A 60,948-nucleotide genomic window follows, 5' to 3' on the forward strand; every position below is an offset into this window, starting at 1 on the left:
ATTTATTCCCAACAAAATAATTGGGGTTCCTAGTATCTGATTCTCATCTCCTCTTCCAGATGGCATACTTAGAATCACAGAATCATAGAAAGTGAGGGTTGGAAGGGACCTTGGGAGATCATCTAGTTCAAACCCTGCTCAAAGCAGGACCAGCCCCAACTAGTTCATCCCAGCCAAAGCTTTGCCTAGCTGGGTTTTGAAACCTGCAAGGATGAAGCTTCCACCACCTCTCTGGATAACCTGTTCCAGTGTTTTACTGCCCTCCTAGTGAGAAAATTCTTCCTAATGTCTAACCTAAACTTCCCTTGCTGCAACTTGAGACCATTGCTCCTTTTTCTGGCATCTGCTATCACTGAAAAGAACGTAGATCCATCCTCTTTCAAACTCCACTTCTGCTCTAGAAGATCAGCATATCAAGCCACAGCAAGTTCGCAAACATGGGCTACAACTGGACAGTTCCAATAAAGGTTTCTTACAAAGGCATAGTGCATTTGATAAGTACAGTACAGCAATATCATTTAAACTGAAATTGACTGTATAGATGGAGTCCTTCACTGTGTCCATATGCAAGTAAAAAGCCAGGTGGGGAGATGAGGCTGGAATAAACAATATAAAAGCCCATTTGGGTATTGTTTGTTTATAAAAGACTTTCTAATTATTATTTTTACAATCTCTGCTAATATACTTTTACAATCACTGCTCTCTCCTATGCCTGATGAAGGGTAAGTGTGCCTGAAAGCTTGCAAATAAATAAAATAATTTGTTTGCAAACATCTAGTTGGTCTAATAAAAGATACCACCTCTTCCACAAGTTTCTAGTTATTGACACTCTTAAGTTTCACTATAAAAAACTCAAGAGTGCTAAAAGAAGGGATAGCTTATAAAGACTGCAAAGATAGTGACTGAGTTAAAATCTAGGAGTTTTACAAATATCTTAGCATCCTTCTCTCACAAGTTTATCTAAGAATAGTAATCACAAATATAAATTTCTCTCAGATAAATTTATCAGCACAGTGACTTATGGATTAAATTCCAATTCAAATGGATTCAGATTTATCTTCCCTACTCTAACTTTTCCAGTTCATTCAGTGAAAAAGAGAAGAGACTTACCCAAGCTGGTGTGAAGGAAAAGAAGAAGCAGTCAAAGAACTTGAGTAGAGAGAAGTCCATTCACTGCCATCCTGACCCTCATCCCCTGCTGATACTGCCCTCCCTGTACCATACACCCTGCCAAGGCTCCTCTACATCTGGCAGAGACTACAAACCAGAAGGAGGAAATACATAGATTCAGGTGCTAGCATCAGCTACAGAGAGGAGCCAATAGAAACAACCTTCACCTTTTCAGATGATATCAGAGCGTTTATCCCCAACATTTCACAGCCAAAACCTCCAATCAAATTGTCAAACTCCACTTGTGACCATATATGAGAAACGACTGCGCTTCTGATGTCACGTTCACTTCACGGACTAACATGTAACTACTTCTGTGGGGTAGGGCACATTCTATCACACTGCATAAATTGCTGTGGGGATAACACACACTGGACATTTTATAAATGAATATTTTAAAAAAATCACGGGGTGGGACCTCTAAAATTCAAATGCCCATATACATGTGGGTCCATTATAGCCAGAGCATGAAAACCACAGAAATTAATTTTTACCACTGAGATCAGTTACATTACAGAGCAAAGAGAATGACCTCTACTTCTTCTGGGGAACCAGCACTGCTCCTTCTGGGGCATGTTGGTAGTGGTGCTGCTTGACTGACCTTCCTCATTATTATGTGACAGTATCTCACAGAAATTCCTATATAGGCTGTTAGAGGTTGTTCCTGCCACTTAGATTATGAGTGACTGTCAGTGACCATATAGTGTGGTCAGTGACCCACTTTGGGACTCTTGTCTCCCAGACCAGTTCTTAGTTACAATATATGCAAGTTGATCTTGCTCTTCTAACCCCTGCCCCTCTGAATGCAAGGTTTGTCTTAGCATAGAGAAAGTATTCAATCATGTGCTATGGCTGCCATCTGCCTATTCTGACATGCACATAATGCACATAAGCTGCTTTCAAAATGGCTGAAACCGGTTTAAGATAAACCTGGATGGATTCAGCATCAGACTTAACTGCCATCTGCCTATTCTGACGTGGACTTTTAGCAATGGCAAAGGGCTGGCACATGTACTATAAGTTTATCAAGAAGCTTTCTGGTTATCAGACTTTTAGGACTGAACATAATTTAAATCTTTATCTCCTGGTCTCCAGCATGTGAAAGTCACAGAATGAGACACAAGGCACTGGGTTAGAAGGACACAAGCCACAACAGGAAAATCTCTATTCTGTGGAATGGAACATTTTGACAGTGAGTGTCCTACTGCTCTCTCTAGGGGCCTCTCAGTCACCTTTCTCATACAGCCTGGCTCTGCACTGTCTGCCAGCCACTCTGCCTACCAGTGGTGTAACAATATAGCCATGCCCAGCCATGCATCTATAAATTATAACTTCTATAAATTATAGAAGTTCTAGTTGTTACATACTTTCTATTGTAAGCTGTGATTCACAGGGACAATAGCAATTTCCAGAGGCCTCCATAGAACTGGCACTATCATGTGGCTGTGATAGCACTGGTTTTCTTTCTACCTCCCACCCCCAAGTCAGCACCCAGGGAAGCTGCCCTAGATATGTTACCGCAGCCATCAATGACCCTAAGTAAGCTGTGGTCAGAAGATGGGGTTCAGGACAATTCCATTCATATTTTGGGTTGGAGTCTCACCAATTATTGATTTATTTTTCAAGCAGTTAAGTTACTGTTTAGCTGAGGTTTTGTCCTCTTACCCACCCGTAGTTAATTTCCATTGGTCTAATCCAAAGAGAGAGATAGCTTGTCAGGCAGGAAAGTCCCAGCCCACCTAGAATCTTAGAAAACACTGCTCACACTTTAAGATCAGTCAGCAAACCTAAAGACTCCAGGGAGGGTCATGCAGTTTCCAGAGACCTATGCCACATCCTCTTGTGGTATCTTGCTGTAGTTTAGACCTGAAGGCTAGGGCCAGAAATTCCACATAAACAAGTATAAGTGATTGGAAACCAGTTCACATCTGTAACACAACAAAAGTTTAATGTACATAAGCTGCTTTCAAAATGGCTGAAACCAGTTTAAGATAAACCTGGATGGAGGTACCATCAGACTTAACTGATTTAGGTTACGTCGGGATGTTGAACTTCTGTCCCAGATCCCCTCCAGATTCAAGTTAACTCACAATCCCCCCAGCATCCCATGATGCTACTCCTCCCTGCAACTCCCTCCCCCCCACCACTCCCTCACAGGGTGGGTGGGCTAGCCTTGGCCCAAATTGTCTGCTCCAGTCCAGCAGGGAGATGTGCTTTACCACCCCACAACTTCTGGCCTGGGACACTGCAGGCATGTGGCTGCATTTCTGGAATCTAAAGTAAATATCTGTTCGTTTGCTTATTGGTTCAATCTAAGACACTTAAACTAACCTGCAAAGATTGAATTGATTCAGCCGTGGGCTTTTTGACTATATGCACATAGCCAAAATGACAAAGGCCTATAGCATAGTACTAAGGCCCCCCAGAAGAAAGCCATGATCTCCTCATTATGCTCTAGTTGTAAAATGTAGGGCCATCCAACAGTTTTCTGGGCTCCAGCCCTGCCTCCAGATAAACACAAGTCACAATCGTAGCCATGTGCCTTCAATAGAAGGGGCGATGAAAAGTCTCACACCAAGTGTTTCAACAGTTCCCTTCAAATTACCAGTATCCTATAGGTCTTGCCCATTCTGATCTTTCTCCATGCATCCCTATCATTCTAACACGAGGTTAGAGCCCCTGACCAATGCTTGTCCAGCCTCTTCCTGAACACTTCCAATGATGGAGATTGCACAGCTTCCCTATTTCATTATCTTTCTAGTCTAATACTCAAGAAGTTTTGTTCTCATATCCAATTTAAGCTACTTTGCTGCAACCTCAGTCCAGTGATCTGTGTCCTGATCCCTGCAACAGTCAAGAAAAGGTGTCTTCCCTCTTCATCATAGCCTTTCAGATACTTGAAGACTGTCATCATGTCCCTTCTTAAGGTACAGCCATTGAACCTTAATGCAGCCTCATATTAGTGATTAGGCAATGCAAAGAAGGACTTGAGTCCCAGACCATGCTCCTCTACACTGAACCTTCCTTTGGTAGTTGTCTCAATAATAGCACTGAGACAGCACTCATGGCCTTGGCTGATGAGCTTCACCTGGAGACTGACAGATGAAACCGTGTCAGTCTTTCAGTGGCCTGTGATACAGGTGACCATGAGGTATGGAGAAAGCATTTACATGAACTGGTAAGTATGCATAGGACATCTCTAAATTAATACTGCTCTTTTCTAGCATAGATGTCCCAGAGGCTAGTGATGGACAAGTGCTCATCATCCCTTCAGGGCCTTTCCTGTGGGTCCCCCAGGGCTCCATCTTGTCACCCCTCCTGCTCAATGTAAATACGAGGCTGCAGGGTGAGACTCTGCCAGCAACCATGTCCTCCCCACCAGAGAGCCTGACCAACTCTAGAGGATGCTGGACATTGGCTCTGAAACAGCTCAGCAGAAGGTGCTACACTTCAATGCCTTCAAACAAGCCTCCCTGCACAGCAGTAAGCAGACAGCAGTGGCTCTGGGATATGCAGCTCAGATGTGGGGCTGCCTTGAAGGGGCTTTTCTCTGTGCTAGTGACTTGGTGTGGGTGATTGATGCTAGAGAGTTTGCCTAGTGCTTGGTGCATGTGTTTGGCATTCCCTCCACCCCCAACCTGCTTTGTGGTATGTGATTGCTTACTTGCCTGCCTTTCTTCCTCCCTCCCTCTTGCTGCCTCCCTTTTTGTTCTTCTTTCTTCCGCCCCCTTCTGAAGTGCCTGAGTAACAGGGTTTTCTCTAGGTGGTCCTGAGTTTACGTAATTGAGAGGAGGAGTTTTGGTCAGGACAAGATCCAAGATAGTTTCAGGGTTTGCTCTGAATTGAGGTAATTGAGAGGAGGAGCTAGGCTAGGCAGCCACATAAAAAGAAAGCCCCTAGTGAACCACTGGAGCAGTGAACAGAGGGCAGATAACAAAAAGGAAGTTTGCCTAGAGAGTGTACCTGAGAAAGGAGCCAGGGAGTAAGAGACTGTGTGTGTATGGGTGGGAGCATGGGCAAATGTATGTATACAAATGTGAGAAGTATAAAGAATAAACAAGATGAGCTGGAAACTAGTTTGTGAGAAGAACTGTGATCTGATTGGCATTCACTGAAACCTTCCAGAAAGTAGAGGATACAACTAGGGGATCTTCTATCCTGCATCTTGTCCTGACCAACAAGGAAGAATTGTTGGAGGATGTGGAGGTGATGCGTAAGTTGGGAGGAAGCGATCACAATATGAGAGAAGCCCAGAAACTGAGATGGGGGAAGCATGAGATCAGCAAAATGAGAATGCTAGATTTCAAAAAGACAGCCTTCATCTGACTTAAGGAGTTAATAAGCATGGTGTCATGGTAGAATTAATAGAAGGATAAAGGTACCCAGGAGATATGGGAGCTTGTAAGATGCAAAGTTTGAAAGCCCAACAATCCTGACATGATGGAAGCACAAGAAGAATGGCAAAAGACCAATGTGGAAGCATAAGGAGCTTCTAAAATGCCTCAGGTTGAAAATTGCAACCATACAAGCAATGGAAGAATGGGCAGGTTCCCAAGGAAGTATACCTGTAAATAGTAAGAATCTGCAGGGACAAAATCAGGAAGGCAAAAAGAAAAAATGAGTTGAACTTCACCTGGCAAAGGAGGTTACAGACAACAAGAAGGTATTCTATAAACATGTTGGCTGGAAAAGAAAAACCAAGGAAATTGTGGGTCTTCTGTTAAGAAGCCAGGGGGACCTTGTAACTAAGGATGCAAAGAAGGCAGAGCTACTCATCACCTGTTGCCTCAGTTTTTCACAAAAAAAAAAAGCTGAAGCCATACACCTAATAAAATTATCCAGATAAGAAAGGGGGCAAGCTGAGGGAGGAGATAACAAAAGAGATGATCAGAGAACTTTTGTTGGGTATGAATGAATTCAAGTCAGTTGGGCTGGATGAGCTTCATCCCAGAGTCCTGAAGGAAATAGTAGAGGAGATCTCAGAGCCCTTGGCAATGTTCTTCATGACGTTGTGGGAGATGGGCCAGGTACCAGAGGACTGGAAAAGGGCCATCATGTTTTCCTCTTTAAAAACAGCAAAAAGGAGGACTGGGGGGGACCAGTTAGCTTCACTTCAATATCTGGGAAGTCACTGGAGCATACTGTAAGGAAAGCAATTTGCAAATCATCTGGAGGAGGAAAGGCTGATCACAAGCAACCAACATGAAATAATGAAAAACAAATCATGTCAAACAAACCTTTTCTCCTTCTTTGATAAAGTAACTACTTGGATGGATGAAGGAAATGCTGTGGATAATGTACTTGGACATTAGCAAGCCTTTTGACAAGGTCCCTTATGACCTTTTCATAAACAAACCAGAGAAATGTTGGCTACATAAAACTACTACAATGTGTATAGATACCTGGCTAAATAGCTACAAACAAAGGGTAATTATTAACAGACCCATGCCAGACTGGCAGGAGATTTCAACAGGCATCTGTCCTGGGCCCAGTACTTTTCAATGTGTTTACTAACAATTTGGATCCTGGCACTGAAAGCTTCTTGAGAAAGTCTGCAGATAACATGAAACTGGGAAGGACTGTGAAAACATTGAAGGATGAGAGCAGAATTCAGAAGGATTTCAACAGATTAGAAAGTTGGGCCAGAGCCAACAGGATGAAATTCAATGAGGACAAATCCTCAGGAGAAATAACCAAAAACACAAATACAAAATGGGGGGCATCTGCTTGGATGGCAGCTCTATGGGAAAGGATTTTGAAGTCTCTGTAGACCACTGACTAAATACGAGACTTCAGTGTGTTACAACCACACAAAAGGTGAATGCAGTTTTGAGATGCACCGACAGAAATATTAGGTGAAAGACATGGGAGGTGATAGTATCTCACTGCTCAGCACTTATTAGGTCTCATCTGCAATACAGGTTTCCCTCGCTTTATGTGGGTTCTGTATGTGCAAATTCACTAGTATGCGATGACCCCTTTTAGACCAAAAATTCATTATATGTGAGGTAAATTCACTCCTATGCGACCGATGTAGTGGAAGCATGCAGTCAGCTGCTTTGTGCAATGCATTGTGGGAGTGACATGCACCAAAATATGGTCTCCTATGTGGATCTGCGCTCCCTGCTCATTGTCTGCAACATGTTTCTGTGGCAGAAAGCCACCTTGTTTCTCCCCAAAATCTCTGCCCTGTGACACTGTGACTAAAATCTCTGAGCTGCAACCATTTGATTAGGATGGGCCCAGCACACAGGGGACTGCACCCTTGACCTGTCTATTTAGGTAACTTGAGCTGGCTGCATTCCTGAGGGAGGGGGGAACCTGCTCCCTCTGCCTACGTGACTGGCATCAGCCACCTGGGTGAGGGGCATCTACCTGGGGAGCTGGAATCTGCCTGGTAACAGGTGATGTATTTCAAATTGGTTGGCTGACAGCCAACTGGGGCTGACCTCCACTGGACCAGGTGAATGAGGTCACAGGGGCTATATAGGTTGTGGGGGCGGGGGAGGAGGCCCCCTCTCTCCTCTTCGGCCATGAGGTGAAGCAGCAGCAAAGCAGGGGAGACAGAGAAGCCTTACCATCTGAAACTGGCTCTCTCTCACCCCAAGACTCCAGAGGGGAAACTGGAAAACTCTGGAAGATGCTTGTGAGTAAGCTACTCGAGATCTGATTAGATATTTAGCTGGTAGTAACACAGATGCGTAATCAAAAGGCTACCTCAGCCACACTGTTTGCTCTTTAGGATTTCTAAGATATTGCTTAATCTTGTACCCTAGTTTCACCCTACCCCTGTAATCAATAAAGTTCTCCTTTTTGACTGGTGTGGGAGACTTATTGAGGGGTGAGTCTAAATTATGCTTAAGAGACCCCTTAGGTCTGTGGACTAAGGGAGACTTTACTTTTTGCCCCCTTGACTTGGGGAAGTGCCCCAAGTGCCTGTACTGGGTCGAGTACCTGTCGGACTATTAGGCCTGTGTTTCCCCAAGGATACAGGGCCGAGATAGTCCCTTCTCGGGGTGGTGGCGGTGACGTTACCCCCAGACTAGCGAGTGTGCTCCGGGAGAGGGGTCGGCCAAGCATAAGGCGCCCCTAGGGAGGCATTCGGAGTCTGGAAGGTGGTCCGGCGCAGGGAGGTGGGTGGCTCAACGCAGGAGCGCCCTCTACTGGCCCACCACACTTTCTGTAATTGCCGTCCCCATTATGATAGTGCCCTGTACTTGTGTGTACTGTCTCTGTTAATGAGTACCAAAATTGTCTTGTAAAAGAAGTAGAAATGTGTCTGGGGCTCAGTACGGTTGAGGTCTTGGAACGTATCCCTATTTGTTACATTGTAAAATGGGTTCCCTCGATGCAAATTCAAGTTATGTGCCATTTTCCAGGAATTTACGTACAACATAAAGAAAAGGAAACCTGTATGCAGTTTTGGGGTCCACATTTTTTAAAAAAACTTGGAGAAGTTAGAAAGGGTCCAGAGGCAGACAAAGATGATAAAGGGCTTGGACAGTCCTATGAGGAAAGGCTGAAGGAGCTAGGCATGTACAGCTTGCAGAAAAGGCACTGAAGAGGACACATGACAACAGGCATCAAACACAAGGTCCCATCCCCTGCCTGCTTCCCCCTCCCTCCGACCCCTGCCTGCTCCCCCAGTGACTCACTGGGTGCTGCCAGGCAGGGGGCAGGGGCGATCCCCACCATCACACACTGCCCCACACTATGTGGGGGGCTCTGCACAAGCTCCTTGACCCCCTCACCCACTCACCTGCTCTCCAAGCCCCCATGGGTGCCTTGCCTGCCCCAGCTCTGCTCCTTTAAGAAAAAAAACCCAAGAAAAACCCCAGGACTCACCACTCCTGCAAGGCCTTGGGGCTTAAGGGGGCTCATGGAACAGCACCTCACAAGGCATGGGGCAGAGGGGGCAGCAGGGATTGCCCCATGCTGGGCAGGAATGGTGAGTGTGGGATTTTGGGGGTATTTTTTTCTTAAAGAGCCAGAGCTGGGGTGGGCAGGGCAACCATGGGGAGGCTGGGACAGTGGGGGGGGCCAGGGAGCTCATGGAGACCCCCCCATGCAGCATGGGCCAGTGAGGGGCAGTGGGGAACATCCCCCCACACAGCAGCACCCAGTGAGGTGGGGCTTTTTTTTTCAAAGTGCCAGGACCTAGGGTGGGTGGGGCAGCCATTGCCAGGGCTGTAAGAGTGGGTTGGGGTGGGCCTTCCTGATTCAGAGATTCAGCAGCAGCCGAACTGCCAAATCAGATTTGGCCAGATGGATTTGGGACAGTGATTCAAATCACCAAATTGAATCACCATCCCTCAAATCGGCCGAATCCAAAGCGAATACTAGCCGCTGCACACAGGCCCAATGCCTATGTTCTACAACAGGTATTTCCCATGCTTCTGGGATTTCTTGATTGCTTCTGTCTGCCCTGCTCCCTGCTTTTTCTGCTATATGTGTCAGAGTCTTTTTAAACCTTCCTCAGAGGCACTGGGTGTTGGCTACAGCCAAGGCTGGGGACTTCAACTGGGGTGTGCCAATTCTCCTGCTGGGACCAAAGCCAGAGGTTTCTGGCCAGAGGGTCTTGATCCCTCTACTCAGGTTCAGGCCAGTCACCATATCTAGGATCAGGAAGGAATCTTACCCCATGGTCAGGTTGGTATGGACTGGGAGGGGAGGGTTTGCTTTCCTCTATGGTCAGGGGCATGGCCTTCTACCCTGAGCATATATTGATAACATTTTATAGAAGAAGAGCATTGGCTGCTGTGGTTCCCCTGTTTTACCTGTGGCAGGATAGAGTGCTTTGTCTATGTTGTTTCAGAGTTGATGGTGGTCTTATGGAGAGTTTAGATTATTGTTGTCTGGAATGGTTTGGAAAGGGATGATCCTGCCTCAGGCAGAGGGTTGGACTAGATGACCTCTGGAGGTCCTTTCCAGCCCTACTTCTCTATGACTGTATGAATCTATGACATCAACTACAGGGAGAGAAGTGTCATCCTGGCTTCCACCATCAAAATCCAGGGCAAGTCCATGAGACACCTAAAGCAGCAAGAGCTACCTCCATTTGGGCACATCCACTGGCTACTGGGTGAGACAAGCACCAGAAGATACCATCTGTGGGATCATTCAGGATACCCCCAAGCTTGACACCTGCTTGCTGGCCCCCTAGCAAAAGTCAATGCCCTTAACACCTTCCTCATCCCCCTCATCTTATTAGTCCTAAGAAGCTCAGCATACCCAAGAAACCCCTAAAGAGAACACACAACAAAACCAAGCAGCTTCTCAAAAAGAGGATACACCTGCTGCTACAGGCCAACAAGGACATCTTGAACCTCCGCTACCAGGAGGGAGATGCCAATGTCCCTGACATAGGTGGCCTCTGCAATGACATCATGGTCACCCACACCCTCCATGTCCAGACCTGCCCAATGACTTGGTGAGCAGCATCACTGCCTGCACCCTAAAAGAGATCACCAGGCCTCCATCCAATGAACACCTGGCCACAGTCCTGACCAAGTCACTGGAGGGAGAGTTCAGGTGAGATGGTGTGAACTTTGCCTTACTGTGGAGCCGAGCCTGCAGCACCACATGATCCCTCAGGAAGCACACCAACTGCCATTAGACATGCTGCAACAAGCATCAGGATCTGGGGGGGTTTCTGGTCCAAGTCTTGACAGCCAACCACATCAGTGTTACCCCTCATGTCAGTTGCCCTGCCTGAAGAGGTTCTTGAAAGATACCGTGCAGAAGTACATTGACAATCTGAAGGTGAGACCCAACCAGGGCAAAGTGGTGACACCCAAACCCGGTCACCTCAAAGTGTAGTGATAGCAACTACTTCATGCTCCATGGGAACTTCACATGGTTCACTGACTGATGTTTCATCATTTGGGACTATCTCAACTGCCTACTGCTCAACAGTGCCATCCACTACAGAAACCACAACAAGAAGTGCCAGATGTGCAACTATGAGAGTGAGTCCCTTCCCCATGTCCTGTGTGGCTGCAATCCCCATACCAGAGCCAAGCAACTCTGACACAGCACGCTATCCAGGACTGCCTACGAAAAGCCATCTCAGGGACAGTAGGGACTGTAGCAGTAAATCATGCCCTCCCAGGCTGCAACAGACAGCTGCTCCCAGACATCATCATAATAGAAAAGCACAACAAACAGGTCCTGATGCTCTATATTACCATCCCTTTTAAGAACCCACGATGGGCTTTCCCGGAAGGCCAGAAGCAAAACTGAACAAGTACAAGCTACTGGTCAATCCCCTGAGGACCAAGGGGCACAACATGAAACTGTATGCATTGATTGTTGGGGCATTTGGAGCATGGGACCCAAGCAAAGAGAGTATCCTGAGTGTCTGCAGAGTACCCTACCATTATGCCAAACTGATGAGGCACCTCATGGTATTCAAATACCATCTAATGGTCCAGGAACATCTATGTCAAACACATTGTGGGCCATTGCCAATATGAAGACAGCCAATCAAGACAACTAGTTGTAAGCAAGACAAATGGGGTGGAAGAACTCCCCCCTCCTCTTGCATTATGCACAGAAGATTATTCATCAATGGCTCTGTATCTAATTTCGAAGAGATATGAAGCAAGGTTTCCCATGGGTTTTGTTCAGAGTGTCATACTTTGTAATAACTTCTGTAATGACTCGGGATGGAATTACATGCACACTAAGCAAAGGTGCAGATGATACTGTGGTGGAGCAATACTGGGGTGCTTGCCACTTAAGGGCTGTTGCAGGATCTGAGTGAGCCTGCTTTGTGAGCAGCAGGAAAAGCCTCCCCCAGGAACCATTTTTAAGGGGGAAGGTGGGTGGCACCTTCTGCTACTTTAAGGAAGAGAGCAGGCAACAGACAGATGCAGGCCATCCCTGATGAGGCAGCCATTTTAAGATCCAGGCTCTCAGAGCTGGGGCAGCCATCTGCTGCTGGCAGCCAGAGAGCAACAATACCCAGCTGAACAGCTGCTTCCTGCAACATCTTGGAGGTAAGGGCAGGAGCTATGGGGATGGAAGGAGGCTCCTGGTCCTGGGTAGGACTTGAAACTGCACCTTACCAGGGATGGGTGGCCTGCCAGGACTGTCTTTGGTGGTACAGTCCCCCAGAAATGCTAGGTCAGTTATGGCTCTGGTGAAAGATGAGTAGGGGTGCCTGAAAGCCCCAGACCTCACCAATGGGTGGGTTATTAAGATCAGAGGGGAACAGGGCCAGGCACACCCAGTGAAGGGTACCTCAGCCCAGAGTGGGTAGTGGGGCTAGGCATGTCCGTGAGTGACACCTGAGCCCATAGGGGTGTAGGACCCTGGAGGGTAGTAGGGCCAGGAACTCCCATGGGGGTGATTCCTAAGCCCTTAAGGGTGTGAGATCCAGAAGCCCCAGAAATGAGGAGGCAGAGAGACTCAGGTAAGCCTTTGGGCACCTGAGGCAGCACGGGTAGAGCTGTGAATGAAAGGGGTGAGTCACTGGTCCCCATAGGAGTGGGGTGTTGCCCACTGAGGGGCCAGGGATGGAGTTAACCCAGTGTTTGACTAATTGCCCAGCCACCATTCAATTGAGGGTCACAAGAGAGGTCCAAACAGCTGCACCATGGCTGGCCAAGGAGTGCAGAGACAAACCTGACGGCCCACATGGTCACTCAAGGGAGCAGGGCAGGGTGAATGATGCCCAGTAAAGGGAAAGACCATAAGAGGCCTGGTGAACGCAGGTGGAGTGGTAGAGGCCCCACTGAAAGAAGGTGGTATGTGTGAGGCCCTGAACAGGGCAGCATGGGAGAGGCCTAACACTGCACTGAGTTGGGCCCAGCCTCAAAACAGAGCATAGCATAAGTCACGGATGTCACCTGCAAGGCATGGGACACGATAAAGGAAGGTTGGAGTCATGTATGTATCGTCCTTTGATATCAGGGTGCTCGAAGGGCAGCCTCCCACCTAACAACAAGGCATGACAGAAGAGTAAGGCAGGCGGCTTGCGCAAAGACAGGTGGGTGACCAGCACTGACTGGTCCAGGGAAGGCTCCCATGTCACAATAACAAGCTGAATGGGGTAATAACCAATTTAGAGGATTTGTTTAAATTGTAAAATAACTTTGATAAACTGGAAACACAATTTGAGATAAATTGGATGAAATTCAATAAGGACAAGTGCAAAGTACTGCACTTAGGATGGAAGAAGCAAACATACAAATACAAAAGGGGTAGTGACTGGCAGGGTTTCATCATTGTAGAATAGGACTGGAGGGTTATAGTCAACCACAAATTGAACATGAATCAGAAGGGTCATATTTTTACAAAAAAATAAAATACAGTACTGAGATTTATTAACCAGAGTGTTGCAGGCAGGTCAGTGGTCTTCTACTTTATTTACCACTGGTGAAGTCTCACCTGGAGGCACTACAACAACAGACTGCCTTGCTGCGCTTCTGGCCTGCTTTGATCCTCTGGCTTGAGATTCTTTTCCCTGTTCCTGCTTACTCCTGTTCCTGTATGGATCTTCTCACCAGGATCAATTGCTTACCCTGACCATGACCTCATCTTAAACCTCTGTTCACTATCCTAGACCTAGATTAAAACTAATACCGAGCTTGAACTTGGCTTCCAGTCTGGTAAATATCTGACGTAGCATGCTCCATTTGGACAGAACACTTACAGCCAAATAAATCCTCACATAAAGTTGTTATAAAGAGGATGTCAACAAACTATTCTCTCTCTCCACAAGGGGCAGATGTTAGTGTCTGAAACTGAAACAAGGAAAATATAAGATGGATGTTAGAAATAATTTCATAACTCTGAGGGGGATAGAGTACTGGGAAAGATTATCTAGAGAGGTTATAGAAAGTCTGTCACTGGACATTTTTAAATGCCAGTTAGTCAACTACTTGGCTGGACTGTTTTAGACAGAAATGTTCCTGTCTTGCCTCAGGGGCTGAGCTGGATGACCTGCCAGAGTTCTTTCCAACCCTGCTTTTCTATAATCCTGTTCATTGACTGCCATAGAATATTGTGCCCAGTTCAAGATCTCACTCCCTGTATTAAGGCACTTAGGTTCAGATCCTATTCCACCTTTTTAGGTGTTTATTCCATCCTGTTCAAGTTCATAAAAATCAGGGAACATAGAAGGTGGATGGGAACCTTTCTTGCTGCTTTTTGTAAATTAGCCTTAAGACCATGATGATGGTATCTTAAAAAACCAGGAACCGTAACATGTTTTTTAAGGTTTCAAGCATGGTAAAATAAGATAAAACTCGTGCACTAAGTTCTTTTAACTGCCTATTAGATGGAGAAGGATCTGAACCTTAGTAATTTGGGCCTGAGATACTTAAAACATCACCTTACTTTTCACCCTTCCTCAGCTTTTTCCTACAGGAAAAAAGAGGCGGTCTACTACAGTGTCATTTTGTCTTTGCTCAGGACACATACCTTCATTTAGATAAACCAAAGATTTTAGCACACAGAATCTCAGTGCCAACAAGACAACACTTCCAAATGCACATGGGCCTTTTCATTCATAAACCACTGTAACATATCCTAAAATGCAACAACTAGGCACTCCATTGTTAGAAATATTATTAAAACTGCATTATGAATAGTGTTGTTAGAACAGCATAGCTGCCAGCTCTCCCTGGTAGGAGGAGGAGGTAGAGGAGAAGCTACCAAGGGCTCTTTGTATTAAGGTATCACTCTCTTTGTTTTGCAAATTTACTATCTCTTTGTTACACTAAATCACCCTCCCTTTCATGTTTTCTTCATTTTCTCATGCAGATAAGAGTAATTGCAATTTTTAATGATCCTGTCCTTGGGACAGAGAAAGTTTGAACTTTTGGTAACCTAAAGAGCTTTCTGAGCAGGCGTAATTAGCTAATGCATATAAGCCTATCTGCCCCGCATACTTAAGTAGTTAATTATAATGCACATGCGACGGATGACGTGACGTCATTTCATATATGTTTGTATGAACCGGAAATGAGTTGTAAGAGTTCCTGCTTTTGCACACGTGCCCAGGAGACAGGGGATAAAGCCTGCTGAGAAGTTTTCCCCGCGGGCAGAGTGTGGTCTTTTGTCTTCGCTCTGACCCTATTTGCAAATATACCTTTTGTGTTACTAATAGCGTGTGCCTGAGAGTTCTTTGCCTCCCAAGAAACGAACCGTAGCAATTTCTGCAACACCATGGAAAAAAAAATCCATAACTTATTTCCTTCAAAACAGAGGGAAGGATAATCAAAGACAAATGAACAAAACAAAGCACCACAAGCCATAAACATAGATGTGATCTGCAGCAGTTCTTTTGGGGGTCAGGAGGAGGGGGCAGATGGAGGGCAGTGTGGCTCGCCTACCAGTGGCTCCTGTACCCTGGACCTGCAGATGCCTGGGTCTCCTGTGGAGTCCAAAGCATGCTTGGAGTCCTGGTCTGACAAGGGATACCAGGGGTGACCAAGCAGGAAGCGGGTGAAGAAGGTGGGACCTACCTACTGCCACAGCTGTCCCCAGCTGATTGGAGCAGAGGAAGCCCCGCATCGCTTGTGCCTTCTCCAGCCAGGGGCTGTTGGGGAAGCTGCATGAGGTGCCAGGCTCCCATGGCATAAGCATTTCCAAAGAAGAAAAAAGAAACAAGAAGAATAAGGACTTCCTTTCAACATCTTCTAATCTTGTGAGAATATGTGAAGGGGCCACAAAATGACAGTTGGTTTATTATCCTGGAGTTCAAAGGAAGTCTGGAGAATTAATTCTGCATTAGGGTCCTTCCTGTATTTAGGAAGGTTTCCTTATTGGACCTTCAGCATCACTGCACAGAACTAGCAATCAAATATCCTGTCTAACAGCTTGCAGTACTGAGGTACCACTTTATAGTTATCTTGTGCTGTGATTCATTTTCATTCCCACTCCATTATCATCCCCTGGGATTGAACCAATACACTGGGGAGAGAGGAATATCACTTCTAGTACGAGTTTTCAAAGAAAGGTTTTAATAAGAAAAAGCAGAACTGTATGATAAAACGTTTTTTAGGAATACAAAAGCAAAAATCTTCCATAAAGCCTAATCGATGGTAATTTTTTTTTAAAAATCTCACTCAAACTAATCTTGCAACTACAGAACTCTCTATAAGAAGCTTCTCAGGCTACGTGCTATGCCGGGACTGTCTCTTGTGACTCTTCGGCCCAGTCGGCATTTCAGAGAGGAGTCATCTAATCGTATAGCATTTATGTCCTCACAGGGCTTTTGTGCTAAACACAGACGTTCTTATATCAATGTCCCAGTGAAGCCATCTTCAACATCATCATATTCTATGTCCCCAGGAGGCAGGAAGGGATCTTTTCTGTCAGTTCCAGAGGTGCCTTCAATTCTTAGGGAGTGCAAGCTCCAACCTGAAAATATCAAGAAAAGCACATAATAGTGACTTAGCTCTGAACCCTGCCTTCTCATTCAGGTGAGCCACCCCAACCACCTACACCCCAACCACCTACACCTCGATGATTACAAGGTCACCATGAAATACATGGATAACCATTACTTCCAGTCATATAGCTTCAGGAATCTTGAGTGAGGCGTTAAACTACTATGGGAGAGACTTACTTTTTTAGTTTTATAATAAATAAAATATGTTGATCTCTTTGTTATTCTTGAGCCTTTAAATTAAATATGCTTCATTTTTAAGTTTTTTAAGTTTGATAACTAGAAAGTTTGCTATACATTTTTTTAAAGCAAAACAGAGCCTTTTATGCAATGATGTGACTCCATTTTCCTCAGGGATTCCAGTGGCTTTCTCTTTATTTTGCCAAGATGCAAGAACTTCTTCAGGGTGACAAACTTCTTACGTATCATCATAGCCATGTCTTATGGACTCTCCAGACATGACAGGAGCTTTCTGAAAAATAGTAAACATTGTCAGACTAGAGATTTGAATAGCAAGATATGGCAATTTCACTCACCTGTCTGTGAATCCCTTGTCCCATCACTTTCCTCTGGGACTTCACTGACTTCGTCATAATTCTGGTGAAAAGCAGAACTGTGTTCTGGATCAGAAGTTTCACTAGCATCATCATAACCATCACTAGTGGCATCTCTGGGCAGTACAGAGGCCTCTGAAATACAGATGAGAATTAATAATGATGATGACAGACCTGACACTGAATAGAGAAATTAAGTAAAGGTCAGGGACAAAAGGCTGAGATGCCCAAAAGCAACCCTGATCTGCTCTTTGCATCAAATACATTAATTCACATCAGGAAGCCTGCTAACAAATGCTCTGCTTAGACCTGGATAAACTAAGTCCGTGGCATTAGCCTTATTCAAGAAGCCCATTATCTTTCCATAAGAGGATATCAGTCTTATTTAATTTTGATAAACCCATGTAACATCTTGCCCCATTTTCTGCTTCTTTAACTCCTCTTTCCATCAGTATGTGAACGAAAATCTTATCTCGCATACAGCTCCTGAGATGAGACAGCAGCCACATTCTAACTGAAAATAGTTTGTCAAACAGCTTTATCTTGTGAGGTGCTAAGCTGGAAGATTGCAACAGGCTGGAAGATCCTTACAAGCTCACGGGATCAAACTAGGGCTCTTAAAATAATAACAGGTATCATGAAATTAGTAATAACATTGTGAACACTGGCAAAATTGTATTTGCTTCCCACCTGTCTGTGAATTCTGGTTTCTCTCACTTTTGTCAGAGGTCCCTGTGGCTTCTTCTGTATTCTGCCTAGATGCAAGAACTTTTTCAGGGTCATGAACTTCTCTGGCATCATCGTAGCCATTTCCTGTGGAACCTCCAGATATGACAGAAGCATCTGAATAGATAGATAATTAATGATAATGAAGAGTGACCTTACAATGAAGATGAAAACAGCTATGTATCTGGGCCAAACACTTAGGTGCACATATTGCCAGGAAGTTAAGAGGTCAAAACCCCTTCCTACAGTTTCAGTACAGTTTCTTGTAGTTAGTTATCATATGCTTTTGAAGAGATGACCTGTCTCTTAGATGCTGCAAAGAAATGAAACAGAAACCCAACTCAGTGATGGGGGAGGGCAAGGGGGGGAACTGGGGTTGATAGGTACAATATACCAATTCTAGCAATTGATAATTGATACAATCCATTTCAGGCCTTTTAGGTTAAATGCTTTTAGTTGTTTTGTTTCATTCTTTATTTGTAAATGGTAAAATATTTTGGCTTTTTAATTCAGTATCAATCAGAGTAGCAACTGTGCTTTATATCCTCTTTGAAACCTTGACTAAGAAAATAGCTGTTACATTTTAACTCATTCATAGGTAGCAGCTTCAGTAATATTTCTCCTACCCTGAGGGTTACACTCCAGAAAAAAACAAACGTACAATTCTGGGTTGTTTTTTTTCCATACTCTCAGACGTTTAATTACAATAGTAAACAACAAAAAAAGTTTGAATGAGGAAATAAAGCCTTTCATCTGGTACCAACTGAACTTTCATATGTTTTTAGAGAGTTGATTCCAGGCAAAAAAATAAATAACACAATATAATATAATGCAAAAATAAAATAATATAGAAAAGTAAGGCAGTTTGCCACCCATAAAGATAGATTTTGTTGCAAGGTAGGCAGCATGAAAAGCTAGGCAATGGGCTTTCCATTTTCTTAGGTTCCCTGACTTAACTCCATGGATAGCGGGCCCCTGTAGGAATTTGGCAGCCTGGGGAATCAGCCACTTCAAGAGTCCCAATGGCTCTGGGAGCCAGGAGCCTGAAATCCCTGCAAGCCCTTTCTCCAGAGCAACCCAGGAGGAGACAGAGAGCTGTACTTTCATTTCATTGTTCCCAACAGAAAATTAAACTATCCAAGAAAAATCCATAGTTTCATAGCTTCATAGTTGGTAGAGTTGGAAGGGACCTGAGCAAATCATCAAGTCCGACCCCCTGCCATGGCAGGAAAGAGTACAGGGGTCAAATGACTCTGGCGAGGTGTTCACCCAACCTCCTCTTAAAGATCCTTATAGGCTCGGCAGTGCTACGTTGGTTAGCACTACAGAAGAAAAAGACTTGGGTGTCATCACTGACCACAAGATGAACATGAGCCTGCAATGCGATGCTGCGGCTAGTAAAGTGACCAAAATGCTGGCGTGCATCCATAGATGCTTCTCGAGCAAATCCCGGGATGTCATTCTCCCCTTGTACTCGGCCTTGGTGAGGCTGCAGCTGGAGTACTGCGTCCAGTTTTGGGCTCCACAATTCAAAAAGGATGTGGAGAAGCTTGAGAGAGTCCAGAGGAGAGCCACGTGTATGATCAGAGGTCAGGAAAACAGATCTTACGATGACAGGCTGAGAGCCATGGGACTCTTTAGCCTGGAAAAGTGCAGGCTCAGGGGTGATCTGATGGCCACCTATAAGTTTATCAGGGGTGACCACCAGGATCTGGGGGAACATCTGTTCACCAGAGCGCCCCAAGGGATGACGAGGTTCAACGGTCACAAACTCCTGCAAGACCGTTTCAGGCTGGACATAAGGAAGAATTTCTTTACTGTCCGAGCCCCCAAGGTCTGGAACAGTCTGCCAGCGGAGGTGGTTCAAGCACCTACATTGAACACCTTCAGGAGTAAATTGGATGCTTATCTTGGTGGGATCCTATGACCCCAGCTGACTTCCTGCCCTTTGGGCAGGGGGCTGGACTCGATGATCTCCCGAGGTCCCTTCCAGCCCTCATGTCTATGAAATCTATGAAATCCCCAGGTTAGGAGCCAGCACCAGTTCTCATGGAAGCTGGTTCCAGATCCTAGCTGCCCTGACCGTGAAGTAGCGCCTCCTGATATCTAACCTAAATCTACCCTCTGCCAGCTTGTGACCGTTATTCCTAATCACTCCTGGTGGTGCTTGGGGGAACTCCCCCAGTGCCTGCTGCTCCCCTCTGACTAGTTTGTAACAGGCCACCAAATCCCCTTTCAGCCTTCTCTTGTGGAGGCTGAACCGGTTCAGGTCCTCTAGCCTCTCCTCGTAGGGCCTGCCCTGCTGCCCCTGATCATGCGAGTGGCCCTCCTCTGGACCCTCTCCATGCTGTCCACATCCCTCCTGCAGTGCAGCGCCCAGAACTGGATGCAGTACTCCAGCTGTGGCCTAACCAGTGCCACATAGAGGGGGAGGATCACCTCCTTGGACCTGCTCGAGATACATCTGTGGATACATGACAAGGTGCGGTTGGCCTTCCTGACTGCGTCCCCACACTGCCTGCCATGTTCATCTTGGCACCAATGATGACTCCAGGATCTTTTTCTGCCTCTGCCCTGATGAGAAGGGAGTTCCCCAGCCTGTAGGTATGGTGCCGGTTGTTCCTCCCCAGGTGCATCACCTTGCACTTGTTGGTGTTGAATCCCATCCTGTTCTCATCCTCCCATCCCTGTAACCTGTCTAGGTCTGATTGCAGCCTATTCCTCCCTTCTAGCGTGCCCACATCCCCCCACATCTTAGTGTCGTCTGCGAATTTGAGCAAGGTGCTTTTCACCCCCTCGTCCAAGTCGCTGATGAAGATGTTGAACAGTGCAGGCCCGAGGACCAAGCCCTGGGGTACCCCACTGCCCACCTCCCTCCAGGCCAGATAATACCCATCCACCACCACTCTCTGGGTGCGGCCCTCCAGCCAACTAGTGACCCATTTGACTGTGTAGCTGTCAATGCCACAGTCTCCTAGTTTTTTAATGAGAATGGGGTGAGAGACAGTGTCGAAGGCCTTCCTAAACTCCAGAAGACTACATCCACCGCTACACCTGCATCCAAATATTTGGTGACCTGGTCGTAGAAGGCAGCCAGATTGGTCCGACAGGACCTGCCTCTAATGAACCCATGTTGGTTGTCCCTCAGCATAATCTCCCCTGCTGGCCCCTCGTGGACATCCAGATTTGCAGAAACTGCAAAGCATCCCAACTCCCAAAAATTTACTGCTTGAACAGCATGCCTCTCTTCTGACTTAGAGTACAGAATGCCTTTTGTATTTCTTAGGGAGGAATATTTTATGGAGGAAGAAAAGCAAAGAAAACTGGAATTCATACACATTGTCACACCACAAATGCCCAAACTTTGTGGCCACCATGAAGATAGTAATTATTTCTGTCACTTTATGGCAGCAGACATCTGCTTGTTTTCTGCACAACAGTAGAGACAACCCAGAGCTACCCATGCTCTTCAGCTGCCCCAGGCTAGCACTCTTGGGACTTGACAGGCCTGATCCGGCACAGCCTGGAAATTACCTTGGAGCACCTGCCCTACCCAGCTTTTCCCCTCTTATAGAAGCTCATCTTGGGCGATCTCTGAGGCACCTCTCTGGCATATACAAACACTGCTCAGAGATTCCCTGGGGTACATATCTGTAAGAGGGGAAAGCAGGGGGTGGGTTTCCACTTACAGAGACACACTCCAGAGATTGCCTGGAGTGCATCTCTGCAAGCGGGAAACCCCAGCTTTCATCAGTGACATGGATGATGAAGTGTACTTGGTGACTTGGGTGTGACGTGTACTCTGTCCAAGTTTGCAGATGATACTAAATTGTGGGGTGAATTGTGGTAGGGTAGGGAATAATTGCAGGCAGACCTGGACAGATTAGAAAGGTGGGCAGTACACAGTAGGATGCAGTATAACAAGGACGAGTGCAGAGTGCTGTTGTTGTAGTAGCTGAAGATGCATGACAAATAAACCCAAGGAGGTAATACTTCCCCTCTATGCGGCATTGGACAGACCACAGTTGGAGTACTACATCCAGTTTTGGATGCCATAATTCAAGAAGGATGTAGATAGACTCGAGAGGGTCCAGAGAAGGGCTACTCATATGGTTAAGGGCTTACAGGACAAGCTCTATGAGGACAGACTGAGGTACCTGGACCTCTTCAGCCTCCACAAGAGAAGGCTGAGAGGTGATCTTGTGGCCGCCTACAAATTCATTATGGAGACACAGCAAGGGATCAGAGATGCTCTGTTCACCAGGGCGCCTCTTGGGGTAACAAAGATCAATGGTCACAAATTGACAGAGAGCAGATTTAGGCTAGATATCAGGAAAAACTTCTTCACAGTAAGGGTGGCCAAAATTTGGAATGGGCTTCCAAACTCCCCTACCTTGGGGGTCTTTAGGAGAAGGCTGGATAAGCATCTGGCTGGGGTCATTTGACCGCAGCACTCTTTTCTGCCTAGGCAGGAGGTCGGATTCAATGATCTGTTGAGGTCCCTTCTGACCCTAGCATCTATGAATCTATGAAATCTATGGATGTGCCCTGGAGAATCTCTGAGACACATCTCTGTTAAGTGAAGAACACATCAACAATTGCCCCACAGGATCATTGTCCCTGATTGGTGCAGGACAATGGGGAACATGCATTTTACCCACTGAACCAGATCAGCTGTGGTGGGACACATCCTGCCACACTGATCCACTTCGCTTGGTGACATCTGTTTATACCCTTTAGTCTCTGTCCTCTGCTATACAACTAAATCAGTGCCACACTCCAGGAGAGAAAGGATCATGGAAGAAACATCAAGGGGAAGTGAACTCATGGAAGCAGATCACTGACCATTGTAGGAAAGGGAGGGGGATAGAGAATAGTCCCTATTCCAATGTTCCAAAGCCATTTTCAAATGATCTGGCCCTAAAAACAAATGCTTCCTCGTCCCATACTTATACTCTGAAACTGCAGCATGGGCAATGTGGCAGAAATTGTCCCTAGAGCTGTGACTAGCAACATCTGGTTCATAAGCAGGGTGGGCGCTCATTGACAGAAGTCCAGTTACTGGCTGGTCTCATGGCAGAACCAGTAATTGCAGCATTCCAGCCTTCTGGGGCTTGAAAACTACAGGGAATTAGGCCTAGTTCAAGATCTCAGGATGGGAAGTGAATCAGATAGTGACTTTGTATTAGGAATGCAACACACGGACCTGAATGAGCAAATGCTTCGTATTTCTCCTTCACTGAGCTGTAATCAAGCTCTTCATACACGGCCTCAGAGACGGGCTTCATGAATTTTTTGGATGCTGAAAGCAAAGAGTATGTGGTTATTAGACCAGGACATGGGAAACATAATTAAACCCTCTCTCTTCCCCATGTCCTATCTGCAGTTCTGCTTCTTTTACAGCCCAGAAAATATCCCAGTCTAGACAAATGATGTTTCCTCTTTAAAAAGACATCCCATCTTTAGAGATGTTTCCTTTGGCTGTTCCACCATCACAAAATCTCTCCTCTTAAAATATTTGTTTTCCTTTCATTTCATTACTGCACATTATTGCCCACATAGCAGCTTCAATAGTTCCTCTCCCAACATGAAGTTTGCTTTCCAGGAGTAACAACACTTATTTCTCTGCTTTCCAAAGTTGTAGCAGCTGGAGATGCATTTGTCTGTAGGACTGAATCCTACAGGTGACACCAGTGAGTATAATGCACTATCCACTGTTGCTCAGAGCTGTTTTTCACACATCTGTCTGCTCACACATTTCCACAGTATTCCACCCAATTGTTCTAGGTCATCGACGCTCACATTTTTGCCTCCATTGGTCAGATGAATAGCACAAAGTCAGTGTGCAGGCTGAATCGGGCCCTGTGCCAGCTCTGTATGCCAAGATCTGGCCCTGCAATGCTGCCCCGTCTCCACCCAGCAAGAGCCTGATCCTGGCAGGGTGTAGACAGTGCAGGGCTCTGTGCCACACTGCCCTCCTGGAATCAGGCTTAGGGGCTCCACTGCCTGAGCCCTGCAACACTAGGACCATGCCCTGTGCTACCCTGCCTGCCTGATCTAGTGTTTAAGGACACAATCCACAGGGCTTCCTGCAGGATCCATAGACAGCCCCATCTGATCATTGGAGAACACAGCACTGAGGGCTGGATCTGGCCCACAGGCTGGGGTTTGAGCACCCACATATAACTGCTTTTCCACTATTTGCCTCATCATTCTGACACCCGACAAGTCTCACTGCAACTTCAGAGAGGTACTTCTGTACCATTTAGACTCACTGGGACATACCTCTCCACTGTGCTCTGCTATTTCGCACTTGCACAGCCAGAATGATCAGGACTAAGCAGAGAAGGACCCCCAGAATAATGCAGATGACAATGGGCACCATGTCTCCCCCGCTGTCTCTTGGAGGTGGATCTGAAAGGAAATGAACTCATAAGCAGTAGAAACTATTCTCTGGAAGACAAGTGAATCCCAAGGAACATCCCCAGTTACTAATTGTACTATATATGGCCAACAGGTCAAATACTGAGAGGCAGAAAGGCAACTGGCATGCTGGCGTAGGAGTCAGGAGGCCAGGCACATCACCTAGAAGCCACTGAGCAGGGATGGGTATTGATAGGGCCCAGTTTAAATAGTAGGACCAGCTCAATAATAATGTGGCCCAACTGTGGCAGGGGCCACCATTTGTGTGCCAAGATCATGGTGCCCTCCTCCCCCCACCACCACCCCTTCCCCCCAGATTGCTCCTGTTTGATGATGGCTTCTGCAGGCTGAGTAAAACATTCCCCAGCCAAAAACAAAAGCCCAGCAGCCTAGGGACCTGGGGATGGGGTCGCAAAAGGGACAGGGTTAGGAGAGAGCTTGGGGATGAGAAGGGCAGGGGCTCTTTGCTCATCAGGGTGGGAGAGGTTTGGGACTCCTGGAGGCTGACTTGGTAGATGACCCTGGCACCAGTGATGGGCTGTTTGCTCCTCCATACATGAGTTCCCTCCCCTTGCCTCCAGTGCCCCCACTTTTCCATCAGGAGAAGAAGACAACTCCTCTCCTACCCAGTGTCAGGGCCATTGGCCAGGGCAATCCCCAGGCACCCCTACCCCCTGCCACACCCCACTTTTCTCACCTGGAGGAGCAAAGAACCCCTCTCCTAATCATCTGCAAGCTCTCTCTTCTCCATGTCCCCTTTGCAACCCTTTCCCCCCTCCCCTGGGCTGCTAGGCTTTTGCTGCTACCTGGGGAATGTTTTCCCCGGCCCACAGCAGCCATTTGGTTGCAAAGGAATGCCATGATATGGCCTCCCCAGCAAGTTTCCGTATCATGACATTTCATTGCAAAACACATTTTTTGTGAAAATCACTTAATTTCATGATTTTCACAAAAATACAAAATCATGATTTAAACCAGTTATTGGTGTACCCTGCAGGACCCACTGCAGCCCACATCCAAGATCTCAGACTCTCTGTCATTGGGTTTTTGGTTGTAGCTGTGTTGGTCTCAGGACACAGGCAGGCAAAATTCTCTGAGTAGATGTGATATCTTTTATTAGACCAACTGAGTAGTTGTAAAAAAATTTCTTTTTCAGAAAATTTTCAGAGACTCTCTGTCAAGAAGCTGCTTCTCTCAGAGTACAGATAACGGCTCATCTCCCAAGAAAACTCACCACTTACTTGAAAGAGGGTTCTTTACTGTTCCCGTAGGGGAAGATGTCATTTCTATCGCATCTGCAAAGGGATATAGAAGAAGAGTTGGAGGCTGAAAGAAGGGAGAGGTAAAGCAGTATATATCAAAGGGATAGTCTCCCTGTGTGGCTACAGATGGAACATCACATGTATGTGGGGCCCTGAGAAAATCATAGATTTCTTGTCAAAAATCGGCAGCACATGCATGAGTAAAGTATCATTTTTCATGGAATATTCACATTCATTGATCTTGACAAATGAATCCCAATAGTTCCATGAATATTACATGAAAAATAATACTTTATCCAGGCACATGTCGCAGGCAGGCACATACCATAAGTGGTGAAAGACCAGGGTTAACGGGGCTTCCCCCCCTCTCCCCCAAACACAGGGCAAGGTGGCAGTGCAGAAGTACACAGAGCAGCCTGGGTACAGGCTCTGGGCAGCTGCCGCAGGGAAGAGGGGGTACACAAAGACACAGACACAGAGCCTGCATGCAGCCAAGATTACAGCCTGATGGCATGAGGAGCACTGCCCACCACAGTAGGCAAGTGTGTGAAGGGGAAGGGGCATGGAGTAGGGGCAGATCAAGGCCTGCAAAGTGAGGCAGAGAGTGAGTCAGAGGCAGGGGCAGGGGCTGGAGTGAATGGAGCCCTGGGGCAGGTGGTGAGATGGTCAAAGCCTACGTGGCTCGTCCAGGTGCATGGAGGGACTCCCACTGCTGCACACACCCCGGGGGAGGCACAGGTTTCATTATTAGCCAGATGAGGATGCTTCCTGAGGGGGTGCATGCAAGGAAAACAGACCCAAAGTTTTCCATCATTATGCATCTTATATGCAAATATATATACATTATTAGTCCAATCATTAGCAAACACAGTTGTATAGGTGCATTGTCTGATTAGGTAATATCCACCAGCTATATTATTTTTGCTCCATAGATCTGTGTCCTGTAATTTTGTTTGTTATATTTCCACTATTCTAACATCACTATTCCAAGCCTTCCTAATTCTTCTCAGCCATATATGGAGCCTCCTTAGGTAGTTCTAGCAGTTGCCCATCTTGTGCTGATACAACCCAGCATCAAGCAATCAGTCTCACAGTGGAGATAATTGTTACCTTTGTGCTACCATCAAAATGTTTATGGTAGCACAGAGTAAAAGACAACAGATGTCTATATCCTCTGTCACAGCACAAATGCTCAAATTTGTGGCCATGACAAAAGGTAGTAATAAGCTGGGTGGCTTTATAGGCTAGGGGCAGAAATTACACATAAACCAGTTTAAGTGAGCAGAAACTGGTTTAAGCCTGTAACAGAACATAAGTTCAGTGCACATAAACCAGTTACAAAATGTCCGAAACTGGTTTACAGTAAACCTCATTGAACGTAGTATTAAACTTAACTGATTTGGGTCAAATCAGTGTATGAAACTTCTGTCCCAGACCCCTTCCTGGTTTAAATTAAACCAGGTTCCCCCAGCATCCCAGCATGCTTTGCAACCCTGAGCCGTGCTGTGCTCTCTGCTCCAGTGGAGCAGGGCTGGCCCCACCCCTCTGCTCCCTAGCTGGAACAGGGGCAAGCAAGGGTGGAGGTGTGTCCAGACACCGGCTCCTCTAAGGCAAAAGGGGCAGGGAAGAGGTTTATTCCCTGCCTCCCTTCCCTGTCCCAACAGCACAGACCCCAGACAGGGTCTGCCAGGCAAGGGTGCAGCAGCCCCTTCTAGACAATTTTCCATTCACTGCTCCAGCAGTGGGGGTATGGCCACCTCTGGCAGCACATGGAGTGAATGGAGATGGGGGTTTAATTCCCCCCTCCATCCCCTGTCCCAGTGGCACAGACCTGAGCCGAGGTCTGCCTGGCCAGGGCACAGCAGCCTGTGTCAGGGTTCCCCCACTCACTGCTGCAAGGGTGACAAGGACCAACTGGTTTATTCCACCCTCTGCCCCCAGAAGACCATATATGGAGCCTGCTAGCCTCAACTGCTGCCTCTGCCAATTGCTCTCTGAGCAGGGCAAGCGGCCGAATAACTTCCCTCCCTGCCCGCTTTGCCAGACACTAAAGGGATGGGGGGAATAAACCTCCTCCCTGCCCCCTTTGCTTACCATGACAGAGGCTGCTGCCCCATCAGGGTTGCTCCCCCACCGCTCCAGCAGCAGGAGTGGGGGCATGGTCAGAGGCCAGCTAGAATAGCCCCCTTAGGCAATGGGGGCAGGGAAGGGATTTATTTCCCTCTCCCTCTGGCATTTGGCAAAGGGGGCAGGGAGGGGGGTTATTCCACTACTCACCCCATGAAGGGAGCGATCGGGAGAGGTGGTGGTCAGGGTTAGCAGACCCCGGCTGCAGTCTCCCAGGGGAAAAGAGCTCATGAAGCTGAACCGTGAAGCTGCAAGGATGCTCCAGCCTCTGCATTTGCAGCTGAACCATGCCAACCTGGCACTCCCATTCCCAGCAGTGGCACAGAGCACAGGCTGCAAACATGGAGCGGAGACCCCTACCACCACTGCACTTGCAGACAGACATGTGTAAGTCCCTTGCAATGAGGTATTCCTATGCAGGACTGCAGGCACAGAGTGGAGACCTCTTACAGGGGTCCCCCGCCTAACCCAGGGATATGTCTGCAAGCTGGTTTTCCCCTCATGCAGACACCCCAAATTAGTGCTCAGCAACCAGGGACATCTGTAGATGTCCAGGGAGCATGATCAATTAGTTGTGCCACAATCTATCACTGCCCAACCAATCACACTCCACTGACAACATCTGTTTCCAGCCCCATATACCATCCCTGCAGGAAGCTTTCCTTATTGAACCCTTCCAAGTCTGTCCAACGAGACTTGCACTCACCGGAGCAATTTACAGCAGCATCTTCCTTATGGTGGCAGTTACTGTCCTCCCAGGACTTGGCGGGACAGTGCCACAGAGATGACTCTGTCCCTCGACAGTCCAACTTCTCAACCCAAATAGGGCCAGTCCCTTCTTCAAATGTAGCCTCACCCAGGGCAGACACAGCAGGTCCACAACCCAGTTGTTTACACACAACATCCGCATCCTCCATGTCCCAGAAATCATCACACACCGTTCCCCAGGAGCCGCGGTGCCAAACTTCCACTCTCCCCGAGCATCCGTCCTCTCCTCCCACAACGCGGAGCTTTTCCTTGTCTGGGAAAGGCAGAAAATTCACATGTTATTGGGACAGCTGGGAAAGTCATTAGAAATTGAGAAGAGACATAGAGAAGCATTGATACCTGTGCAGTTTGTAGAGCCTGGGCATGCAGCAAATGAGTTTTGTGTTCTGTTTTCTTTTCCTCCTACAGAAATAAATACTACCATGAGCAGACTAATTACTGTGTTTCATGCAAACTGAGGTAGAATCTATACATGGTATTAACCCTTCCACTGCAACACTGTATGAATAAGATATAAGTTCTGGTTCATGTAATGCCTAAAGGATTTGTTCTTTAGTGATGATCTTTCTCAAACTTTTTGCAACTCTGTCAGCATGTGTATGCTTGTGATTTCTTACTCTGTGCTTTCTCTCTTTGAGTCCCTTTCCTATAACTTAACCAAGAAGTTGATTATGAATAGTTTTATTACCTGGGACTCACATGGAGTACTACAGCATTCCAGTGAAGAATACAATTTTATTGCATCTGGAATGAAATGAACCTGCAGCTCAGACCTAGCATCTTCACACACATATCCATGCCACTTGCAGAAATAGACACAAACAGATTTTTGGAAAATTCTCATCCTGATTCAAGATTCACAACTTGGGTCCATCACTGTCATCCCCAAAATATAAACAACAAAGCTGCACTTGTGATGTTTGGAAATGAATGTCTTTATTATGTACTATATTATTTTATTTATAATTAATAATGTTTCTTTGCTTACCTCAGGCTACATTCACATGTTAATAGATAATTAAAATATGTGCATTACACTGTTAAGAATGAAAAAAAGTCTAATCAATTTAAAAATGCTCTGCTGTGACTGCTTCTCTTCTGAAGACCTGAGGACAGAGACTTTAGTACTTGAACTTTTTTCTATGTCCCTCCCAACTAAACAGGTGCTCCAATAAAAGGTATCACCTACAAAACTGGGTGCTTAATAAATAGGCACCTCATAGGCACCTCGCCTAATGAATGCAATATTTTTCTACCTCAACCCTTCAGTGAATGTGGGCACATCTGCACAAGTGCAGATGTACATCTGAGTGTGTATGTGTATGTGTGTTTAAAGACTGTTTTAGAATTACCACTGCAAGAAATATGGGTCTCTTCTATCCGAGTATCACATGACTGAAGATCCCATGGCTCTGATGGGCACTGCCAAAGAGAGCTGTGATGCTCATGATAACACTCAATGTGGTCCAGCCATGTGGGACCAGAACCTTTGCCATATGCAAGCTCTCTTGCAAATACACCTCCAACTCCACAGCTCAACTGTTTGCATATAATTTCAACAGTGGCTTCAGTCATTCGATTGGAGCAAACACTCCCCCAGGTCCCATTGTAGAAAACCTCCAGCCGTCCAGCACAGCCATCCTCTAGCTGTCCATCATTCACCAGCCGTAGATCCATGAACTCTAGAAGGAAATGCAAAAAATCAAATTGTGCTGAACTTATTCTGATATAACCTGAAGTATGCAGACTGAAATTCCAGAGATCACTGACAACTCTATGCAGGACCAAATATTGGAACAATTTCCATCAAGAATCACTGAAAGAATCAAAAAGTCTTCCAAACATCCTAAGGTCATTAGGCATAAAATGGCACCCTGTGGAATGTCATCATATACCAAAAGTTACAAAATACCTAAGATGCTGCAGTGTCTGTCCCGGTTCATACTATGAAAAAGCTTTGGTATCTTTCATAACCCAGGCAGACAATTATGGGAAACAGCAGCATTCTAATAATGACTGTCATATGTTGGTAGGTGAGAAAGAAAAATAGACAGCCAGAGAGGATCTCTATCATTCTCATCTCTCCACTCTTTACCCCAGTATACCCCTGGTAACCAGGCTCATGAGAGCAGTTACAGAACAGACCTGAACAGAGCACTCCTGCATCCTCTTTGTGTCGGCAGTTGTGCTGGCCCCAGCCCCTGGAAGGACATGCCCAGAGCTCAGACTCATTCCCAGAGCATTTCACATCATCCAGCCAGATCTGCCCTGAGCCTTCCCCGTATTGAGCAGAAGCAGCTGCCTCAATGGCGTGTCCACATCTCAGCTGTCTGCAAACCACATTGGCATCAGACAAGTCCCAGGAATCATCACAGACAGTCCCCCAGGTGCCCTGGTAATAAACCTCCACTCTCCCAGCGCAGCGACCTGCCCCATTCACCAATCTGATCCTCCTGCTTCCTGTAAGGAGAAATCCCAACAATTAATGTACAAATCAATGATAACTGAATAGTTTACATGCAAATCATTCTGGTATTGAAAAATCTCATACATTGAAATGACTTAAAAACCTTTACCTACAAGGAAAAATACAGGAAAATATTTGCAAAGAAGAACACAAGAAGATACTGGACAGGAAATGATTCAGTCTTATAAACAGGCCCTGCCTTCCCTGGGCCCTATCAGAGGTACAAGAGGCAGAACTGCAGCCATGCTTTGGAACTTGCTATATTGTTATCCTACCAACCAAACATGTACTGGTTTGACCCTTGTGTTAACATCTCTTTGCATCCTAGTGAGATCGCTTCACAAGGTAGGCTGGTGGCAGGTTCTGGGATGGTCATATTTCTGCTCAATGGGAGATGTAAGGAGTTAGTTCAGCAAGCAGGACAAGCAGTCCCCATCTCCACAGTGGTAAGTGTCTGACTGCCTACTGATTAGCAGCAGTTCTTTCAGAGCACACAAGACTGGTCAATATGACAGTTAGTCCTGGGCCCCTGACTGCTTGGGTAGCAGTGGCTTTTGTCTGCTCGGCCCTCTGGCAAGATGGCAGGTGTGGCAGGAAGCCACCTTTGTTTCTCCCCAAAATCTCTGCGCTGTGACAATGTGATGAGGATGGCCCCAGCAGAGGAGATGCACCTTTACCCTATCTCTTTAGGTAACCTGAGCTGGATACATTCCTGAGGGAGGAAGGAAACCTGCTCCCTCTGCCTACGTGACTAGTATCAGCCACCCGGTTGAGGGGCTTCTACCTGGTGGGCTAGAGTCTGCCCAGCAACTAGTGATGTATTTCAAATTGTTTGGCTGACAACCAACCGGTGCTGGCCTCCACTGGACCAGGTGAATGAGGTCACAGGGGCTATATAAGTTAAGACTGCCCAGGAGGAGGGGGCAGCAGCCATGCGCGGGACTCAGACTGAGAGAGAAGTTTTACCATCTGAAACTGGCTCTCTCCCCCATAGCTCATGAGCGAGGAACGGCCTGCCTCCAGAGGGAATCTCCAACAGCCTCAGGCTGATGCTTGTGAGTAAGCTACTTGAGATCTGATTAGATATATAGCTGGCAGTAACTCAGATGCGTGATCAAAAGGCTGCCTCAGCCAGACTTTTGCTCCATGGGATTTCTATGATATTGTTCTATCTTGTACTCTATTTTCACCCTACCCCCTGTAATCAATAAAGTTCTCCTTTGTGACCCATGTAGGAGACTTATTGAGGGGTGGGTCTAAATTATGCCTAAGAGGCCCCTTAGGTCTGCGGACTAAGAGGGACTTTCCTTTTTGGCCCCCAACTTGGGGAAGTGCCCCAAGTGCCTGTACTGGGTCAAGTACCCGTAGGACTATTAGGCCTGTGTTTCCCCAAGGACACAGGGCTGAGAGAGTCCCTTCTCAGGGTGGTGGCAGCACACGTGACCCCAGGCTAACAAGTGTGCTCCAGGAAGGGGGTCAGCCAGATGCGAGGTGCCCCCAGGGAGGCATTCGGAGCCTGGAAGGTGGTCCGGTGCAGTGAGGTGGGTGGCTCAATGCAGGAGCGCCCCCTACTGGCCCACCACAGCAGGTAGGATCTGACCCTGAACCAGTAGTAATAATGGCTTTGACAACAGCTCAAGAAACAGTAACTGTGCCTGTGACACTGATGGCAGCAGTGGAAGCACTTTCTGCCCTTCCTGATGGGAGAGGGGAAAGGGAAGAAAAAATGGAGGGACCTATAGGAATTAACAATGTTCATTTGAAAAGATAAGTGCCACAGCAGAATTTCTCTCTGGTACTGGGAAACTAGAGATGATGTGTCTGGAAATCAGTCAAACTGTGCTTTATAAGATACTGAAAGTCTGCCCATCAGACCTAAACTGCTTCATTGCTATACCTCTGGGACTAGACTGGGACCTGAGTTTTAGGAGCCCAAAAGGCTATCAGAAATTTCTCAGCAGTTTTCAAGAAGCCAGGAGTGACCCGGTACTGATGTTCACTGTTTTCAGCGTAACTCCAAATAATAGGGACAGACTGGTAGGAATTAAAATACATTCAGACACTATCACCAAAACAGACTTGTGAATTGTAGGTAAAGAAGCACTACAAGGAAGTGGGACAGATTAGTGAAATGAGGGATCACGACAGGATATGGACAGGCACCTGGAGGGCCCAAGCCCTCCTGAAAGCAGACACCCTCAAGTCCAGGAGAAGTATACAATCTTCTCACGTTGGTAGAAACAGGTGCTAACTGCAGTGTTACATACTATTATGGAAGCCAAGATTTTGTCCTAAATGGGGCAAACTGGGACACCTAGCAGCAGCCCACACTTAGCTTATTTGTTCAGTGTGCAAGTAGGCAGCGGGGCACATGGCACAGTAAAGTAAAGGGTTATGGCAATGTAATCTCTGTGGAGAGAAAGCGTACCTCTTCAAAACACCCAAAAATTAATTATAAGAGCAGTAAGAAAGAAAGAGGTAGAAATGTGATAGAAGAACGAGTGCAGAACAAGGAGGAGTGAAAGGAGCTTGAACCTCAAAAAGAAAAGAAAAAGAATCAAGAACATCAAGTCAAAATTTTTTGGGAGATTTCCTACAGGAAATGGCCCATGAAATAGGGTTAATAGAAGAGGAGGAAGAGGAAGGAAAGGACAAGGAGGCTAGATAATCACCTAGCTGGGGTCATTTGATCCCAGCATTCACCCTGCCCATGGCAGGGGGTCAGACTTGATGATCTGTTTAGGCCCCTTCTGACCCTAACAACTATTAAAACTATGAAAACTATGATACAAAAATGACAGTCTTTTCTCCCAGGCTGTCTTGCTGGATCCTTGACTCCCCATGATCCCAGTTGCAGCCCAGAACCCTGTCCTCTAACAGTCAGCTCCTGACTTCTGGCAGTCACCAATATCCCAATCCCATACTGCTATATCTGCCTGCTCCAGGCTTCCTGGCTAGTGAATCAGGCTGGATCCCTGCTTCCTCTTCCTGACCCCCAGTCTCATTGTTCAAAACTGCCAACCTCTGGGCCCATTAGAGCCCTCAGCCTCCTGACCCCCCTGTTCCTGACCCGTGACTCTAGTTGGGACTTTTTTCTCCCTGACTTTGCCTGTTCCTGATACCCTGGGTTATGACCCTGCCTACTTACATCCTCGGTGTACCCCTGACAGAAGAAGGTGCTTGTACGATTTTGAAGGGAAGTCACCTGAGCAAACAACACTGACGTCTTCAGCAATTCCTGCCTGCACCATGTGAGACAGGGAGGTGTTACAGAGGGTCAGATTAGGCTCATGTCCTGCACACTGGACACTTCGAAACCCCACAGGACCTGTCCCACGCTCAGACTTTGCAGGGTGATAGGCTTTCTCAGCAGCTCCACACTGGAGCTGCCTGCACACCACGTTGGCATCAGTCATGTCCCATTGATCATCCAGGACTCTGCTCCATGTTCCACCGAGGGAAATCTCGACTCGCCCATCGCACCGGCTCTCTCCATTCAACAGTCTGAGGGATTCAGAGCGACCTGCCCTCAGGGAAGATGGAAAATGCATTGAATACCACTCTTTGTTTTCCATTACATAAAATGCAGAATGTGTGCATGAAATTACTGTAGGTTATCAAATACTCAGAGAACTAAAGTGATAAGAACAACTACTGTTACACAGACTTTAGGATAATCCTTCTTTAGAAGTCATATACTCAACACTAGAGCCTTGTCAGAGAGTTGTCAGCTAGGACCTCAAATTAAGTGCATTCCTTGAAGCCAAGGAACAACACTGGACTTTTGTTCATGTCAACCATCATAGCTCTTTTGGCAAGGGGTTTGAAAAAATTAGACCCTATTGCTGATGTAGCTCTGCTGGAAAACCCCCTGTTATGGGTGCAGCTTCTGCTTTCTCCTTGCAGAGCTTCTGTTGTCAGGGGTGAGGGTGTAGCTCCAGCAAAAGGAAAACCCCTACCATCAGATGGCCCAGGCAGCTTTGCAGTGATGCCCTAATTAAAGTAGTAGCAACCTCCTCTCTCCCCACCATTATATAAACATAGCTTGAGGAAGGTAGATGAAAGAGTCCATAACTTGTCTTCTGCTGTGAGACATTCAGGTGACACTATGCTGATTGAAGATGTCTCAATGTCTAAGAACATCCTTCACTCGGCTGTATCTGTTGCCAGAAATTCTAGCAGCAAACAGTAACCATGACCGCCAAGCTACTAGAGGGCTTGTTCACTTGAATGCTTCTAGTGGCTCTGAGTAGCTCCATTCATCTGCCACATTGCCAGATTACAAAGTACAATTTAAGGTACCACCTGCTGAATGGACCATGGCACTGCATGAAGGAGTGAAGGTGTCTTGACTCTCAGCTGGCTACTGGGTGCAGCAGGAGTTTCCAGTGAAGACAGAATAACTCTTGTGGCAGAGGGAAGGTTCTTCTGCTAGTGAAGGGCTAGGCATTGGCTTTTCCCCATTCACTACATTTCTTGCCCCTTCTGTAGAGAATGCAGAAGTGGTCTAACAGAGGAGGGTGATGCTAGTGGCTGAGACTAGAGACCTATGATATAAGTGCAGTGATCATCAGTTTCAATACACATGGCCATGTGTGAATGAGAACTACACACTAAGTTTTATTCTGCAACAGTAAACAATCCCTGTAGACCCTTAGCAATGCATATAGACAATAAGCAGTCCCTGTCTATTGCTGACTGACTGACTGGCTAGCTATTCTGGGAACTGGCAGAAGTGACCAAACGCTCCCCTCACTGGTCATATAGGGCAACATCCTTAATGCTTTGCTTAAATACAACATCAGGAACAGGAAACAAATCTAGGACTACTGAATCTTAATACATAGACCTCTACAGTTGAGCTAAATGACCAACATTTGAAGCCAGTGCTGCAGGAGGCTCATTATTTTTGTATTGCCTATCTACCAATCCTGTGTGGTTCCTACGCTCACCTGAGCAAATCACACCAACATCACGGTCATGTGAGCACTGAGAGGCCCCCAAGGCAGTAACAGGGCAGTGCCACAGATGGGGTTCAGTCCCATTACAGTGGAATGTGTCTTTCCAGACAGGGCCGGTTCCTTTCCCAAAATGCCCTCCCCCTGGAGCTGACACTGCAAATCCACAGTTGAGCTGACGACAGAGGACGTTGGCATTGGATAAATACCAGCGCAAGTCACAGAGGGTGCCCCAGGCGCCGAGCACCTGGACCTCCACTCTCCCCGAGCACCGTGTGCTGCCGTTCACCAGCCTGAACCCTGTGAACCCTAAGGGGGAAGAGAAGGGAGATGGTGATTAGAGAGGAACACAACAGCCCATGTCCCCATTTTATACCAAATAGTCAAAAATCAGAAGGAAGAAAGAGGCCTTTCTGATTATCTCGGATTTCAGGGGTTTTGCCAGAAATTAATTCCAATTCTGCTGTCCTTGCTCCCAATAAAGTGATAATACTTTGTTGCTGTACGTGAGCCCAAAATTCATATCAGTGATGTCTTGGCACTGAGTGTGAAGGTTTGAAGAAGTGATCTGGAAAATTCCTGAGCCTTTGTTAGGAAAGACAGCATATAATTAAATAAATAAATAAATGGCAGTCTCTTTTGGTCCTATGTTCCTATATTCCTATTTTAAAGATATCACACTGGATTCTTACGTGAACATATGAGGCCAATATCATTTGCATGTGAGCCTGTCTCATTCATGGGTGGTGCTCTGGGGCAGTAGGCAAGATAAGACTCATTTCCCACACACTGAAACTCTTCAGTCCAGATTGGCCCTTGTCCTTCTCCAAAGTGAGCTCCTTCTGTGATTGACACAGCTGCTCCACACCGTAGCTCATTACAAATCACACTGGCAGCTTTAGGATCAAGGTGGGAATCACTGACTGTAGCCCAAGTGTATCCATGTCTTATCTGCAGACGTCCTGAGCAGGCATTGTCACCTTCAATCAGCCGGGGCTGTGTGTCACCTAGAGGCAATCAATCCATCAGTGAATGTAATAATGCAACTCCCTGACCTCCAGGTGCAGATTATTTTTTAAACCTTTTACATACAAAATAGTTTTAAACAACAGGGATCTAACTGTCCATACAAGCATTAATTAATTTTCTACTTCTGACTTATTGAATTTTTTAACAAGTCACCATGGATAAGGTATATGCCTATTTTATGAGATATTCCTCTGTTTTCTGGTTGATTATTCTGATATTGTGAGATACACTGGATGCATCTACATGTCACCCTATGGTGATGTAGTGATGTGCTACATCGCTGTACAGCACACTATGGTGACATAGTGATCACATGGGCCTACACATGATCACCAGCTACATTGCTGTAGCAGCACACTGCCTGGCTATAGCGCACCGCTATGGTGACATAGCTGGTGAAGCTAACCATGTGCTGCCTGTACGCTGCACTATGGGAAGCTACTGCCTCATGTTTTAGTACTTCCCCCAAGCAAGTGCTAAAACACGGCTCAGTACTAACATCGCCATACATCACTATAGGCGCTTATGGGGGGTGGGCTGTAGGGAGTGTGTGTGTGTGTTAGGGTAGGGGATATATGTGTATATGGTGGGGTGTGGGGTCTGGAGGTTGTGTATGTGTGTGTGTGTGTGTCTGTATGGTGGGGTGGTGTATGGCAGGGGGGTGCGGAGTATGTGTGTGTGTGGATGGTGGGATGTAGGGGGTGTATGTGGATGTATGCATGGTGGGGTGTGGGGGGGGTGGGGGTATAACTGTGTGTGGGGGGCATAGGGTATGTTAGGGAGTTGTGTATATGTGGAAGGTTGTGCAGGCAGAGTACAGCTGTGTGGCATTTGTGGGCTGTAAGGGAGGGTGGAGGGGTGTGGGGACCCCACCTCCATACTCCCTGATGGCACAGCAGCAACAGCAGCAGGTGGGGGTGCTGGAGTGCTCACTGGTGCCTGGCAAGGCCAGCACTGCACACCATGGAGAGGAGTGTGGCAGAAAACCACCTTGATTTCTCCCCAAAATCTCTGCCCTGTGACAATGTGATAAAATCTCTGTGCTGTGACCATTTGAGTAGGGTGGGCCCAGCAGAGGAGACCACACCCTTACCCTGTCTCTTTAGGTAACTTGAGCTGGCTGCATTCCTGAGGGAGGGGGAAACCTGCTCCCTCTGCCTACGTGACTGATACCTGGTAACAGGTGATGTATTTCAAATTGGTTGCCTCCACTGGACCAGGTGAATGAGGTCACAGGGGCTATATAAGTTAGGACGGGTGAGGAGGCAGTCTCTTCGGCCATGAGGTGAAGCAGCAGCCAAGCGGGGGACACAGAGAAGCCTTACCATCTGAAACTGGCTCTCTCTCTCCCCAAAACTCATGAGAAAAAACTGCCTGCCTCCAAAGGGAAACTTCACCTGCCTTTGGAAGATGCTTGTGAGTAAGCTACTGAAGATCTGATTAGATATCTAGCTGGCAGTAACTTAGATGCGTGATCAAAAGGCTATCTCAGCCAAACTGTTTGCTCTTTAGGATTTCTAGGATATTGCTAAATCTTGTACCCTAGTTTCACCCTACCCCTGTAACCGATAAAGTCCTCCTTTGAGACTGGTGTGGAAGAATTATTGAGGGGTGGGTCTAAATTATGCATAAGAGCCGCCTTAGGTCTGCGGACTAAGGGAGACTTTACTTTTTGCCCCCGGACTTGGGGAAGTGCCCCGAGTGCCTGTACTGGGTCAAGTACCCATAGGACATTAGGCCCGTGTTTCCCCAAGGACACAGGGCCAGGAGTGAGTCCTTTTTTGGGGTGGTGGCAGCAACGTTACCCCCAGGCTAGCGTATGTGCTCCAGGAAGGGGTCGAGCCGGACATAAGGCGCCCCTTGGGAGGCATTCGGAGCCTGGCAGATGGTCGGGCGCAGAGAGGTGGGCGGCTCAACGCAGGAGCGCCCCCTACTGGCCTGCCACAAGGAGCACGGCCCGGGCTGGGCAATCTCTATCGCTGGTACTCCCTGCTGCACATGCGCAGCCCCTGCACTGGCACAGCACAGGAGGGAAACCCCACATGCTAGAACCACTGCCTTCCCCACCCCAGCTGGCTCCAGCTCATGGGGCTTCTCTCCCATTCCACACCAGTGCAGGGGCTGCATGTGCACAGCAGGGAGCACCAGCAACAGAGACTGCCCAGACTGGGCTGCACTCCTCACTACGATGTGCAGCGCTGACCCTGCCAGGCACCCCAAGCACCCCCACCCACTGCTGCTGCTGCCGCCTGATGAGGCTGCGCACAATGAGGGGAGTGTATAGGGGTCCCTACACTCCCCCACCCTCCCTCACATCCACATGCTGCCCACCTGACCTCTGCACTGCCACCGCCCTCCTGGGCACAGGCTCCATGAGGCCACCAGCCTGAGCCCCACACTCTACACTTCCATCCAGCTGTAGCTCCACCCCACCCTTGTCACTTCCCTACCTGCTGCCTGGAGCCAGTGGGAAACAGGGAGATGGAGCAGGTCCCCAGAGGCAGCAGCAGTGGTGGCAGCAGCCCCACCCAGAAGCTGCATGCTGGTGAGACCTGGCCTTTCACCCATGAGGGTAGAAGCATGGCACAATATGGTAGGTTTTGGGGGGTGTATACCTGAGTGCCTCATTCCCATCCTCATGGGCAGAAGGGCTGGGCAGGGTACAACCTGCTGGGTGCCATGGGCTGGATGAAAGCACCTGGTGGGCTGGATCCCTGTAGACACTGTTATAAAGCGTTAACAAAACGTGTGTGGTTTCCACTTCTAGTAAACCTACCTTTAGATAATCCTACCATTTATACTCGAGAAAATAGTAAGGCAGGAGAAGGAATAAGAAAAGAAAAGAGAGGAAGGGGAAAAGTAGTACTTGCCACAAACTGAGAATAGAGGACCTGTTCCTCCTGACAGTAGAACCATTAGAAGAGTTACTTGAGATCAGATAAGGCATTTGTAAGAAAATGAACTTCAGGATGTTGTACTTTCACCAAAGAACTCTCTGCTACTACTACTACTATGCTCAGTTACCTGCTTCCTTGAGTTCGCCAGGACAGCAAAGAGGAAAGCATACATCAGATTCACACATTATCCATGTAACAAGATTATCCAGAATTCCAGTATAGATACTGTATATAGATTAATATAAGTACCCAGATACAATAGCTTATTAAATGCAAACAATTCTTCTGATTTGAAACAAAGTAAAAATGTATTAACGGTAAATAGGAAATATGATATTGAGAGTAGTGCACTTAGGTTAATGAAGGGATTCTAAAGATACCAGAATTGAAAATTACATAGGGCTTTCATCACTGTCAGTAAGTATAACAGTTAGAGGAGTTGATGATATTTATCCACGTTCATGTTGTTTCACAAAGATAAGACACATTCTTTTTTCAGTCCCTTTTTTGCAGGGCAATTTCCTGATAGGTGGCAGGTTGACTAATTCCTTACCTGAGCACGTCACTCCAATATAGAAAGAAGGAGAGCATGTTGAGTTCACACTGTATTTCCAAAAACATTCCCAAATTGTTGCTTCATGACCTTGACAAACATCTCCAACAAGTAAGTATGATTTGGAATCCTCTGCAAAATGGCTGGCTTTATGGATACTCATTGCTGTGCCACATCCAAGTTGTTTGCAAATTATTGCAGCATGTTTCATTGTTTCAGCAGTCGAACATACTTTCATCCAGTAATCACCAAATTTTACCTCCACTCTGCCAGCACATGGACTGCTACCACTGGTCAGCTTCAGGTCAACCAGGAAACCTTCAAGTAGAGAAGCAGGACAGAATTAGTGACGAGTACATTGAGTCACACCCCATGGCTATAATTACCAGAGCTCATTAAACAGTAGTTGCCAAATAGAGTGTTAGGCAATATCAGTGGTGTATGGCTTTGTCTTCATTTCTAAATCAGTCTCCTGGTTTTTGAGTTTATTCACTATCTTTAATTTTGCCTGGTTAGAAAGCATAGAAACAAGAAGTCATTGTGTATTTCTTGGTTTTCTTATTCAGACTGTGAAATAATTCAAATAAGGCATTCAGAATGAATCAGAAAGAACAAAGCGCTATTCTAAATGTAGTGGGATCTTTTTTATCATGTATTCCTGATCCAATGCCAAAGTTGCATTTCACTTATAGCTACATTTGTGTCAGCTTTTTGGGGGCCCAGTGTATAGTTTTCCTTCAGGTAGTTAATTCTGCCTCATTGCTGTTGCACATAAGCACAGAGTTTGGAAACAACAGTCTCTAATGTTTTACACAGCTTAACCCTGAAGCTCCAAGAAGGGATAGAGTCTCTTCCCTGTTTGTGATTCATCAGTCATGGAAGTTTTAACTGTACATTCAGAGCCAGCCAGGTGTCTGCTCCTGTTAAGCTAGTCTCTGCTATTGCCATTAATTACTTCAATAGCACACAAGACCATATTTTCACTACTATCCAGGTGACAGGAAGTGAAAGAACGAAAGGACTTTTTCAGGCATTCCATGCACCATGCAAGGGCCACGTACATTTGTGAACTTTTGGCCGAGCTACTATATATTGCTTTTAATATTAATTGAGTAAAGCAGGCGTTCCTGCCCCACTGGGAGCAATGAGAACTGGGAAAAGTGGTTCAGGTTAGGACCCAAAGCTGTTTCCATTGCAAAACAACAGCCATCTCACTGAGTCACATCCTCTAGCTTCTTCCCTTCCTCATGGCCCACGTATCCCTTTCTCTTGGCCCACAGCTTCAAGAGGTAGGCTGGAGAGGGCTAATCTACTCTCCCTGCTCCTTGAGTCTAGATTTGGGATATAGTCAAGGTAATTCATTTTTAAACTAGCCTATACAAAATTGAGGTACATGCTACCCCTACCTAAAGCTAGGGAAGTAGCCATAAAAATGGATGTAATGGATGTAAACGATGTCTGTTATTTCTATCATTGGTACCATCCACAACTCCACACTCAGATAGTTCAAAGTGACTATAATCTATGTATAAGGGGGAGGAGCATTTAGGCATTAGTGGGCATATCTACCCATGCAATTAAAGTAGACCAATAAACTCCAGCGCTTATTACCCCAGAGTTTACAAAAACCTTTGGAGCATATTGCTCCAGAATTTATTCATGCACACCAGATGGGGCCTGGCTAGAGTAGCCCAATCTGGCATGGGACCCAGGGGATCAGCCTCTCAGCCCAGGCCTGCTCCAGCCAGGCTCTATGTGCTCTGGTGGGGTGGGGGGGCTGGTAGTGTGCCTCAAGATGGAGGAGCATCCAGCCTTCATCTGGCTGCTCCCTCACCTCTGCATGCCTCGGCACAGGGACTCTGCTCTGGAGCCCCTGCACTGAGGTATGTGGAGATGGAGGAGCAGCCAGCCCAGGGCTGCTCCCGTTTCTATGCCCTGCAGAGATGGTGGAGCAGCCCTGGGCTGGCTGCTCCACCGCTGCATCCTGCTGTGTGCCTGGCTGAGGTAGGTGCGCTGCTGTGCATGAAAAAACAACTACTTAAATGACCATTAACTCCTTCAGATAATGGTTCTCTTTCTATGAAAAGAAAAGGGAAGTCAAAACAAGACCTAGGAAATCCCATGACAAAAAGCTTTGTTAACAGAGGGTTGTGTGGTGGTACTAGGTAAGTACTTAGAATGCTGAGTTAAGCAAAACTCAGACTTCTAAAACCTGGGAAATTTAAGTCAAAATGTATGTCCCTATAGCCTTGGATTGTTCCTCTTTGCTTGATAGCACAATGAGCCCAAAGTACACATACAGTCATTCTGCCTTTCCACTGTGCTGGACTGGACCTTCTTACAACTGCCTTACCTTACAGTCTAACAGTTTAAGGCTGTGAACAGATATTGCCTTTGTCACAGCAGAAAATGTTTTAATGCAGGTCAAAAGCACCAGTGTATAGATGTCCTTATCATTTGTCCTGGTACAAAGTCCCCAAAATATTTGAGCAACAAGTCCTAGTAATATTTTATCCCACATTATCATGAGATCCTCCAGTGATATTTCATAAGGCTAGTGGACCAGTTGGTCCCCCAGGTATGCCACAATGTACTGCTTCAGCCCCAATCCTGGCCCCTCTTTAACTCTGTCTGGCAACTCTGGTTCTGACCACAGAATTAGACTATCCAAAGATAGCTGATCTCCTTGACATCTGGGTCAAAATTAAGAATCAGTGGGCACTCTGCTTAAGCCACCAAAACAAGATTGTATATCACTGGATTGCCAAGGAAATGGCAGCCTGGGTTCATGACCATGACTGGACTCAATGGTGCCCCAATTGCAAGGTACTTAGATGCAGTTCACGGAGATATGAGACAGCAACTGAATCAGACACATGCAAGGTCACATGCACCAATGACAAGACACTCTCCCACATCCTTGTAGTAAATGACATTGCCAGGTCTGAAAACATGTTGGGTCTGGCAGCCCCTGGCACCATCCAGGAGTGTAGTAAGGACACCAGTACAGCTGTGGTTGAAAACATGCAGCCCTCCCAGGCCAGCACAGCAACCCAGGCAATGAGCCAGTTCAGGAACTCACAGACTATCCTGCCACGGCTGGCTAGCCACAAGAGCTGCACAGACTCTGAAGTGAACCTGCCCCCAGTTTCCAGAAGATCCATTTAACTAAGCTTCTTGATTTGCCATCCCCCACCCAACCTAAAAAAGTAGTAGGATTGATCTAGACAGTTCTGGTAAACAAGAAATTAGGGATAAATAAAGGCCCCTGGTAACAGGCATGGTGAATGAGTGAATGAGAGAGCAAGGGAATGAGAAACAAAGCAGCTTTTAACCCATCAGTTCTGCCACTTGGACACTCAGAGCAGACTACCATGGCAGTTCAGGTTCCCCTGTAAGCAGCCACAGATCAGCGTTGTACTGTCCAGGCTTCTTTAAATGCTTCCTAACTGTACTGTCTCAGGCTCTAAGGGTGCCTATACATGAGTTGGGAGGCTGCTCCGACACACTGTAATTACAGCACGTCGGAGCAGACTCAGTTAGTCAAGTCTGCTCTTGTGCTAATTAGCATACCACAGCCAGCCGCCATGTTTTATGTATCAATGTCCTCCGGCTTCAAAATGGGGGTGGGAATACTTTAACAAAGCTCATTTGGCACGCTTTAGATAAAGAACCCCCATTGCCATTCTGAAGTGTGGGGATGTTGATACACAAGACACACCATGAACTTTAATTAGAGAAGCTATTGGAGCTGCTCTAATTAAAGCACAGCCACCCCCACTCTTGAAGCACTTGTAAAAATGCCCTAAATGCTGAGATTGGCCCTGAAAGTCAGTCTATATTCCTTCTGGTCTTCCATCCTGGCAAATTCAATTCATGCAGTCATGGGTTGGTTCACTGTGGGGAAAAGATGGGCCACAGGGTGGGATGGGAGCCCTGAGTCTATGCAGGGGGTGAGGGAGTTGCAAGTGGTGGCAGCTGGTATAGTTTTGGTCTCCTCACAGCAGCAGTCTGCCAATCCCCGCAAGGCAGCAGCAAGCAGAGGAAGTGGATGCTTGCGCCCTCTCCATTCTCAAGCTGTGCATTTTCAGCAGTTCTTTAATAGCTCATCAGCTGCTTATCTGAAGCCTTTTTTGTTATAAATTGGCTAAGGGTTAAACTAGAAACAGATCTATAACACACAGGGTGATCATACTGGGTAATAAGATACACTGTTAGGCATTCCCTAACATTCCAGGGAAGAGTCAAATGTACTGGTGACCCATTCTAATGTGCCCACCCTGCCCAAAGTCCAAGTCATCAGAGACCACCATCTCTTGCAGCAAGAGGCAAACATAAACCTGAGTCATAGAATGATAGAAAAGAAGGATTGGTATCCAGCTCAGGTTACCTAAAGGGCCCATCCTAACCAAATTGTCACAGAACAGAGTTTTTGGGGAGAAACAGCAGTGGCCTTCTGCCACACAAGCAACCCTGACACAACGTATGCTATAACACCGTAATGTGCCATACATAAAGCAAGGGAACTGTAGCAGCCAACATCCTATCACCTCTTACTCCTATAAAAGGTGATTAATATACATGCAAGAGGCCCCAGGTAGAGGGCCTCCCTAATTTTGTGTCATTCTCAAACTTGCTCAAGATGATTTCTATGCCAACAGCAATATAATTTTTAAACATGTTGAACAGCACTAGGCCCAGGACAGACCCCTGTGGGACTCCACTCAAAACATCCTGCCATTCTGATATGGAGCTGTTAATAATTACTGTGCTTGCAGCTATTGAGCCAGTTGTCTCTCCACCTTATAGTAGTATTGTGTCGCCCACATTTCTCCAGTTTGTTCATAAGAAAGTCATGTGGGCCCTTGTCAAACGGCTTGCTGAAGTCCAGATGCACTATATCCACAGTATTCCCTTCATCCACCCAAGTAATTACTTTGCTGGATGTTTCTGATCACCCTTTCCTACTTCAGATGCTTGCAAATGGCCTTCCTTCAGCTATGCTCCATTAACTTACCAGATACTGAGGTAAGACTAACCAGTCTGTAGTGCCCTGGTACCTTCTTTTGTCCTTTTTTTCAAAAAAGTGGCTCTACGTTAGTCTTTTCTAGTCCTCTGGTACCTTGCTCGTCTCCCATTATTTCACAACAATCATTGCTAAGGGCTCTGAGATCTCCTTTTCCAGTTCCTTCAGCACCCTGGGATCAAGTTCATCCAGCTCTTCTGACTTCAATTTATACAGGCCCATCAAAAGCTGTTTGAGTGTCTCTTGTTTTCTCCTCCCTCAGCTTGTCCTCTTCCTTATCCTAATTATCCTTATTAGGTGTCTGGCTGCAGCTTAATTTTGTGGGGAAGATGGAGGAAAAGTAGCTGTCAAGTAGCTCTGCCTTCTTTGCATCTTCTATTAAGAGCTCCCTCTGGCTAGTTACCAGTGGACCCAACACTTCCTTCACCTTTCTTTTCTGGCCAACATACTTATAGAACCTCTTCTCGTTGTCTTTAACCTCCCTTGCCAGATACAGCATGTATTCCTGATTTGGTCCTGGCAGGGTCTTACTATTTTCTACTATGTTTCTTTGCTGACTTGGCCATTTATCTGTTGCCTGTATGCTTTCAATTTGTATTTGAGACATTTAAGAAGTTCCTTGTGCAGCCACATTGGTGTTCTGCAATCCTTCTTATTTCCAGTCAAATAATAGTTCTTTTTACAGGCTGCAGCTTCCAGCTCATCTTGCTTATTCCCCATTCTTCTCACATTTGTATAAATACATTGGATGCATCTTGCATTTTGACCTACTCACTTCCCTTTTGCATCATTTGTTGCTGTTGTGTGATTTTCTATCCCTTTTCTAGAGAAGAGTTGATTCTTCCAGTCCCTTCCCCTCTAGACTGTTTTCATCACACACCAATGAACAGGTGCCACCTCTACTGTGGGGTCTGGTGGGTCAGGGAAACATAGGCCATGCTTCCAGCATCCTGTGGTTATTGGCAAGGGAAACTGGAGATCCCAAGACAACAGACTACACACAGCAGACCTCCTCTATCACCTTCAAGTGGGTATAATGGGAAATCAGTGAAATATCTATAACTTTGTTCTTTTTGGCTTATTTGGATTAAACTTGCCCCAGAACCCCCCTGCACCAATCTCCTCAACAGCTGGCAGGCTTTGTGGCCATGGCAGGGGCTACCATCCCTGCAGCTTTCACCCTGCTGAGCCTTAACACACACAGCGTCACCCATGTCACAAGTTTTCCTTGTCCAGATCTTGAGGTGCAGATGCCCCCAAATCCATGCACCGATCTCCTTGAAACTTGGCAGACTTTTTAGTGTCATCCAGGGCCAGTGCTCCTGCAGTTTTCATCCCCCGTAATGTAACATATACACGTGACATCAGTTTTGCTTTCAAGAATTTGTGGTGTAATTCCCCATGAACCCCTGCACTGATCTTCTTCAAACCTGGCCGGCTTTATGCTCTAATCAGAGTCTATAATCTCTGAATATTTCATCTAAATAATACAAGAAACAACAAAGTTATAGATATTTCATTGTTTCTCCATTATACCCTATGGCCAGATCTCCAAGGCGGATCCGAAGTTTTTCTGAACCTCTTTGGAAAGCCTAACAAAGGCAGTGCTTCGATCTGGACATGCTGCTTCAGATGCTGAAGCATTCAAAGCTTTTCCAGATCCAAAGCTCTGTCCAAAGCCTCGCACAGCCCTACTAGCAAGCACAGGGGAGAGCATACTTGTCAGGTTAAGAGTCTGCAGAGTTAATGAGCCTGCAGATGATGAATGTTGAAAATGATGAAAATGATGCATTCCTATATACTGTAATCTCTTGTGCTTTCATGCCAAACACCTTAAAATGGTGGCAGTGGAACTTAAGGACCACATCACAGGCCAAGGATGCAATCAGAGACTGATGCCCAAAAAACCTTCCAAGGAAATGAAAATTTGTGCCTGCACAAAGATGGATTTTCTGGTTTGTATGGTATAATGCAGCTGCTCCTGGATCATGGAAGCCAGGCAATGGAGGGAGGAAGAGATAGTATAGCACCACCAGTGCTTAGCCAAGGGCAGGCATGGGATGAAAGTAGTTGCAGTGCACCATTATGTGGCTTGCCAAGCAGCATGCCGAGGCCAAAGAGTGGTCATTACTGAATACACACAGAAAACACTCGGGATGTCCATGAGGACCAAGCAAGTGTCCATTGATTACCTTGCATCTTGCTTAAACTTGCAGGCAGAGGACATCCTTGGTGCTTTCTGCATCATCCAGCAATTCAACCTGTAAGTGGGACTACTCCATGGCCTCTGGGCACACATGCTATCATGGGGATACAATGTCCCACATGGCCCACCCTAGCAGCAGCTGGAATAAATACCTACAAGCTGTTAGGTAGGTGACCCGTGGCATGAACAATCATCCCAGGGTGTCCATTGCCACATGGAGACACATTGTGTATTACATGCTTCATGCGCCTGCTGAAGCCACACAAGTTCTGCAACATGCTCACATTCATAAGGCAGGAACACGTTTCCCATTTAATACTTTGGTCATCTTCCCAGCCAAGAATCCAACAGCAGTAGTCCAAAGAGATAAGTACCCATCATGTCTGGCCTTACACCTAGAGCTCAAAATAAACATTTCATTAGTTCCTTCCCCTCCCACAACCACTGTCCTTGGAGTAGAGCTTGGCACCTGGCTGGACATTTGCCTGCTCAGCCAAACATCCCATCATCTCCTTCCCCACCCAGCTACTTCCTTGGAGGTAGGGCCTGGCACACAGATGAATATTTACCATGCCCTCTAGTAGGCTCATACATGAGGGGGTGCATTCCATTAATAGGGTTTAATAGAGTAAATTGCGCTCACAGTTCACCACACTCAGCCCAGAGTCTGAAAAAGTGGTGCACCATGCACTTCCAGGTGAGCCATCTCCATTTGCAAAGTCACAAGTATGGTTCTTGCAGAAGCTGGGACCTACTCCACCTCCTGTGGCAGGGGTCAGACCTTAGACAAAGATTCCCCCTTGACCTTGTAGATGTTGTGCAGCGTTCATATAAACCATGAACCGGGCAGGGTATGTTGTGTTTAGTGACATCTGTGCATGTCCTCAGACACCTCCAGCAAACCTTGAGGTGGCTGAAAGATAATACACAACCACTCTGCAGCAGTTCCACTTATAGTTGAATGGGCCCATCCAGGCACCCAATGAATGGCTTCACCAACCAGAGGTCAGTGGGTAGGCAGGGACCCCAGGTAATAATAGGGGTACAGTCAGTCCCTCTATCTGCAGAAGAGATGATGATGATGTATGTGCCATCAACAGTCCTGCTGCAGTTGGGGAATCCCAGGCAGGCAAACCTGGCCATGACCTCCTGTGGGTCCACAAAGGGAACGATATGTGGGGACAACACCTATTGAATCACCTGGCACTAGGCCTGTGCAAGTCAGCAGTGATCCAATCTGGCTTTAGATCCGGCCACTTTGGACGGCTGCAGTCCGATCCAGAGCTCCCAGATTTCTGCCTTGATCCGGCCAAAGCGGCTACAAAGCTTCAGAGCCACCTCAGAGATCCGGCCATATGGTATAATGTGGAATCAATCAAATATCTATAACTTTGTTGTTTTTTGTCCTATTTGGATGAAAGCTGCATCAATTGCAGCCTCTACTGAGAGCATGAAACCTGCCAAGTTTCAAGAAGATCGGTGTAGGGGTTTGGAGGAAACTGCACCCCAAATTCTTAAAAGCCAAACTCCTGTCACAGCTGTGTGTTACAACACAGGGGGTCAAAACTGCAGGGCTGGTAGCTCTTACTAAGGCCACAAAGCCTGCCAGGTTTCAAGGAGATCAGTTCAGGGGCTTGGGGGGAACTGCACCTCAAGCGGCAGACAAACAAAACTCGTGCCATCGGTAACACAGCGTGTGTTAAGGCGCAGCGGGGTGACAGCTGCAGGGATGGTGGTCCCTGCTGAGGCCACGACACCTGCCAGCTGTTGAAGAAAACGGTGCAGGGGGGCTCTGGGGCCCTGCACCCCTAGCTGCTGACAGACAAAACTCCTGCCAAGACTGTGTCTGTCTTGGGGCAGTTGATTGTCTGTATTGATTCTTTTCTCTCCTTAGCCTGGTTTTGTAGGTGCTAATTGATGCCTGGTAAGTCATTACCTAGTAGCTGGGTCCTGTGTATTGAGCTGGTCCCCGAGTCCCTGAGTGAAACATGATTGATTGACTGGTAACTGTGAATACAGCAGCTCAGCAGCCAGGCCTGCAGCAGTGTCTCCCCTCCCTGCCCCAAGGCACAGTCAGTCCCACAGCACCCACGGCACGAGTTCTGCTTGTTCACAGCTTGAGGTACAGTTCCCCCCAAACCCCTGCACTGATCTTCTTGAATCTTGGCAGGCTTTGTGGCCTCAGCAAGAGCTACCACCCCTACAGTTTTCACCCCACTATGTTGTAACACATAGATGTGACAGGAGTTTTGCTTTCAACAATTTAGGGTACAGTTGCCCCAAACCCTTGCACCAATCTTCTTGAAAAGTGGCAGGCTTTGTGGCCTCAGTAAGGGCTACCATCCCAGAAGTTTTCACCCACTACATTGTAACACCTAGACGTGACATGGGTTTTGCTTTCAAGAATTTGGGTTACAGTTCCCCCCAAACCTCTGCACCAATCTTCATGAAGTTTGGCAGGCTTCATTCTCTCTGCAGAGCCTATCACCTCTGAAAATTTAATCCAAATTGGACAAAAAAAACCATAGTTATAGCTATTTTATTGTTTCCCCATTATACCTTACGGCCGGATCTCTAAGGTGGCTCCGAACCACTTCGGGAAGCCAAACATGGCAGCACTTCGACCTGGATGTGCTGCTTTGGACGCTGAAGTGTCTGAACCTGCTCCGGATCCGAAGCTCCATCCGAAGCCTCGCACGGCCCTATCTGGCACACCTCCTGCACTATCTCTCTAGATGTAACCTTGCCCAAGCCAAAATAGTTTGCCAAGGATCAGAGGGTGTCAGGTTGCAAGCTTCCATTCAGCGATGGCAACAGGCTTCCACAAATAAGGATTGCTTCTGTCCCTTGCTGTATGTGTCAGTCAAGCTCAGTGCAGATTTACATGAAGGTGCCCCTAACACATGAAAATTTGTTCATCGTAAGTCATTGTCCCAGCAGGCCATGAAGACACCTTCCCACAATTCTCTGCTCATCTCCCAGACCCAGAAACATGACTTCACAGTTTGGAGCTACTCTCTCTTCTGCTAGGTCACATTGTGCTGACCTACAGCCAAAACATCTTCAGGGCAGCAGCTTCTGTTGTGAACTAGTCCATATAGTCATAGCCATAGACCCCCTGTTGTTTAACAGTGAGTACATGCACAAGGTTCTCCCCCACAAGTACTGCTCCATTGTTACTGATGCCAATAAAAGTAGTCACGTCATCCACTGGGGCCCGCTGATGTCACCTTTTCTGCTCCCTCACAAATTCACAACACTAGGCCAGCAAGGTCTGCAAAGCGACAACCACATGCGAGTCCATAGAGCCCAGCAGAAGTCGAAGCACTTGGTCAGTCACTGGTGGCAGCACAAATGCAGTGGAAATTCACCCAGGTGATGAGAAGCCCAAGCTGCTCAGTGAATCACACCAAAATCTCTCCCACACAAATCTCGCTACCCACCCACCCACAGTTTGAACAACCAGTAGGCAATTTACTTCAGCTCTGGCAGAGCGAAGGGAATCTATAGACACTTGACCAGTGCCAGGCTTGCTAGTGTATACGTTCACTCAGGTCACCTGCTGGTGGAAAAATGGTGATGCATTCATCCACTTCTTAAACCCATGTCCGAGGGCAATGTGTGGGCATGCCAATTCCTCAACTTCTACATTGCAAGACAAGTTGTGTTACAACCAGTCCTGTGACAAATGTGATGTCTGTTTATAGCCTTAGTTTTAAAGTTTTATGCCTTCCTTATCTTTATGTACATATCATCTAGCAGTTTGCTTTTACTTATCCCATACTAAAGAAGAGCTACTTACCTCTACCAAACTGTCTTATACTTAGGAACAAAAGACTAGGAGAGAGACCTCTTTGAGTCAGTGACACCAGACCCTAGCAAGGTCTAGCAGGCTACACTCCCTTGATCAGCCCAACTGCCTATGTTTACACACCAAACCACCCCCACAAAATCCCCTTTGTCATTTTAGTCTGATCAAGTAGTTTTATCTGCTTTATCCTTTCGTTTTTAACATTCAGTCTAACAGATTATTGATGTGCAAAGCAAGCCCCACACTTCTATATTTCTATCTTTCCTGAACAGGGCATATGTTCCAGTCCCCATTTTCTAGTCATCTGAATTCTTTCAATACAAGTCTATTAAGTCTACAGTTACCTGGTTTTATATCCTGTATCCAGTTTCCCAGGTTACTAGTATTTCTATACTAACATTTCCATTCTTTCCTTCTTACTTTAGTATGGTCTACAGATTAGCTTTCTGTCAGCTCCAAAGGGAATAGAATTAACATCAGGTATGACTACATCTTAATTCAGTATGGGCACTTCCTTTTGAAAATACTAAAACATGGCACAGTATAGGTGATTACTGTGCCATGCAAAGAGCACACACTTAGGTTTCCCCACGATGTTGCTGTAGCAGTGTGTTATAACTGGGGAGCACACCGTTACAGTGACGTAGCTGGCGATCATGTGTAGACCTGTGTGATCGCTATGTAGGGCAATGTGTAGACATGACCTATGTAGAAATAAATTTAATAAATAAATACATTTATTTAGGCCTCTAACCTGTCTAAGAAAAAGACAGTGAGAAAAAAAATTGAAAAAGATGCTGATGCTGTATGTTTAAGAATATTCTGAGATTTAAAAAACCTTTCTGCTTTATTATGTCTTCTACAGTTCTTTGGGAACAAATGTTTCTTCCTTTCCTAAAATCAAAAAGGTGATAACAGTTCTCAAAACAAAATGTGTTGCTGAGGAAGCAACTGTTATGTGTAACAACCAAATGCTCTACCTTTGACTCTCTTTCAAGGTTGCTTTGTTTAAATCATCTGTCTATTTTCACAGTTTTAAGTATAAAAAGGTATGTTAACTTGTAGAAGGGAGGACTTGTGTTTAGAGCCCTCCCTGCGATCACTTGTATGAGCTCCAATAAACTCAGACTGGGTCTATTAATTCTATACCAAAACACAACTCAAAGTTTGATTTCTTCCACACCTACATTCCATTTTTCAGAGGATCAAGTATACGTTTTAACCTCTTTATTTCTGGTTTACAAAAATTGCGAACTTCTTACCTGAACAGGTCACTCCAGCAGAAAAAGAAGAAGAGCACGTTGATTCTGAATAGAGATCTGATATTCTGCACTGCGTAAGTGATTTCTCATCACCACGACAAACATCTCCTAGCAACAAGTACGGTTTGGAATCTTCTTTAAAGTGGGAAGCACTATGCACACTCACTACAGGTCCACAGCTCATCTGGTTGCAGATTACTGTAGCATGGCTCCTCTGAGAGGCTGTAAAACACAGCTTCATCCACTGACCATTATACTTCACTTCCACTACGCCAGAACAGCGGTTTTCTCCATGGCTCAGCTTCAGCTCATTGATTGCACCTTCAAATAGAGAATCAGGACACAATCATTAAAAAGCAGACAGGCGGCCCCTGTACTGTAGCATTCTTGTTCTCAAGCGAGCCCCAGTCACCATATATATGTGCATTGCAGCAGTGAAAATGATTCCTCCTTTCAATAGCACTTGTCCCAGACAGTACTATCCTATGGAGGAGTTAGTTAATTTACTGCGCCCAAATATGGGCTTATGTGTAGATGGTGATACTTTTCTTCAGAGCTAAATAGTCAACTCCACAGTAAAGCGTGCATGTAGATGCACCCAGAACTAGTCTAAAGATTAGAGCCTCAGTATTCGTATTTCAAAATAAATTGCCCAATTCATATGGTTTTGCATCTGGCAGATGAACTACCAGGGCAGCAAGAGACAAGATAGAATGTAATTCCCTGAAATTCTGACTGTGTTAGATGAGGACAAAATATAAGAGCCTCATTATACTTTGCACTTTGAACTGCTCAAATGTTGCTAGGTGTTAGCGCTAGCTCAGGTTTGGAGCAGTCACACCTTAAAGCTAAAAATCATCATTGACTGTACCCCACGGTGCTGCAGGAAAGGAGGTGAAATGGAGGAAGTCAGCCACTGAAGGCGATCTAAAAAGAAGTTTTAAAAAAAAAAGAGCTGAAAAAAGAAATAAAGGGAAAGTAAATTAAATAAAATATCATTTTTCAATAACTTTGGATTGGGGTGTTGGTGATGCTGATCATGTTTCCCAGGGTAGCTGGGAGGTAGAAGCAGTGAGGGAAGGAATTTTTGTGGGGAGCTATTGACCCTGCCCTAGGAAAGAAAACCCATCTCATGGAGACTCAATCCAGCCTCACCAACTTCTTCCCCACCACCCAACAACCCCACTAGACCCCACTCCTGGACCCATACATGCTCTTCCATCTAATCCACTAGAGTCTGGCCAAGAGTGCAGGCATCATGGAACCAGTAAAGTAAGCAAAAGGAAACCTCACTGTACAGTCAGGAAGCAGGATACTCAGCTGAGAAAAGGGATTCCCAGGTTCCAGGCCCAGCTCTCAGGGGTATTGTCATTTTTCATCCAGTGATTACATCCATATAATGTAAAATGCATAAGCAGTCTAGGAAGCAGGGACTAGAACCCATGTCTTCTTCTCTCAACTAATGGCTCAAACCCCCTGCTAAGCAGGTAGAAACAAAAGACAAGCCAGGGTCTTGATAGCTCCTGTAGCTAGATGCTTACTCTGAAAATGCCTCTGAATCTGGACCGACATACACAGAGGCACTTAACAGATAGCCCTGTTAGACTCCTATGCTTTAGAAAGGAACAGAAATTCAGACACAGCCCTGTGCTCAGTGCTTCCTACTGGCTAACACTAGGTGCTCAGTGAAGAGGTTCTCTCTATCAGTCTTCAAAGAAAACAAATTCTCCCAATTGACCCTAGAGGGAGGTTAGGTGCCCAACCCTGCTTCCCTGAATCACATCCCTGGAGCCAGAGGCATTCTGGAGCTGTAAGCTTCAGGCACCTTAGGGTATACAGACATAACATTCAAAACATTTCAAAGTAGAATAGTATTTTCAAAATTTCAAAAGAAGCATTTCAGCTACAGGTGAACATGCAGTCTCCTGTCGCACCTTCTGGCTAGCATGCTCTAAAACTGTCACAGCTGCATGCAGTAGCATCGAAGGAATCTCCTAAAGGACTTTCCAGTATGGTTCTGCAGCCACCATTTCCCAGGGTCTTAAACAGTTGCAAGGGGAATTCAGGTTGGTTATTAGAAAAAAAAAATATTGCTATGAGGATAGTTGAGCATTGGAACAAATGACCTGGAGAAGCTGTGGATGCTTCATCCTTGGAAATTATTAAAAATAGGTTAGACAAACACTTGTCTGGAATGGTTTAGACAGGGAAGTTTAGGAGGCATGGCTTAGGCAGGGGGTTGGACTAGATGACTTTCTAATGTCCCTCCAGTCCTACTTTGCTATGCTTCTATGATTTTACCTGCCTACTGCGATTCCAGTCGCAGTGACAAGATCTGCACTGAGTGCCCAGAATGCCAAGAGCCCCAGTGCCTGCAGCACTGGGAATGCCAGAAGCCAGCAGTGGGGGGGTGCGGGGTGGGAGGGGAGCAGCTTCAGTACAGGGAGACTAACAGAAGCCGGGGAGAATGGGATGGTGTTTCATTGTGGGATACCTGCAGGTCTAACCTACTGTATAGATGTAAGGTGGAACCAAATACCAGAGTCCAAAATACTATCTGCTCTCTCCAGAATATTTTTGCCCCAGCCTTTTGAAACATTTCAACTGTACTTCGAAGCCATTTGACATGTTTGAAATGCTTTATACCTGTCCACAGCAGGGTTACTTAGGAGCCTGAGGCTCATTGAAGCTCAGTGAGGTTTATAAACCTACAGTACTTGGGAATTTTGAGGTTATTACATTAGATTCTCAGTAATGGAACTGGGGATAAAATGTGCAGCGATCAGCAGGAACAAAAGGAAGCAGCACTGAGAGGGATTGCTTGGGCGAGTGAGACCAGTCCCTTGCACTGACAGGTACAATTGCCCACCACATATCTACTCTTGTCCCTTCTCTCACACCATGGGCACAAAACCACAAAACAAAAAGGAACCTGCATGCCACCACCAGCAGAAAAGAATGAGAGTTAAGAGCACTACCAGTGTCATATCTGTTAAGTAAAATACAGTAGTTGACTCTCATAAGGGGGCCATGCCCCATGCTAACAAGGGAGGCAAGGGGGGAGAGGGGAGAAACCTTTGTTAATCTAACCTGGGATAAAATTTCTTCTTAACCCCAAATTTAAAGACAGATTTGACCTGAGAATTTGAGGAAGCCGTTTGGGAACATGAATTGCCCTTCTCAGTCTCCTACCTCTATCTGTAGGCACAGTCCAATATTTCAGAGAAAGGCAAAAAAATAATTAAAAAATAAGGGGGTAAATATCATATTCAGTTGGGAGAAAAAAAACTTATTTCTGGCTTTTGCAAATGGCCAGTACAGCCACAAATCGTGGGATGAAGAGATACTTCTCACACTCAAACAACAAATATGAAGGTTAAAGTAACACCCAGTGAATGCTGAGTCGCACATTCTAATTTAATATTCTTCCCCTAAGAAAACAAGCCTCCTATTCTGGGGTTGGGGCTTCATTATCAAAACCTATTTTGGATAGACTTTAAATTCCCTTCTAACTTTTGTTTTACTCATTTTAGATCAGTGGGTATTTCATTAGTGCTTTTTCCATGGGAACAATTACTATAAACCTTACTATAAAGCAATTACTATAACCAAAACAATCCTCTCTATTTGAACATTTCAACATGCAGATTCCATAACTTGAGAGACAGAGAAATAAAAGAATAACTTATTGGATTTTTATGTCTCTATGTTTCTCTGTGCCTGGATTCCTAGCCAAAAATTATTCAAAATACGTAAGTGAAATGTATAAAATACTCACTGTTGGTTGTCTGAAGAACAAGTAGAAGAAGAAACCAAAGCAGCTGAGTGGAGAGGTGCCCCTTCACTGCCATCATGCCCCTTATCCCTGCTGGCACTGCCCTGCATGCACCCCACACTCTGCCAGGGCTTCTCTGTGTCTGACAAAGAATACAAAGTTGGGGGAGGAAATATATAGATTCAGGTGCTGGGATCAGCTGCAGGGAGGAGCCAATAAAAACAACCTTAACCTTTTTAGACATTATCAGGGGGGTTAACTCCAATGTTTCATGGTCAAAACCTCCAATGAAATAGTAAAATGCTGTCTGTGACCATATATGAGAGAGACCTGTGCTTCTGATGTCACATTCGCTACAGTCCCGGACATCATACAACCGCTCTTTTTAGTTTAGGGCAGGAACATCAAATGTACAATCATGCTTTCTCTAAACTTCTGTAGAATATGTAGAATATTTAGGCAAATAAATGGGGAAATCAATACAACCAAATTACTTTTATCAATGTCAGAAAACAAACCCTTCATAATACAGAGTTAGAGACTGAGTTTAGAAAACTCAAACTTCAAAAATCAGGAAAAGAAATTTTAAAGTGTTTCAAATTTTAAAACTTTGAAAAACAGGACATACAGCTGGGTATCAGGACATACCTAATGGGTGACAAAAGTGCATCTTGCAGCCAGCTCTTGAGTTACTGTACTAAAATGTAGGAGTCAGTCTCTAACGGTGTGTGTGTGTGTGTGTGTATAAGTGCCCCCATTACAGGAATCAGGAGATATCTGTGTATGTCTAGAAAGTACAAGTAACTCAGAGTTTGTCCCAAGCTGCCATTTCTTTGTTCACTAAGTGAAACAGATTTCTTTCCACCATGTTAAAATAGAGGCCCACACAACCTTAACTCTGCTCCAACTTGAATCTGGCAATAGCCAATCAGAATTATCTGCCAGCTCTGCTACTGTGATCACTATATTAATGTAGCTGTATTTGGTGGTGGAGAAATTAGATAGAGCACACAGTCAGAACTATGATTTTGATATGGGATGTTCTGGGAAAGCCATGACCCTTTGGGGTAGGTTGAGTCTCTTACACCCATCCCCATACATTTGGGGAAGGGAAAGAGTTGACTTCATCTTTTGGAAGATACAATACACCTAATTTAGAACTGTATTGGGTAGGTTATGACAGCAATGGATCATAAGCATTTCTTGTCACGTGGACTGTCTGCACTTATTAGTTGGAAGAGGAGTGTACGCTGAGTGTTTAAATGCCACAAAAGGGGAAGAACGGTGTTAGATGTGCTTATGGACAAAAGGTTTATAAATAGGGGTATGACACAATTGGTTCCCAAAAACCGCATCTTAAGTCGAAATGTTGTAATTTGGAACTGATTTTCCCGTAGGAAACACTGTTATAAATGTGGGATTGGTTCCTGAGCCAAGTCCCAATACCCTATTTTCACCAAAAATAACCCAGAATTTTATACTCAATCAATTATAGTTGAGTAATATAGATACATTCATGTATTTATATTGTAAAAAGAAATCATATTGATTTGGAAGGACTTCTTTGAGATGACTTTGCTGGACTTTTTGAAGGGCACTTGGTTAGACTTTTTGAAGGGTTCTTGGCTGGAGTCTTCTCAGGAGTCTTGGCTGCAGGTTTTTCTGGAGTCTTGTCCGCTTTCTTAAAGAAAGCATCCAAGGAAGTTGGGACAGATGTTCTCCAGGGAGGATGGGTGACACAGCGAACTTGTTCGCTGGCGTGGCATTGGATCAAGCATTGTAAAGTCAAAACTGACATCACAAAGTTGAAACAGGATGTCAATTTATAAATGTTGTTGTAAAAATCTTATTTCATTTCTGTATAACTGCCGCGTGGCATTCTCACATTTATGTGACCTTGTAGTCTTGGCTGTTAATCAAAATGAAAGCTTTGTAGTTTTCCACGTTTGTATCAAGCTACACATGCGCATTTTATAAGTTGCTTTTCTTATCTGTAAGTGTCATACCTGCAGAAACTAAACTTATGTAGAAAATCTACCTAGTAACTATTGTGTAAAAGAAACTATCCTATCCCTGTATGCTTAGCTTATATCATAGTCAGTGTCATAGAGGCAGTCCAACCAACATCTATAAAGAGGCAAAGAAGCAGGAAACAGCAGAGACGACAACTGGACAACCCTTCAGGATTGATCACCCTGTAAGCCGGTCCTCTGCCTCCCCGCCTGGGTGTATCCCAGAGAAAACCAAGGCCTCAAAAATCCGACAATCGACAGCGATTCACCGCGTTACAGTTTTATTATTTTTCACCCTGTTCATGAGCTGTTGACCAGCCCTAGGACTAACTAGTGGGCAGCCGCACCTATCATTGGACTAGTTCCAGTGGTGGAAAGCAAGGGCTTACTAGTGAACCCTGTGGGCCAACAGACCCCCTTTGTATCCGGCATACTGTAACTGAAGAAACATCGGCGACTCCACTTCTTGACTGCCTCTCTTCATAGCTTAGACAGCATATCTATGCTTCTGTACCTATATTTACCACAACTTCATTCCAGCTGGTCTCCCCTCTTATTCATAAGAGGGTGAGGCCAGGTGAGTGAATAAAACAAATGTTTACTTCACTTTATATCTACTCCATAATAACTTCTACTACTAACATCCCATCTCAATGAGCTGTTGACCAGTTCTGGGACTTAACGAGTCAGCAGCCACACCTATCATTGGACTAGTTCCAGTGGTGGAAAGCAAGGGCTTGCTCCGGAACCCCGTGAACTAACAGACATCCTATAGACTTATTACAGAAAACTAACAACTTACTCTAGCTCATCTACTTGTGCCAATTGGGTGAACCTCGAAGGCGGTTATAAAGCTACCTCCAATCCCGCCTCACAAGCCGCGCGCTCGCACAGCTCCGTAAAGCCCGCGGCTCCCCAAGCGGTGCCAGAACCGCTAGCCCGGCATTCCGCCACAGTTGTAAGTGCAAAACATTGTAACTCAAAACATTGTAAGTCAAGGGCTTCCTGTACACAGAATTATAAAATGTAGCAGCTGTGGTGTTCCTTCTCTGGAGCAGGTTATGTATTGAATCACAGTATGCTTGGAGGAAGCTCCTGTTCAGTGCAGTTCAAAGGCAAGGGGAGAATATACATCCTTTGCTTTTACTGGGCCACCAGTCAAAGAGGAGAAACTTAAGACTGTATTGGTGTATATCTAGAAATCTCGTACTACAGTTTTTAGAAGTTTGTTTGGTTTTGTTAACACAGCATTCAGCTTGGACATCACATACCACCAGACAAATGTATTTCTGTGAAAGCAACACTTTCTAGTTCCTATGTGTTTTTCTTTTCATCTCTTTTTTTTCTTCTCTTAAAGGAGAACTCTTATTTACACAAGTTAGGGGCCATGCAGGCAGCTGTATATAACATGCAGATTCACAGTTCAGTTGTATAGCAATTCTGGAAGAGCAGCAGGATGCAATATTATTCCTAGGGGCTTCTTCCCTCTCCTAGATATTTAGTTATAGTGGATTAAGGTGGTACAATAACTTGTTTGAGATGTGAAGTAAGGAACAAAGCTGGTAAAAGCCATGTCTTTTTCCATGTCTCAACCTCTTGATTGGTGCATTACTTGAGTGAGTGTGTCTACACGAGATGTTTTGCTGCTCAGTAGACTAATTAACTACACAGTAAAATATCACCATCTCATATGCAGACATTTACTGTGCAGGAAATTAGTCTAATGAAAATGCAGGTAGCAAATTAACCACACCATAGTGACTGAACAGTAGCACACATGTAGACACCAATCAGGTGCAAATTTGCTCCCAATCAGCCCCACCACCAGGACTATCCCCAGGGCCACAGGGCTTGAAACTTCTCCAGTCCTGAGACAGCTTTTTCCCTGCCCCAGTCTGCTCTTTAACATGCTACAGTGACCCTGGGGAAGTCCTGCAGCAATGGCCCCCAGGCCAGCCGTAGGAGCCTGCCCAGACCCCAACAATGGCCCCCAGCCCAGCCCCACCACCTGCCCGCCAGTCCCTCACAGTACCCCTGTACTGTCTGCTGAAGGCAGCTGCCCAGGTCTGGGAGAGCCACACTCTTGCCCACAGCCCCTAAGATCCATTGAGGGAGTCAGGCTGGCATCATCCCCAACCCCATACACCACCTCCCAGGGGCATAACTGGTTCCAGGAGGAGACCACAGACCTCATAGTACTTGTGGGGCCAAGCTGTGGTCCAGATGCACACAGTGCTCCAATGCACACATCTATGAGATCCTGATGGGCACAACTGGCTGGCACACCAGTGCCACATAAAGGCTAAGGCCCTGTGGGGGCAGTGGGTCAGTATCACTGACCACAACTGCCAGTCAGGGCAGCCTAGAGGACCATGCCTTTTATGCAGCAGCTGGACCACATTCTTGCTCCCTGGGACTCTGGCTGGACCCACACTGTGTATTCCAACACAAGTGGCCTGCCAGAGCCTGCACCATAGTCTGGCAGCAGTGACAAGCCACCCGTGGGAGAGGACCCCTTGGAG

General features: G+C 46.1%; 1 protein-coding gene across 1 annotated transcript; it reads right to left on the bottom strand.

Moving 5' to 3' along the window:
• Nucleotides 1-16,350: 16,350 nt before the first annotated feature.
• Nucleotides 16,351-56,493, bottom strand: LOC149866700 (scavenger receptor cysteine-rich type 1 protein M130-like). The gene is made up of 14 exons (XM_090044021.1): nucleotides 56,418-56,493; nucleotides 40,335-40,652; nucleotides 36,548-36,862; nucleotides 35,850-36,164; nucleotides 34,103-34,420; nucleotides 30,576-30,890; nucleotides 28,770-28,832; nucleotides 28,369-28,683; nucleotides 25,534-25,568; nucleotide 25,264; nucleotides 24,136-24,264; nucleotides 23,057-23,152; nucleotides 17,107-17,259; nucleotides 16,351-16,542 (listed from the first exon to the last, which is right to left on the bottom strand). Exons 1-14 carry the CDS (start codon nucleotides 56,491-56,493, stop codon nucleotides 16,418-16,420), a joined length of 2,574 nt encoding a protein of 857 aa, XP_089900147.1. The 3' UTR covers nucleotides 16,351-16,417.
• Nucleotides 56,494-60,948: the final 4,455 nt, after the last annotated feature.

The sequence above is a fragment of the Crocodylus siamensis genome, chromosome 4 (genome assembly GCF_052110815.1).
Source record: "Crocodylus siamensis isolate JL-2025a chromosome 4, ASM5211081v1, whole genome shotgun sequence".
Lineage (NCBI taxonomy): Eukaryota > Metazoa > Chordata > Crocodylia > Crocodylidae > Crocodylus > Crocodylus siamensis.

Bases quoted from the DNA above. Each gene is read 5' to 3' on its own strand.
- LOC149866700 (XM_090044021.1), bottom strand. From the start codon at position 56,493: ATGATGGCAGTGAAGGGGCACCTCTCCACTCAGCTGCTTTGGTTTCTT. The intron at 36,863-40,334 runs GTAAGGAATTAG...GATTGCCTCTAG, and splicing joins TATTGGAGTGACGTGCTCAG to GTGACACACAGCCCCGGCTG. The intron at 25,569-28,368 runs GTGAGTGCAAGT...ATCCCTTTGCAG, and splicing joins TGCTGCTGTAAATTGCTCCG to ATGCGATAGAAATGACATCT.